The following is a 72,089-nucleotide window of genomic DNA, read 5'->3' on the forward strand; positions in this document are numbered from 1 at the left end:
ACACCTTAATTTTGATGGTGCCACATGCCATAGACGTTATACTCAATAGAACGCAGACGCAACACCTCACCTCTGCTAGATTGACTAGATATGAAATTGTCCTCTTTGCGCCACACATCCAAATTATGAGGTGTAGCGCTTTGAATCCTGCAGAATTAATGCCACTGCCCACGGAAGAACTCGGTGAGAATGTATCACCTCCCCATGATTGCTTAATGGTTACTGAGGAAGAAACGAAGGGGAGAATTGATTTAAGAGATACCCCACAAAAAGAGCCGGATGGAGAACTGTTTTGTGACGGCTCCTGTTTTAAATTACCTAACGGCACATCAACTGCTGCCTACGCTATCACCACGTTAAAAAGTATTGTGGAGAGTAAAAGAATCCCCTACAACTCTGCACAAGCCACAGAGATAATAGCCTTGACCAGAGCTAGTGAGATTTCTGAAAATCTGAGTGTGAGCATATATACTTACAGCCAATACGCCTTTGGCGTGGTTCATAACTTTGGCCTACTCTGGGCAGAAAGAGGTTTCCTAACATGATATGGGGCTAGAATCCAGCATGGCCCTTTGATTGTACGATTGCTGTCTGCATTTACGTGTCCAAAGCGCCTGGCAATAGTAAAATGCGAGGCGCATAAAAAAGTAACATGCAAAGTGGGAGAGGGAAACGCATTTGCAGACAGGATTGCGAAACACACTGCCACTGACTTGAATACCAAAATGTTAACAGTACAGTCTGAGAAAGTACCCTGCATGATAGAGAATGGAATTGCTTCTGTCAACGAGATGCAGGCGGAAGCCACTGTTGATGAAATCCAAGAGTGGGCTGAGGGCTCTGCAGAATTAGATCTAGAAGGTTGCTGGGTGGACAAGAAGAGTAGAAACTGGATGCTGCCCAATTCCTATGTAACTGCAATGGTCACGATGGCCCACAGCCCCACTCATATTTGTGCCAAAAACATAGTTCAACATCTAGCCACACTATGGGAGAATGCACACATAAAGAAAAATGCTGAGAGGTTGGTCCAGAACTGTATCACGTGTCTACAACACAATGTGGGGAAGGGAAGGTTGACTCCAACAGGCAGTTTTGGCCCTCCCTCTATGCCTTTCGCGGTAATCCATTTTGATTTAATAGAAATGGAGAGATGCCAAAACTTGAAGTATGTTCTGGTGGTCATATGTGCATTTAGCAAATGGGTGGAAGCATATCCATTAAAAGACTGCACTGCCATGAGCACGGCGAAAGTAATGTTAAAGGAATACTTCTCCCGTTTTGGCTTGCCCCATGTCATATGGTCAGACAACGGTCTGCATTTTGTGGGCGCAGTAATATTATAGATTTGTGCAGGTCTCCAGATTGATAAGCAATTCCATTGTTCTAGACACCCCATGTCTGCTGGTCTTATTGAACGCCACAACAGCATCCTGAAGTCCAAAATAAGCAAGATATGCGCAGGAAACAAGTTAAGCTGGGTAGATGCAGTACCGCTAGCGTTACTGTGCATGCGCACATCTGTGCAGGCAAGAACTGGGCTCGCCCCGTATGAAATCGTAACGGGGAGACCGGCGAATGTTTGGTGTGCACCCCAGCCAAAAGGGCTGTGGGAACTTGAATACCCTGTTCCCAGCATTTATTGTAATCTTTTAATTCAAAAATTGTGTTTGATTCATCAGCAGGTGCAGGAGACATTACCAATAAGATACACTGGCCCAGGACACACTTTGAAGCCAGGAAACTGGGTGCTAATTAAGAACATTGAGCGGAAGACATCGTTAGCACCCAGATGGCGTGGACCATATCTGATCCTTCTAACTACGCAAATGGCAATTCGTGTGGATGGAAGGAAGGTGTGGATCCATGCGACACACGCCAAGAAGGTCCCATCACCATCTGAAAAACTGACTGATCGGGACGACCAGAAAGAGACAGCGGTCCTAGAAACGAAAGAAATGATTGCCAGTTCTTTACCACAAAATGTGCCTGATCCTGACGCGAAGCCTGAAAAGATTGCTGTAAAAAGGGAAGGGCAAGGAGTGCCCCAGCGTTGTTCAGCAGAACCTACATCATTGCTGGCAGACACAAAACGTGTACCACTTTGGCACCCACCCTCTTTCATTGCGCCACAGCCTGAAACGAAAGCTGCATCATCACAGTGGCGCCCACCATCATCTGCTATTGCGCCACAGGCTGACTCCGAGCTTGAGTCTGGAAGTGCATCCGCACTATTCATTGATCACACAATCCCAGGAGCGAGGCGATACAATTTGCGGCCGCGGAAGAAGGAGTGATCAAACCTACATTTCTGTTGATCTTTTTGTTGCCTCTGTTTCCTATTCTCGGATGAAGTAGGAACCGGAGGCCTAGAGGAGAGCGGTGTGAGAGTTGTGCAACTAGGACAGCCCAATAAACGAGGCTCCTCGGTGCTAACATAAAATCCATGTGTCCTGAACCCGTGTGAACGAACGGGGCGCACATGGTACGAAGGCAATTGATAACTGCTCTGGAGTTCTTTGAGCAATGTGCAGATGCACAGAGATCTTGCGCAGCGTGTAGCGATCCAGGCTGCTAAGAACTGGCAGAACAGACTGTTGACATTTATCGAACTTATTGACATTCCAACGAGTGCAACGAAGAGAGATATTCACGACGAACACTGCTGAAGAAGAAGAGCCATGAGAGAAAAATGCCGGAATACATTTTTTCCCCCTCCTGCACCACTGCTGATAATGAATTAAACATAGCACATAGAAGGTTACAAAAAGGAAATGGTTGGAAAAATTGCATGCTGAGCTTAACGATAATAATGTGTATAATGAGTATATTGGCCCCAATAATGATAGTACTGGTATTATGGTGCCTGTTATAAACATTTCCATGACGGAAAGGCCAGTTCATGTGATTTCCTACACCTGATACCCAATGGAAGAGAGACATAGGGAAGGGTATGGGAATAACACATTACTGCTAATAATGAACATGACACACTCAATATTAAGGAAAAATAATTGCTGGGTTTGTGCCCACTTGCCACAGCATGGTGGTAAGGGGATTGGTTGGTATGTGCAGCCCCTGCCATTGAGTTCTGCATGTTACGCCTCTTTGAGTGCATTGTTTTATGGGAAATTGAACGAGAGTGAAACTGGTCAGCTAGACAAAACAAACATGAATGAATTTGGAAAGATCATTATGAAACCTGTAGGTTGCTCTATATTCCACAAAGCACGATTAATTACACCAATATTGTTGCCACAGGACAGATTATCTGTGCCTAATAAATCATCTGTAATCACGTTTCATATGAACCCAGAAGGAAATAAAGATACAGTGCCCCCTCCTATCCAGTAGAGTATAATCTACATTCTGTCCCCTTTTGCCTGAAAAATAAGGGTTCTTATTCGGTAGGGACATTCACTAGATGTATGAATATAGCATTGCTTGATAGAGAGGTAGAGCCAGTTTATGTAGGAGACCCCATTTATTTTATATGCGGAGAAAAAGCGTATCCCTGGTTACCCAGAAACTGGGGAGGTACTTGTTACTTAGCATTCTTGCTCCCTGGGGTATTCCTTTCAAAAACAGCAGACATAGCAAAATTGGCCATGTCAAGTCCACGGCGAAATGAGGAAGGAGGGTTGATAGTGGAGGACATAGCAAAATCATTCGTACCATTTCTGGGCCAAGCACTAAACTCCTATAATATAAAACGACTGTCTAGAATATTAGAGAAAACAATAAATGGAACAACTGATATATTATATAATATGACATTAGAGGAAAAAGGAATCAGATTAATGTCACTTCAAAATGGACTGGCTCTTGATGTAATTCTGGTTGATCGTGGTGGTGTTTGCAAAATCGTGGGATCAGCATGCGGCGTATTTGTAAGCGACTCCTCCCGCACGATTTTTGAAGCGATAGGAAAATTGCACGTTTTAAGCTCTGACCTTCACCCTCCTGAAGGAAGTTGGGAATTAAACATACGTTTCTGGTTCTGGGAAGTGTTGCGATCATGGGGATGGAAATTATTTTCGATCCTAGTAGCAGTATTAGGAATATTCAAGACATGTTACTGTTGCATACACTGCTTACCTATAATGTGCACTGAAATAAGCGAGGGATGTGTACAGATGATGGAAAGGAAAAACACTACTAAAGCAAACACTGACGGTAATGATGAATCAAAGATAGTAAGATAATTCATGTTAATTGATATTAATGATAAGGAAGATGAGACCAGTAGTGTACAAGATTCAGAATCTGATTCAGATACTTGGTCAGAGGAGGATGCAATGTATGGATGAGACGTTTGGCATACGGCCAAAAGAAGGGTTTGTCAGTCCAGAAAAAGTAGACACCCCTCAATCGTAAGGCAATGCATTTTGTTGGCCGAAGACCAACCGCCTCATGCTCTTAGTATTAGAAATATGTAGCCATAAGCTTGACTGAAGTGCAGCCATTTTTTCTTCTTTATGGTAGCTGAAATTGCCATTTTGTTTTCTCTAACCTTCGCTTTTTACTACATGTCAAAACTGCTTTGCTGAAATATTATTCTGCTCTACTGATGCATAACACAAGGCCGCGAGAGACATGTTGAAGCATAACATAGTAACCCAGACAGAAATGCCCAGTTGCCTCCCTCACATATTCTTGAAATTAAGCAGCGAGGCATTCTAATAAGTACAGCAGGTGCCAGCTAGTCTCGGAAACACAGTAGAAATGCTAAAAGCGAACATCAAATGACTTGAATTATGCTCTTCTTTGCGGCCCCCTTTCCTGAGCCCTGTAGAGCTCAGGGGAGCAAGTTGACCACCAGCACACAAATAGAAACCAGGAGATAGCAAGGCCTGGAATGTGTCTCTCCCCTACGTGCAGCTTGTTCGTAAAAACAGAAGCATTGTGTTCTTTTAAACAAAGACTTATGTCTGTAGGCTCACGAAATTGCAAACTGTTGCCAAATAAATGTTTGAAAGTGTCATACTCGTCATCATTGTCAATCATCGTGCCCAATTCAAAGGAAATGTATTAGGGGCGGTATTGGATGTGTCATTACTGATTGTAAGATACTTGCTTTGTATATATGTAACTGTTGTATGATTCTGGGGGCTCTTGAGTCCCCCGAGGTTTGGCAGCACACGTCGCGGGACATGGGACCCAGTTGGCCAACTGAAACTATTTTGCTTTGCAATAAACCCTAGATTTTGGGAATACAGCCTTGTGTCTGGCGTATCTATTTGTGTGTGGTGATTGTGCCTTGTTTCTGCATGCGAGGGTCCCTCAGGGGCCCCTTCAAGAGTTCAGCCGGATTAAGAACACAACACCTCTTAATTTGTATATGTGGTGAAACAAGATCAATTCATATCTCGTCAACCGTGTGGAAGTGAGGTGTTGCGTTTGAGTTCTCTTCAGTAGAACATCCACAGAGTGAGGTAACATCAGGGTAAAGCATGGCCTAGGACCATTCCCTCTATCTGTTTTACAGACGCAGCAGCAGCAGCGACAGCTCACAAACATCTTGGCAAAGCGCATGTGACAGGATCGAGGGCGGAAGAAAAGTAGCCGCACGGCCTATTCGTCCCTCCATGTTCCTGTGTTAATACAGCCAAAGCACATCCATGCAAAAACAACAGAAAGGGCTTTTCATAATTTGGTGGGCCCAAAACTGGTGCCGAGCACAATGCAGTTTTGAGCAAATCAAATGCACGCTGGTGCTCCATGTTCCATGGAAATGGCGAAGAAATGCCCTTCTTCATCAGAGCCAACATCGGCTTACTCACTAGTGAAAACTTGGGGATGCACTGCCTACAGTAAGAAGCCATTCCTATCAAGGATCTAACTTCTTTCTGTGTATTTGGGACAAACATGCTAGAAATGAGTTTTATCCATTCAGGCGTCAACCTTCTTCCCTCCTTTGACAGGAGATAGCCTAAATAGGTGACCTCCTGACAACAATATTGACATTTTTTAAGCAAATCTTTATGTCCATGTTTAGCCAAATGAATAAGCAACAACACAGTACCGCTCTCTGAGTCAGCAGCTAAAAGCAAGTCATCAACATATTGAAGGAGTGTACAAGTAGAGTGCAACTCAAGGGTATCGAGCTGTTCTTTCAAAGCCCTACTGTAAACGCTAGGACTCTCTGTGTAACCTTGTGGTGCACAGGTGAAGATAAACAATCGTCCTCCTAAGGTGAACGCAAACAGGTATCTACTGTCCTTGTGTATAGGAATACTAAAGAAAGCATTCTTTAGATCCACAACACTAAAGTAAGGAGCTGAAGCCTGGACATTGGTTAATATCGTCATCACATCAGGCACAATTGGAAATTGTGGGGTGACGATCTTGTTAATGACATGCAGATCAATTATAAAACAAAAAGGAATTGCATAATCGCCTTTTTGTACACGGGCACAACCTACCTGCAATTTCCTCAATCACCCCTCCCCTACCTGCAATTTCCTCAATCACCCCTCGATGCACAAAATCAGAGACGATGCATTTCAAAGCTTGCTCACCATCAAATGAAATCTTATACTGTGGAATACGTGGCAGCTTTACTCCATGTTTCAAGACAATTTTAACAGGCTCAATTTGCAAAACACCGACATCATTGTCGTCAATTGCCCACAAACACCGCGGAACATCGCTCAATTCCAGCGGCAAAGGTCTGGTCAAGAATTGAGAGACAGAAAATTGCTGTGGTGAAATCGTCAAACGCACTCCATCAGAAGAACAATGAATTATCGCATTTAATTCCTACAACAGGTTCAACCGCAGCAAATTCTCTCCACGATTTGAAGTCAAAAGAAATGGACAATGGTCCATGAGGGACCCAAAGAAAAAGGTACCAGTGAAGAAACCGGACAAACAACTGGTGTGCCAGAAAACCCTACAGAAACATTGGTTTGCCCCGACAGTGGAATGTTTGGAACCCGAGAATGATCAATGGACACTTCTGTGCCCCTCTATCTATCAAGAATAGATGTTTCCTATTTCCCACTATCATTTCAACGTAGGGACCTTTCTGATTAACGGGAATAGGCGGTGGTTCCAAACCCTGCTTCGGGTAATCCTAGCGAAACAGAATGTCGTCAAAAGGAAGTTCATCAGAGAGGTAAGCGGCAGAAGGATGATCAAAAATGTTTCTAGTATCCACACCTGCTGCCTGATTGTCCTGTGAAAAAGGTTGCTGTGATTCTTGTGAGAACTGACCTCTACCAGGGCCCCCTACACCCGAGCGACCTCTGGATCGTCTACCCATATTCCCAAATGTGTTACTTGACCTCTGTCAGAGGATCGGGCATTGTGCACGCCAATGACCCTCTTGCCTACAATAGGCACACTGGTTAATGTTTACAGGACCCAAGGGTGCATTTCCCTGAGGAACATACTGACCTCTGAATTGTGAATTACCCCCTCTAGGGCCTCTAACAATTTGCTGTAATAATACTTTAGTCTTCAAATCACCTTTCCTCTTTTCAACTCTTTCTTTTTCATGATTGACATGATTCTCGTAGTACTGAGCCATGTGCAGTACTTCTGATTGGGACTTTGCTTGCCAAGTGCTCTCAGAAGACATAATTTGCAACTGCATATCAGGCAGCAATCCATGCACAAATGTGTCTACGAATAACCTTTTCCCAGACTCTGAGCCTAAGTCTTGTCCACTGAAATCCGAAAATACCTGTTCGAACCGATTAAAAAACTCGGTAGCACTCTCAGACTTCCCTTGAACACAGGCAGTAAGCTTGTCCCAAATAATTCTCTTTTGGGGAATTATAGTTTTCAATTTCGCAACTATTCTGTCAGGTAAAGTTAGTATCACTTGAGGCAGTCTTCCGCCAGCTGGCCCTTCTCCATCGAGTCTAATTATGTTAGTCCATGTGTCTCGTAGCCCTGCTACATCGTCTACAATTCTAATCTGTTTCCACAAGTCTACAGGCAGAAGCACAGGAAATAACAAGTCGATATCACTTAAGGTGAATATCGATGATTGCAAAACAGACTCTATTTCTTTGTAGAACCCTGTCGGATTCTTCCTAATTTCAGGAATGGACTGTTTGATGGTATTCACTTCCTGTCTTGAGAACGGGACGTGAACGAACTGTGACACATAGTGTGCAGGAATGTCTCGATCAACTGCGACTTACAGGTCTGTGCTGGAAAAACTGGACAGCAAAAATTGGGATGATTTGAGAGTTCTGGATTTCAAACCTCCTCCTCTTACAGGTCTGTGTTAGTGAAGCTGGACAGCAGATATTGGGATGATTTGAGAAATTTGGATTTCAGACCCCCCACCCCTCCACTTAAAGGCCTGTGTTGGGGAAACTGGATGGCAAAAATTGGAATGATTTGAGAATGTTGGATTTCAGGCCCCCTCCACTCAAAGGCCTATGTTGGGGAAGCTGGACCCGTAGGATTACCCGATACAATTACAGTCTATAGTTTTCAGGGCAAACCAGAAATGAGCTTTGTTAATTTCAAATTTTAGCAAAAATCACCCTGTGGCGTTCTTCCAAGGGGAATTAATTGCATTTATATTTTTTAAGTTAAATAGGCTACGGATCTACACAGTTTTGCCCACTATAAAGGGAAAGGATTTAAGGCCAGCAGATCCCCCACCTTTTGGTTGTAAAGGGTTCAATTCTACTTACATGGAAAACCTCTGTTTAAAGTTCAGGAAAGCCAGCTGCATGTCAGAACCTTCTGGAACAGAGGGCAGCGGTCTGGTCATTCCAATCTCAAGGATGGTCCGCAGCTCTTCACCATAGAGTCCAGTCAGCTTTTTTCTAGGCCTCCTTAGCAATAGACAGCTCCACCCAGAGGCAGTCAGCTTTAGTGATTCCTTGTGGCTGTCAGATGGTAAGTTTCAGCAACTCTCTCTCTTCCTCATAGTACATTCACTTTATATAGCAGTGATGACACCATCAAGTTTACAATCTTGGGGAGTACCCTGCAAGAGAGCTTGCAAATAGGAATGCACAGTTACCCTTCTCGCTCCTCCCAAATCCATCCTCTCTCTAAGGATTGTTTTAGGAGTCTGGAGCAGACATATGGTAGCTTCCATTTGCAATTCCCATTTGTTCTCATGACAAATTTTAGGCAAAAACGAGTTATGTGTCAAAACCTTGTGATTTGCTAGTGACTTCCATGATATATATATTTTCTGATTCAGCTAATCAGGGGGAATTTATTAAAAACAACAGCCGGCTCCGCACCATGTTGAAACACCGTTTGGCAATTTTCTGCTCTTTTTACTAAAAGCATAACCATTAGGAACATGCAATTTATTCCGCACATTCCTAATTTTACCCTCCACCAGCACACCAACTCTTCCGTTTGGGGCATGTTAAAAACAGCCAGGAACACATGTTAGCTTGCCATTACAACTCCCTAAATTGCAGGTTGAGGAATTGTATATCAACATAATCGCATGGAAATTATATATAAAATGACACATCAATCAAGAAAGTATGACCTATGGTTGCTGAGAAAAAGGCCTACATAATAATAGTCCTTTTCAATTAATAGAACATCTTTACAAAATGCAAATTGGAGGCCTTCTGTCCACACCACCATTTACCTCTCTGGGCCAGCCTGTTACCAGAGTTTTTTTTCTTTCATTATCCTCTTTGTTGTTTGACGTTGATGGCTGCCAGTCATAAGACCTGGGGCCTTGGCAACAGAGCCATTTGCTCTGATTAGAACTGCCTTAAGAGACAGCAAGTCTGGCAGACACTTGGTTCTCGATGCGCTTAGCAGGACACACTTTATTGCAATTTTAAATAGCTGGGGGATGTAAAAGTCAGGCTTGCAGTGGGGGAGTTCTTTGTGAAGGTAGCCCAGATGCCACCCATTGTCATGCGCCGCTTAGGTTCATGGCGCATTTGGCCCTGTAGAGGTATGTTGGGAGTCCGTCACTTTAATTCCTGTGTTGACGGTCTAGTTGTTGCACGCCGTGGGCACGACTTATTTGCTGCGCCTTCCACTTCCACGTTGCTTTGCAATGTTCTTTCGAGTCTGGACTACCCGCCCCGACTTCCTGTTCCTGTATGCTTCCTTACTGTTTCTCGTGCCGCTCCTGGTGCTTCTCTTGCATTCCACTGATCGCTACCACCTTCATTTTTCCCCCTTGCTCCTCTTTTTCTCTTTTTTCCTGTTTCTCCTGTTCCTGTTCGAGCGGCTGGTCCTCGTGCTCATTTTTCCTTTCTTTTTCTCCATTGCTGAGCTGCTGTTGCCTTTTGCCCTGATCCCTTGCTTTCTTTCTTTTCTTTGGTTGTTTTATTTTTCCTTTACTTATGTTATTTCCTGTTTTCTTCTGATCTTTGCTATTTTTTAAACTATTTTTTACCGCTCACTGTTATGAGAGTCTTTCTTTGCTGGTTACTTACTCCTGCACGGAGCCCATATTGCATACCGGAGACCACCTTCAAATCGCTCTGCCTTGGGGTTTTTTGTGCCACGTTTGGCTTTTTCCCCATTTCTGTCCTTTCCAGGCGGGGGTCACTGGTGGCTTGTCGGTAAGCCTTCACGGTGGCTTCCCCTCGGGAGGGATGTAAGCTTCACAAAAAAAAAAGAAAGAGAAGGATTATCGGAAAAGAAGACCTTTGGATTTCGAGGACATATTAGAAGAAGACTCAGGTGAGGAGGAGTTGGGAAATGGAACGTGATCTCACGTGAACAACTCAAACTTGGGAAGTTTGCAAGACTTAGGACAGTCCGATTCTGACAGTTTGCAATGCCAAGAGAACCAGATAAGATTGGAAATGGCTACCCCAGAGCAAATACAAGAACTAGTGGCCGCAGTCCAGGGCTTATCTGTGGAGATGCAGAACATCAAGGCAGAAAATAACCTTCTCAAACAGATGTTGGCAGCAAGGGAACCGCCAAGCACTGAACTACCTCCCATGGCACTGTCTTCTGGCAAATTTGATGGTACCCCAAAGAAATTGAAGGAATTCCTGGATGCCAGTAAAGTATACTTCAGTTTCAGAAAACGGACATATGCCGTAGACACCAATAAGGTGGGATTTCTAATCTCGAACATGACAAGGAATGCTTTGGCATGGGCTACCCCGTTGGTTACTAATGAAGATCCTGTCAAGATTTCGGAGCATTCACAGCCCTCCTCAAAGGTACTTCTGAGAGACCCGAGATTGCTCAAGCAGCTTACGAGGAATTATTGGACGTACGTCAGGGTCAGTCAGACGTCTTATCATATATATCTTCATTCAAAATCCTGGCTACTGAAACCGGATGGGCAGAACAGACACAATTTGTTCTGTTTAGAGAAGTTCTCTGAGAGGATTTAAAAGATGAATTGGCTCGTATTACTCACCCTTCTTCATTAGCCGAATTGATTACAGCGGCTCTTCAAATTGAATTCCGTCTTCAGGAGAGAAGACATGAAAGACGGAGAATACGTTCTTCCTTTCCGTTTACTCCACAGACTCCTCCTCAAACACCTATCCCAAAGGGAACAGAAGAACCAATGCAGATTGGAACAACTTGATGCTCACTCACGCCAGAAGAAAGAAAGAGAAGGAGGGATCTGGGCCTTTGTGCCTATTGTGGGTCGGACCAACACAAGATCCGTGATTGTTCAGAATTACCTGCCAAGCCGGTGGGAAATGACTGCCCTCGGTCCTAGAAGGGACAGGCAACCGAGGGAGGGATTCTAGTCCCTATGTGTCCATGTCCATCAGTTCAAACAACAGCTTGACAGATTCCAGGCTAATGGTACTTACCATCACCGTGCAACTAGAAAATCGCTCAGTGGAAGCATTGGTGTTATTGGACTGTCGAGCAGCTGGAAATATTGTAGACACCCTTTGGGTAGACAATATGGGCCTGTTACGGAAAGGAGCTTGGTCAAGAACAAAAGGTGGAGGGAGTTGACGGCACCCAGTTGAGTTCAGGTCCCATTACCCAAACTACAGACTTACTTCAGGTGTCTATCCAACATCATGTAGAGCGGATCAGATTTGATATCATACGAGCCGCGCATTTTCCCTTCATATTGGGAATCACATGGCTGTGCCAACATGATCCAAACATCAACTGGGCAGCTAATACGCTGGGCTTTGAGTCAACTCACTGTAAAAATCATTGTCTTCATGTCTCAAATTATCAAGAAATCCGGACTCTGCCTAACGTCCTACAAACTTCAGTTGGCATACATTCCATATCAGGTCTTCTGGAAGGATATGGCGAAGTTTTCATGGAGACGTGCCCACTGGGCCTTCCGCTGCACAGACCAGAGGATTGTAATATCGATTTAGTTCCGGATGCTTTGGTACCTTTTGGAAGAATGTTTTCTCTTTCCCATAGAGAGAAAGAAGGGCTCAGAAAGTACTTAGATGAAAATCTCCATAACAGACTTATCCGACCTCCCCAATATTCGGCAGGTGCCCCGCAGTTCTTCGTTCACAAACAAGACTCCACAGACCTTCGGCCCTGTATTGACTTTAGAGGTCTCAATAAGGTCACGCTAAGAGATCGGTATCCTATGCCCCTTATTCCAGACATATTAGAGGCTGTTCAAGGTGCTACTATTTTCTCTAAACTCGACCTGCGCAGTGCTCACCATTTACTGAGGATAAGAACAGGAAATGAATGGAAAACTGCCTTTCGCGCACCTTTTGGCTTATACGAGTATCATGTGATGCTGTTTGGTTTAGTGAACGCACCGGCTATCTTTCAACGATTTATGGATCGTATATTTTCAGACCTGTTATTCATCTCAGTAGTGGTATCTCTGGATGATATCTTAGTCTATTCACACAATTGGAAAGACCATATGATTCATCTGGAGGAGGTATTGAAACGCCTGAAACAGATTCGGTTGCAAGTGAAAAAAGAGAAATGTATGTTTGGAGTAGAATCAGTCCCTTACTTAGGGTTCATTCTATCACCCCAAGGTATACCGATGGATCCTAAGAAGATCTAAGCCATCATGAAGTGGCCAGCACCATCTTTAGTTAAAGAGGTACAGTGGTTTCTGGGCCTGGCTACTTTTTACAGGCGATTCATTGCTGGTTTTTCAGAAACTGTATTACCTATTACTACCCTGTTTAAGAAGAGTTCTGGACCTTTTCAATGGAACAGTAAAGCAGAGGAAAGTTTCCAACAGTTAAAACAGCTTTTTTGCAGTGCTCCTATCTTACGCCAACCTGACCAGTACAAACCTTTTGTTTTGGAGACTGATGCCTCAGCATCCGCTATTGGCGCTGTCCTCCTACAGGAGCATGAAGCAAAAGAGTATCCCAACGCTTACCTATCCAAAACTCTCACAGAAAGTCAGTGCAATTATTCTGTCATCGAGAGGTAGCTTTTGGCCATGAAGACAGCCTCTAGTGAATGGAGACACCTGTTGCAAGGTTCTTAAAAGTATGTAGTGTATCAATTCCCGCCAGGCTCGCTGGGCACATTTTTTCGCCCAGTATGACTTTGATGTAACTTACATTCCCTGAAGTCGAAACACCATCGCAGATGCTCTCTCAAGGAAACGTTCCAGTACCAAATCACTTATAATATCACCAGAGAAGATGTTTCCCAGAAACAGGATAATCGATACTGTCTCTACATTTTTGGAACAGGTAAAAAGAGCTGTTGTCGATATGAGGCCTCGATCTACCAAACAGGAGTACATTCTCCACAACGGGCTGTTATTTTATGATCGACGTCTGTTCTTACCTACTGCTGATCTTCGAAAAAGGGTGCTAACCCGGTGCCATGAGGATAAGACGGCCGGTCAGAAGGGACAAAAGGGAACCTTTGACATGATCTGCAGGGATTTCTACTGGCCTGGAATCTCTACTGAGGTGAAACAACATGTCAAATCATGTGAAACTTGCAGCAGAAGCAAATATTGTACTTCCAAATCTTTGGGGCTGTTGAAACAAAGTACAGTACCAGATCGACCCTGGAGTCATGTCTCTACTGACTTTATTGTGGACTTACCCAGTTCGCAAGGATGCTCTTGCATTATGGTGACCATTGATACCCTATCTAAGATGGCCCATTTTTCTCCCCTTCATGTGTTGCCTACTGCAGAAGAGATGGTGGAAACATTTATTAGGGACCTATTTAGGCTCCATGGCCTCCCCGACAAGGTGATTTCAGATCGGGGTAGCCAATATGTCTCGAACTTTTGGAAGTCTCTTTGTAAGAACCTGGGCATTGAGCGGGCTTTATCTTCTGGGTATCACCCGCACACTAATGGTCAGACTGAAAGACTAAATAGTACTCTCGAATGATATCTTAGGATTTACACCAACCTCGAGCAGGACAATTGGGTATCATTACTACCTACAGCAGAGTTTGCTTATAATAACTCCAAGCATACCGCTATCAGGTTTCTCCTTTTTTTTGCACCTATGGGTTTCATCCCTGTGCCATTCACCCTCTCTATTGGAGAAACAATCCGCTTTACCGCAGTTGAGTTTGGTCTTTCACGAATACATGAGGCACACCAAGCTGCCAAACGCTATCTTTATGACAGCTTACTCAGTTACAAGTTCTATTCAGACAAGCGACGACAGGAGGTTCCGGATTGGAAGATGGGCTTCATGGTGTGGCTTTCCACCAAATACTTACCACGATGGTTGCACCCTTCCAATTTGTCTCTGTGGTATATTGGTCTATTTCCCATTCTGGCTAAGATTAACCCAGTGGCATATCACCTGAAGTTGCCCCATAGCATGCGTAGAGTTCATCCAGTGTTTCACTCCTCGTTACTAAAGAGTGCAGACTCGGCGCAATCCACAAGTACTTCTTCCTTACCCAAGCCTTTAGTTACTGGTGACGAATACGAGGTGGCACTGTTGAGGGATTCTCGGAACAATAGGGGTCGCTTGGAGTATCTTGTCCATTGGAAGGGATTCCCTGACTCTGAAGACTCGTGGGAGCCTCTTTCCCATCTCCAGGCTCCTCTTCTCCTGCAGCGTTTTCATTGCCTCCATCCCGGCAAGCCCGGGGATGCATGCCTAGGGGGGGAAATACTGTCATGTGCCGCTTAGGTTCATAGCGCATTTGGCCCCGCAGAGGTATGTTGGGAGTCCGTCACGTTAATTCCTGTGTTGTCGGTCTAGTTGTTGCACGGCGCGGACACAGCTTATTAGCCGCGCCTTCCACTTCCGCGTTGCGTTGCAACGTTCTTTCGAGTCTGGACTACCCGTCCCGACTTCCTGTTGCTGTACGCTTCCTTACTGTTTCTCGCGCCGCTCCTGTTCCTGTTCGAGCGTCTGGTCCCCGTGCTCCTTTTTCCTTTGTTTTTCTCCGTTGCTGAGCTGCGGTTGCCTTTTGCCCTGATCCCTTGCTTTCTTTCTTTTCTTTGGTTGTTTTATTTTTGCTTTACTTATGTTATTTCCTGTTTTCTTCCGATCTTTGCGATTTTTTTACCTATTTTTTACCGCTCACTGTTGTGAGAGTCTTTCTTCACTGGTTACTTACTCCTGCACGGAGCCCATATTGCATACCGGAGACCACCTTCAAATCGCTCTGCCTTGGGTTTTTTTGTGCCACGCTTGGCTTTTTCCCCAGTTCTGTCCTTTCCGGGCGGGGGTCACTGTGTGGCTTGTAGGTAAGCCTTCATGGTGGCTTCCCCTCGGGAGGGATCTAAGCTTCACAAAAAAAAAGAAAGAGAAGGATTATCGGAAAAGAAGACCTTTGGACTTCGAGGACATATTAGAAGAAGACTCAGGTGAGGAGGAGTTGGTAACGGAAGGGGATCTCATGTGAACAACTCAAACTTGGGAAGTTTGCAAGACTTAGGACAGTCCGATTCTGACACCCATTTGTCCATGGCTGAAAGAAACACACATATTGCATTTCCCAACAACAGCCTTGATTCCTTGACATACAGTGTGTTTTCAGGGTCCACTTTGCTTTCACACTGAAATAACAGGGCTGTTTCTTTCAGTTCTCAATAAAATACACTTTTAATTATCTACTGTTTGTGTCTCTGCTGAAAATCAGTCTGAAATGTCACAGTGCACCACCTTTTGATGGTTGGCAGTTTCAGTGAAAATTGATGCATTTATTTCTCAGGCCTCAATATGATGTGCTTTTGCAATCTTCACTCAGATTACATTTTTGTTTTAGCCTCCTTGAATTTCCCTTGCAGATAGACACCCAAATAGTCTGCCTTGGGCCGACAGGATCTTTTCTTGGCAACCAAGTGTGCTTTTCATTTCAAATGTTTTCCGGTATTTTGCATGTGAAACCTAATCTACGTGACTTTTTTTTTTAACACACACCATGTCGGTTCCCTAACATTTTTCTGTTGGCTTGGGGACATTTTTCTCATGTCTTGCTTTAACATGAAGTGTTACCAAATGAGTGCCACAAGAATACCCTTCTAAAAAGCCATGTAAGGAATGTGGCAGTTGCTAGGTTGGTTTCCAACCCATACTAGCAACCGCCATATGTATTCCGAAAGTGGCACATTCCTACCGACTTCGGAAGAATGTGCCACCTCAGAATCGGTCTTAAGTACTGAAAAGGTCGTTAACCCTTTTAACAACCTTTTCGGTACAGACCAGGTTGAGAATCGGGCCCTCAGGCTATGGGCCTCATTCCGAGATTGGAGGTAGTCATGGCGCTATTTGCGCCATGACTGCCTCCAATAACGATACCGGCACCGGTCTTATTCAATGGGGACTTACCGATGCAGTCCGACCTTTGCGGGACCGGTAAGTTCCCATTGAAAAAACCATTCCCCATTCCCATTGAGCCCCCATAGCGCTCAATGGGAATGGGGAAGTAGCTAATAACGGTGCCGCAATTTGCGGTACCATTATTGGCTTTGATTTCCCTTAGCGGGTCCCGTCCAGACCAGGCGTTAAAGGAGGGACCCGCTAAGGGAACTCGTAGTAGGGCGGTAACGGATTACCGGCACCAGTCTCCTTACTGGTGCCTGGTATCCCTTACCGCCCTACTCGTAACGAGGCCTTATGTAGCCATACGAAATGATATGGTCCTGCCATAGTGGGAATATATTGCTGGAACATGTTGCAAAGGGAAATCCACAGTATCTAAACTGTTTTTTTAAAAGGTTTGGTCCACCCAAGAGGCAAACCCTTTTGTGTGGGTCATGCACACAAAGGCTCAGCTAACACATATTATGCACAGTACTGGCAATGTAATGGCAGACTTGTCAGTTAGGATCAGATTTCAACATCTCTGGAGCTTTAACATGCTCCACTGCATATATTAATGAGGATAGAAAATGTGTGCTTACAAAAACAAACTGTCTTAAGACAAAAGGATTCCCTTACACATATACATACAGTACGACAAATAGGACATTGATAGTCACAATTCTCAAAGAGATTGGAAACCCTATACAACGGCTATTTTCAAACAAGCAGGGCAGATTACAATTGATATCTGCTGTGCAAACAGGTTTGGCCACTGGGATATAAGCAGAAGCTCAGCTTTTGTTCGACAGATATTAGTTGCCAGAGCAGAGAAAAGACATAAGCAGTCTTATAACAAATAGCTCAGCATGTTTGCAGAAAACAATTGCTCATACAAAAGAGCCGAAAGTGACACCTATACTGAGGGCACCAGTACTATTTGATCACTTAGGTCTCTAGACAGCAGTTAACAAATGATAATATGTATTCATTGTAATTGACTCACATACAAGATTCACCTATATAATTCCTTAGCGGAAAAAATTTGTTAGAAGGTTATAAAGGATTGTCAATCTTTAGTAGCTTTGACAGCACCAAAAGCACTGCAGTCTGATTATGGGCCAGCCCTTTCGAGCAAGCTTTAAAAGAAGCCCTGCAATGCAGATGGTGTAACATGCAATTCTCTATCCCGTTCAGAATTCTGTCTAATGGATTGTGGTGAGAACAAATGTTATTATGTTATTGTGAATTATAATGTGCACCATCAATAGCAAACAAGTCTTCAGATCATTGATAAACTTACCAGTGGAGGCTCTCATGGAAGACTTCACCATACTACACCCCAAAAGGACTGATCTACATCTGAAGAATCAGGACTGCTACTAGCTACTCCAAGAACTCAACACCACCCTCACAAACAACATCAAGCTCCATGTCCCATCGAAACAATGCATCCATCAGCCTAAACCTTCTGCACAATGGGACACTCAAGAACTGAACTTCAACAAATGAACCATCAGAAAAATAAGAAAAGAATTGGCGTAAACCCTAAGGCGCATCCAACCTCATTCTGCTCAAGGAACTATGTGCCACACGAAGACGACTGCTCACCGCTGCCAAGGCCACCTACTAACAATAGGCCAACAACGAAAGAAGAGCCCTTTTCAAAGACATCAAGCACTGGATCAGCCCTCAGACAGAGCCACCCAAACTGCACTCCATCGAAAAAACCACAGCAGTCTAGCAACTCAAACAAACAAGCATCATCATTTAGCTATCTATGTGTTCCATCTGAGAGAAGGGAGCATAGCTGTGCAAAAGTGTGAAACTCTGGTATTGGAGTTGAAGATTTGCATGATATACAGTGATATTTCCCATATTGTAGTAGTGTTAAGTTTTGTGAGATCAGAGTAGATTTATTAAAACAAAGACAAGAGCTGATCTACCGTTAAATTGACTTTGAAAGTGCCTTCATCAGCAAACGTATTAACCACAAGAAGCAAACATGTAATAATGAGACCTATTTAATAATTGACGGGAGACAACTGTGGAAGCTAATGGCTTCAGCAGTGATGATTTGCTACAAAACTCAGAATGGCTACTAGAGAAAAAGTGTGTGCTGGATGTAGCAGTTCTTATTACACTAGTTATGTAAAATTTTAATATTGTGTTTGAATTGTCTTATACATTATTTGATTGCTACCAAACGCAGAGGAATTGATTTGACAACACTTTCCAAAATAATCTGTTACCTCTGGCACGGGGTATAGATTTAGATATGGTCCAACAACTTAAATGGTTTTTTATATTATTTAAATATAGTTTATATAAAAAGCTGTATTTATTCATTTTACAAAATAACCAAAAAGTAACTATTACAAGCATTCATGTAATATCAGCGTTACGTTTCCTTTCTGAACAATCAATGAATACACTAACACAACTTAAGAATCCTATGATACAGGCTTGTACTATAATATCTGTAATATGGTGCAATCCCCAATAACATACATTGCCCTTGAACGTAATACTCGAAGAGCACATCGAATGGCGACACAACATCAACAAAAAGAAAGAGAAAAGAAAAAGATTAAAAAAAACAAAAAAAGCTTATCTTAACAGAAGCAACATGTTTGTAATGTAAACTTGGTTAGTCTGGCATATGTGTATGAGGTGCAAGTGGGAAACATGCTTTCAGAAAGGGCTATGCCCTCTACGAACATTTTGAGAACTTGAGGAAAATGTTATGAAGGTGATTAGTGAATGGAAAAAGACCTCAGCGGGGGTTCCAAGTAGAAGGACAAAAGAAAGAGGCAACACAACCTGCCTCACGGTAAGCAGAGGAAATACATTATAGAAGAAATTAATCCAGAGTCCAGTCCACCCAAGTGTCATTATCAGATCAATTTTCGGTGGTATCTGAAGTAGCAAATATGCAATGTGCGACTCTCACATGAATGCTTTATAACCAACTCCTCTTTTTGATGTGTGGATCTGTGTAAAATGACCACTGCTCGCAATTGTGGGTGATACACATGTGAAATAAGGGCCTTCGTCTGTAAAATTAGTGCAATTGTGCTGGATGACACTTGCAAGTATTGCTTCAGTGGCTAGAGAAAATTCTATTTCTGCTGAATTCTGTTGTAATATTATTGGGATCAAGAGTAATATGCTATAGATGATGAACATTTGGCCAACGTTTGGAGCCTTTAAGCTGGAGATGCTGCTAAAAATGGTTTGGTTGGAGGTTTGGTTCCGGAAGGGACCAGAAAGATTTCAACCCATTTGCTTGTTGTGGGGCACAATGGACTATCACAATTGTTGCATTTTCTCAGAAACTACAAGTCACACCGCCTACATGCTTGTTTCATTTCTTATATAATCTCAGGGCGATTTGTTGAAATAAAATATGTCCACCTAGGAAATGTAATGATCAGCTAAAAGGTGTTCCTGGCTGTTCTGAACGTGTTACAAATTTGTGGGTTGGCGAACTGGTGGATGGTAAAATTAGGAATGTGGGGAGTAAATTGCATGTTCTTAACGATTTTTGTAAAAACGGCTGAAAATTGCCAAACGCCCATGCAACATGGTGCGGATCGGACTGTCATTTTATTTAATTCCCCATGATTAGTTGACTCCGAAAATATATGTATAATGGCAGTTACAAGAAAATCACAATGTTTTGCCACATAACACATTTTTTCCAAACAGTTGACATGGGAACAAAAGGGGATTTCATATGAGAGTTGCCATATGTCTGTTCCAGGCTCCTAAACCAATCCATAGAGAGAGTCGGGACTTGGGAAGAGAGAGAAGGGTCACTGTTCAATCCTGGCTACGAGAGCTCTTGCAGGGCACTTCTCAATATTCAGATCTTGGTGGTTTCATCACTGGTATATACATTGAATGTACTGTGAGAGAAGGGAGCTGCTAAAAATTACCACCTGACAGCCACAAGGAAACACCAAAATGAGATTTTTGCTGAAATTGCATCTGGGTGGAGCGGTCTATGGTGAAGAGCTGGGGACTATCCTTGAGAGTGGTGTGACCAGACCCCTGCCCTGTCCCCCAAGGGGGTCCTGAAATGCAGCTGGATTTCCTGAACTTTAAACAGAGGCTTTCAATATCAGAATAATTGTGCCAATTGAAACCAAAGGTGGGGGAGCCGGCTTGCCTTAAATCATTTCCCTTTATAGTGAGCAGAGGGGGCAAAACTGTGTAGGTCCTTACCCTATTTAACTAAAAATATTAATTGAATTAATGCCCCTTGTCTGAACACAACAGGGGATGTTTGCCAAACTTTGAAATTAACAAAGCTTATTCGCAGTGTGTGCTGAAAACTATAGACAGTAATTTAATTGGGTAATACTATGGGTCCAACTTCCCCAACACAGGCCTTTAAGTGGAGGGGGGGCTGAAAATCCAAATTCTTAACTCATTCCAATTTGTAATGTCCAACTTCCCCTAACACAGGCCTTTAAGTGGAGGGGGGGGGGGCTGAACATCCAACATTCTTAAATCATCCCAATTTTTACTATCCAACTTCCCCTAACACAGGCCTTCAATTGGAGGGGGGCTGAGAATCCCAAATTCCTAAATCATCCCAATTTTTATTGTCCAAATTCCCCATCACAGACCTTTAAGTGAGGGGGGTCTGAAAACAAACCGCTAAATCACCCTGTTTTATTTTACAGCAACATTCTGGGTGAAATTATAATATCCATATGTATTTATACCAATCTATAAACCAAACTGCTAACCTTTTAAGCACGCAGGAAAATCGAAATTGCACAGCAGTACATATTGATATTGATAATTTATTTCTATTGCGCTCGTACACAAGTGTTTCAGAGCGCGACAGTGCAAGGGATGGCAACAGCGGCAAACAAAACAATGATCTTAACTAGGCCCAGTGACATTGAGAACACGCAAGTGCATGGGAGAGGGGGATAGGAAAAGTGCATGGAAGGGAGAAAAGTGCAAAGTGCGGAGCAAAGGAAAAACAGATAAATAATAATAAATGAATAATAAAGCCAACAAACAGTGGTAGTGCAGCCAGCAATTGGCAAGTGCTGGATTTAAGGCAGACAGGGTAGGTCTGATAAGTGCAGGAAGAAAAAGGTTGGGCTGTATGGGTACAGATACAGACCCCAGTGCAAGGGTTGGCCCGGAGGCAGTGCGGGAGGGAGACAGGGTGAGCAGGTACCTGGGCCCAGAGAACAGAGGGTGACCAGGTGCACGGTGCCAAGAGAGAACAGATTAGCAGGGGACAGGGGATGTGAAGGCCGAAGCAAAGAGGAAGGTCTTGAGGTGCTCCTGGAACCGGAGATGGTTCTCCTCAATATGTAAATTGCTTTTGTTCATGGACCAGTGTTGATTACTTATACAAGTGAAGTTGGGATAAACTAAAGTATTGTGATTTTTGTTTTTGCCAACCAACTTGTGTGATTTATTTGTGTAACAAGAAGCTTAATTGTGAGCCACAAAGAAAGTGATGTGTATTGTTTTAGTGTGATCTCCACTATTTATCATTCAAATATATACAAATATATATCCTATACCCCAGCCTGGTTCTTGGCTCACTATGGGCACGGGGGGGGGGATATTTGTGTGACTCCATATGAGTCTTCAGTAAGGCCTGCGCTAAAAAACATAAGCGAGTATAGCAGGGCTGCTTGATTGCGGGTGGGAAGGATCTCCCCAGCTTAAGGGTGGTCTCAATATAACACAACAGGACATTCACGATACAGTAGAGTGGGGTATCATGAGCTGAGGTGCTCCAGAGTTTCTTTTGCTGGTGGTAAGCTTCAAGCACTGGGAGTTAAAAGGACTCTGTCCTTCAATATAGTAGGAGGGACAGGGAAAGTTGATAAGATTTAATGCAATCTAAAGTATGACAATTAAAATGCACCACATTGAACCTAAGTATTTACAGCAGTATGAACACATGTGCTCATTCTCCCACTAACAGATGAATAAGTCTTTGCCACCTGATGGGCCATCTTCCCACCCAAACAAAGGTAGGTTGGTCGAATAAGGATCAAGGTATGGATCGTTAAAAGGGAAATTGTTTTGCATTCATTTGACATTATTTTATGTCTTGATAGTCTCAAGGGGTTTATTTCATGTTTTAAGAGGAGGAAGGGAGATTCTCATTAATAATAAACAATCATAAGTGCCCCTGTTTGGAAGGACATGTGATTGGAAAGAGGTTAAGGGGTAAGATAAATAATAAGCACCCTCTATTGTGTAGGTAAGGGGTTTTCAGTTAAGCATTTATATGTCTTTGGATTTTTACTCAATCTATGCCAAAACAGTAAAATATTAAGTACCTACTATGGGCAATAAATTGACAGACAATTTATTTAAATATGAACAAAAATGTATGCTGATACGAAAGGAAGACAGTTCCATATGCTGTTGCGCAATAACACTTATACTAATCATGTCAGCCCAGAACTGATTTGGTCTTGGCATACCAGGACACATTTTAATATATGAAAACACATAATAGAAGATAGCATGCCCCACACCGTTCCCTCTTTATTCATTGACCTTAGAATACATGCTGAGCGGACGAAGGCCAGACTGCTGTCACTCTTCTGTTGAATAGTAAAAGTCTCTGCGAGGAAGTCACTCTGCTCTGTAATCACAGTCACAAGCATGAGAACGGAGGCTACCATCCATCAAAGGAATGGGGTGGCCTGCAGTTAAAACTGCTTTTGCACAAGGTCTTCTGGGACTTGTGGTGTCCTAAAGGTTTTGTGTGTGGTAAGCTCAATTTTCCCACAGTAGTGACTGGTGGCTGAGGGCAGCAATTTGTTTTGGCTGCTGAAATGAGCCTAGGGCAACAGTGGCTGACAGTGTTTCAAACAAACATCACAACCATGGGGATGAAGCATTTATGCCATCAAGGAAAAGGGCAATGTTGAGAAGCATAACAGAAGTGGAGGGGGAGAGGATTTCTGAAGGATTAAGAACATATTTACCACAAAATGTTGCTATCGTCATGAATGAGTTTCATAAAGCCAAATGTAGACTATTGTTGAGCTTTGACAGCAAGGCAAATTTAGTGCTTTAAAGACTCAATTTTATACCTGTGCACAAGGCATAAACCAACCGAGCAATGAGCTGCTTGTAGGCCTCAGATAACTGATTGTTGCATGTGACTTCAAGGACTAGATGGATAGAATCATTCGCAACATGGTGGTCGTGAAGTGTAAAAATGGCAAAATACAAGAAACATTTTTACAAGCCAAAGAACCCACATTACAGTTAGCACTATCCTTTGCATGGCCATTCAATCAGCCAGCAGCTGGGTGTAAAGACAACAAGACAACTCCCGGACTGAGTAGCATGAAAGTAGTTTCCCAGCACATGAGACAGGAGGGAGGACTTCACCCCACTTACGGTGGATGGGGGCACGCTCAACAATGGTACATGGACATTGTCATGCTAGACGTGTGTCTGCGATTTACACATGACAAACAACAAGGAGTGTCTGGCCTGCAGCATTAATGTGCTCATCATGTAATTGCATAGTACACCGTGCCAAGATATGCTATTCAGAAGCATGAGATAAGTTGCAGTGGTATCTAGCAATGAATACAGAGACAGACACAGAGGTGAATGTGAAACATTAGTGCAGGCTTTACATCTTGATGGCTCAAAAAGAGGACAGAAACTTCATTGCATAGTCAAAATTGATGCTAAGCCAATTAAGCTTCTCATAGACTCTGGAACAGCTATTTCAATAATCACACTAACCGTATACATTGCTATAAACTAGAGTAAGGTGAATATGAGGAGACTGTATGTTGACCAGAATGCTTATGGTGGCGCAGAGATGGATCATTGAGGATGCAATATATGTTGAAATTCAAAGAGAACACAGCTAAAGGAAGAGCATAGATGGCGAAAAAGGGAATCGTACCATCACTGCGCCTCTAAAATGCAGACTGTGTTTTTATTGCACTGTCGGAATTTCAGAGAATGCCGACTCCCATTACTGCGCCCAAGTGGAACAGGAGTTGCGGGGGTGTCCCCCGCTCTCCTGGTCGTAGTAATGGGAGTTGGAGGTTTCGGGGGACAGGATAAAGAAAACAACATTTAAACATTTAAAAAGGACACAACGGCGTCAGCACCGCCCCACATAAGTGGGAGGAACTGACGCTGCAGGGGTTCAGGGGAGCTGGTGGTGCACACAGAAGTGTGCCGCAGTAAAGGTAAGTGGGGTGGGGGTTGGAGTATTGCAGGGGTAAAGTGATCTATCTGATCACTGCGCTGTGCCTTAATTGGCGTCGACATTTTCGTTGCTGCAGTTACAGGTGGCGCAGTAATGACATAAATTGGGGGAAAACGGTATTTCAGCCTAGGATGGAACAACCACGTGGGACTTGCTATCACATTAGATCCATCCTTTGAAGACCAGGTACTGTGAGATGCAAACTGGGGTAAACATATCACAGCAAGGACTTTAGATGTGTTTGGCAATAGCACTGGAAGTGGCGGCATGGGATGTAAATAATCCATAAAGCTCTTAATTGGAGCCAGGGAAATAAACCATAGAGTAAGAGAACTACCACCAACAGCCAGGCAAGACGTTAGAGATTGATGGAAGAGTTATGTGGAGCAGGTTCTATCAAGCTAATGGAAGTGTTTGGAATTTCTCAGTCTAGAGGTGCAATTAAGGGCAAGAGACAGGAACATTTAAGTTATGTGCAGCGCTTCAGACTCTCAACATAGACATAATCATGTTGAGTTAGCCCATTATTCCTAGCATGTCTAAATTAGTGTTCATGATTAGGGAGGCCTCCGTCTTCTCCAAGCTTGACGAGAAGAATGCTTATCACCAAGTGAAGTGCCACAATCACTCAAAGTCACTAACAACTGTCATCACACCAGTCTGTATTTTCAGGTATACCTGTATGCTGTTTGACTCTCATCTGCAGCAACAATGTTTCAAAGATTGATGGATCACTTATTAGTAAAGATGTTATATGTGGAGCACATCCAAGTTCATATATCGATCTACTTCCCTATGCTGTCTTACCACAAGCACCCACTGAGCACAGTGGTGATAAGAAATCTGGAATAATCCTGAATAAGTCTCCAAAAGAAGAATATCTGGATAAGAGAGCTGTACAGTACATCAGTTACACCATTTCCAGGGAAGGCGTTGAATCCACAAAATAGTTTGTTGTTCCCTTTAACATGAATTCTGTACTTGAGATGAATGTGAGGAGTCAGGAACGAAACTCAGACACAAGCTAGCAATGATTTAGGTTAAAGACTTTTATTGAAAATAAAAGGGGTTGGGAAAATGCCTCTCTGACCCTGCTCTAACAGAAAGGTCCCTACCTAAACCAAATGTAAGGATCTACCTTTGTCAGAATGTCCAAACAAAAACTGTCCCATGTCCAAGGTTCTATTCTGACCCACACACTATAAACTAAATGATATGGTCAAGATGGAAATGTCTTTAATCTTGAGTGGTTTAGAAAAGTGTTAATAAAAAATGAATAAATGGCTCCAACACAAACGTTCTTCAGTGATAAAGGTTCTTGCTTCAGAGGGCAAGCTGGCGACGAGTCGGTGTCAAACGGGAGGTAACAGCGGTCTCAAATTGTCTGCTCTGTCTGTGAGGATCGGGTTGTCACTAAGTTCGACTCGACGGTCGAGGTTTGATAGCAGCGAGCTTGTACCAGGATGTGCAGGTGAGTTGATTCAATGTGGTGGCTCAGATGTGGCTGTTGGGGAATACCAGGGTCAGGTCGATCGACTTACAGGCGCAGCTATGCACCTCTTTTTTTACATTTAACACACTGGCTGCCCTCGTACAACTGGCGTTCCATTGCCAGAAACAGTGGTCTTGTATAGTGGATGCCTTTTCACTGTTATCTTCCTCAGAAAAATCTTTTTAGGGAACTATTTGCATAGATAGGTGATCGGATCAACAGAAATACAGCAAGACCAAGTAGCACCTACATCACATTCCCAGCATGTCGTGCAGAAAAAACACGCAGCACTGAAAGGTTTACCCTTTCGTGATTAACAGGGAGACCCCCTTAAACATCCTCCTCAGATGTTTCCTACCCTATCCTGCATTAACAACACATTCAGGTGCATTCTGTGCCACCCCTTTGAGGCATATTAGCAACCAGTGTTGTGCTTGTTGTGTAAATACAGCACAGCAGAAAAAACTAAAGATAATGAAATGAGGGCTGGTAAAAGGTGTGAAATTGGTCGTACTTACATTACGCAGTACATTCAAGCTGAAAACATAAAGGACAGAGGGGGCAGCAGCAAGGAAGTTCTGTGAGCCCTGCCTGGGGAATTACCGTTCTGGCAAACCCGTGATCCGGCGCTAACAGTGCCGGGGGTTTGGTGGTAACGCTATTAGCCCTGGCAGTATATCGGCGGTAATACTGCCGGGATACCGCCCAAATCGTGATGGGACCAATTGTGTGATAGGGACACCTGCCAAAAGTTAGAGTTTTATACAAACATCCAGTTTATTGTTATGCATCATACATGCAAACATTATCCATTCCATGCGGAGGCAAACGTCCATTCCTGGTTTTAGCTTTGCATTGTGGGACTTGCAGTCCTGGATTTATAATGGGGAAATCAAGGACTACAAGCTACACAAAGCAAAGTTAAAACAGACTGGACTGGCTTCTCCCTAATGGAATGGATAATGCAAGAATGAAGCATGGTGTTGTGCAAATATACAAATAAAAGCAATCCCTTTATTTTTTGTACGTCAAACGAACACACATTCTGGACATAAATGAAGCCTTAAAAGGGAGTTTTATTGTGTGCTCACTTGCATTGTCTTGAAAGAAGGCACAATTCTGGTAGCTAACTGGAACTGTGTGTGGGCTTTCAGAAGAAATGCCCCAATACATGTCCTATCACCCAAACAGTTAGTATTAGAAATGGCTCTGCTAAGAACAAACAACAAGTTTAAGAAATAATGACAATGCCCTCACATCTAGCACTCCTTTTTGTTATGCAGTGAGGGGCAGGAAGGAGACATGATTATGGACACTGCAGGTGGGTTAGCGGTTGGAGTCAACAGGCAGAGCTTTCTTGCTAAAACTTTGGAACATTATTTCATTTCCTCTTCCACGTTATTTTTTTTAAAAAAACTTTTTATTTTAACATTTTATGTACAAAACCGTAAAACCACATACATCTGGATACACCAGAAAACATTAATTCCAAAAATATTAAAACAGTTTACTAAACAACTATATACATTACAAGATAAACCCCCAACCAAATTCTCAACAACCCATGTTCACCCCTTCCCACCCCCACATACACAAGTACAATACCAAGTCTAGCACAGCTGAAGAAATGTACCCCAGATCTTATCAAATAAACTCATGTTACCTTCTCTCCTGTAAAGTGACCTTTCCATAGCTGCCAAATCTTGCATCTCAGTCATCCACGTCTCAACATTCAGAGTCAAAACAGTCTTCCAGTTTTGCAGAACAATTTTCTTACCAATCATTGTCCCTCTGAACAACCACTTCTTCTGATTCATAGTAAGACCTTCCAGAGACTCATCATCCCCCAATATCACCATTTTGAAGTCTAAGGCAGGTAAACCCTAAATCACCTCACCACACACCAGACCAACCGCATTCCAGAACAACCTCACCAACCTACAGTCCCACAACATATGCTCCAACGTACCTTCCACATGAATACACCTCCAACAATCCGAACTATCCGACATCCCCCTACTCACCATTCTCTCCGGCGTCCAAAAAACTCGATTAAGTATCTTTATCTGTCTCAACCTCTCCGTAAGCCCCAAAGAACACAACTTAACATTTTCACACATCCGCCGCCACAAATCTTCAGAAATATCCGAGCCCATACTCCTACCCCACTCCTCCCTTAGCAAGTCATTACCACTGTAATGCGACACAATCTCTTTATACACCCGACTCGCCAGTCCACCTCGACCCCAATCGGCTTCCTAGTAAACAAACACAGATCAATTCTCCTTTCAAAATCCACAACTCCGATCGCCCTTTTAAAGCTTCACATAATCCGAGATCTTAAAATTCTCTATGTCAAAGCGCTGTAGCAATTCCCTTGCTGTCATCCAAACACTGTTTTCAAACAGATCAGTCACCCACCGCACTCCACCCAAAAACCAATCCACCCAAAAAACCACATTACCATTAATCCTAATAGCAGGATTAAACCACAACAATGCACCACGTTCTCTAAATGCGTCCACCCTCAAACATTTGCAACTACCTTTCAATGAGCACCTCAAATTCTCAACCAGCGGATCCTTTGCACAAGCTTTTCCTGTAACTGAAGTCAAAACCGCACGTGGAGTCAATGGTCCAACAAAGCTAGTCTCAGCCTCCACCCACACATCTAGTTACTCATTCACAAACGGTACCAAAAAATCAGACATGAAGGCCAAGTGGTAAGCCCTGAAATTAGGAACCCCTAAACCACCCTCATTCAATGGCAGTTGTAATTTCCACAACTTTAATTTCGGTGGCTTCTTATCCCACAAAAATTCTTGAAGCATTCTGTCCAAGTCCCTCCAAAATGATGATGGTAACACCAAAGGGAGCATACTCGTAACATAATTAACTTTTAGGGCCGAGATCATCTTCAGGGCGTTCACTTTGCCCAAAGAGAGAGATTCAACAAACTCCATCTGTCCAGCTCAACCCTCAACCCACTACACACCGATTTTGTATTTTCCGAGATCAAAACTCTAATCACAGGAGACAACCACACCCCTAAATACAGCATTTTATCAGGACACCACCGAAATCCCAGTTCTACCATAAATCTCCTGTCCACAAAATGTGTCAACGGCATAACCTCCAATTTAGACCAATTAATCTTGAATCCCGAGCACAGCTGAAAATCATCCATCAACCTCATAAGCGCCAGAGCAGACCTTTCCAGATCAACCAGAGCCAACAACATATTGGCCGCAAACAGCCAAATCTTTTGTTTCAATCCCCAACTCAAAAGCCCCACCACCTAATCCGCCTCCCTAATAGCCTCAGCCAATCGTTCAATGGCAATCACAAATAATAGCAGCGACAAAGGACACCCTTGCCTAGTCCCCCTCTCCAGCACAAACCTCCCAGATCGCAAACCATTAGTGACAACCTCAGCAGTCGGAACAGCATTCAGCAGCATTCAGCAGCCTAATCCAAGAAACACATTTCTCTCCAAAGCCCATTCTGGACAAAACAGAAAAGACAAAATCCCAATTTATTCTGTCAAAGGCTTTCTCAGCATCCAGCGACAACATAGCACAATCTCCCTGATGTCCCTCCGACTTTGAAATAGTATTCAATATCTTCCTAATGTTACTAGATGTTTTCCTGCCTTTTACAAATCCTGATTGGTCAACATGTATTAGTGTCGAGAGTAAGTTTTCAATCCGAACTGCCAGTAACTTTGCCAGAATTTTGTTATCAACATTTAAAAGACTAATAGGTCTATAACTCGCAGGCTGAGTTACATCCTTCCCCTTCTTCAGACTCTGGTAGGACACCATTATTAAACGATTCCAAATACATATCTCTCAAGAGCCGAAGTGCCGATTGCGGCAACAATCGATAAAATTCAACTGGAAACCCATCAGGACCAAGGGATTTCCCCACATTTAATTCACCAATGGCTGTTTCAATTTCCTCAACTGTAACATCCGCTTCTAATGACTCTAAATCATGGACTCCGATTCTCGAGAGATCCAACCCATCGATCAAAGCCTCACCCCTCCCGGTCACCTCAGGTTCATTTCTGTACAGATTCACATAAAAGTCCTGAAAAACTTTATTTATTTCACCAGGATGATATGTAAGTTTGCTCTCTCAGCTTCCCTCTTCCTCAGCCTATGAGCCAACCACCTATCACACTTCTCGCCCTTCTCGTAGCACATTTAAGAAAAAAGCTACTTTGTTCTGCACATTCATCAATCAACGACTTCAGCTCTCTCCTCGTCTTTTTCAATCCTGCCAGCACTTCAGCTCCAACCGGGCCCGCCATAACTCTCTTGGACAGGTTGTTCAACTTTCCCCCCAGCAATGCCTCCCTGTCATCAGTCTGCCTTTTAAGTCCACTAGAAACAGTGATCAAGTGCCCTCTCATTGTGCACTTCAGAGCCTCCCAAACCATACCAGGACGAACTTCCCCCGTATGATTAACCTCCACAAAACAATCAATCTCCCTCTGCAACGAATCCACCACATCATCTCTGCGCAATAAGCCAACATTCATCCTCCAGGGATTACGCCTCTTCAGGGCATACCTCAACTGTAACCGCATAATCACATGTGCATGGTCAGATAGCAATATACTGCCTATTTCGCTAGTCTCATAGGATTCTGTCATCTTTCCGGCCGTTAAAAACATGTCCAGCCTGGAATACACTGAATGCGCACCGGAAAAAAAACGATATTCTGGAGAGGTCGGATGCTCCATCCGTCAACCATCCTTTAGATCGTGTTCCAAAAGTAAATCCTCCAATGCCAAGTGTTACCTGCCAACTCCCCCCTTAGCCGAAGTGCCACTCCTGTCCATACTTGAATCCAATACAATGTTAAAGTCACCACCCAAGACAATGTTCCGTGACCCCATGTCTTGTAAGGTCTGCGCCACTTTTCTAAAGAAAGTTCCGTCATCCACCGACGGCGCATAAATATTACAGATCGTTACTAATTGACCTTGTATATCCAATAACAGAACCATCATCTGCCCCTCTCTATCCGTCATCTCCTTCAAAACCTTAATAGGAGTGTTCCTTCTAATCAGTACTGCCACCTCCCAGGATCTTGAATTAAAAGAAGCACCATAAACCTTCCCTACCCAGCCCTTCCGCAGCCTTTCAATCTCCTCTTTCATCAAGTGAGTCTCCTGTAGGAAACACACATCCGCCTTCAGTTCATCCAAATAATGCAACACTCTCATCCTCTTTTTAACATTATTCAAACCATTTACATTCCATGTCACACGTCTCAGATCATCACCCATCTTCAGCACCCCAATCCAATCCCAACACAAATCCAAAGACCCTACTAACAGATCTAAATGACCTGGTAAACTATTTAAACCCACACCCTGTACACCCAACCCACCCTTTCTGAAACCGATGCAGAGAGCAAACCACAACGCAACGCAACAAGTCAAAAAATATATTCTAAAGCCCCAGTGTCCCGGCCCACCCCCAACCAAATTGAACTCTGATAACAAATCTGTAAAATCAAGCCAAATATGCTAAAAAAAAAAGTCTCCCACCACTGATGCACCCCCCTAATACTCCCAATTCCTCGTAACAGACTACCGCAACCCACCCCCCACAAACTGCAAACAAACACTTAAGTTTTCAGAACCACACAACCCCCAAAATCAAACCAAAACGCCCCACCACATCCCACCTCCTGCACACCCCAACTGCATGAAATACAAGGTAAAGCGAGGCAGTGTGAACAGCCGCATCAAGTAAATCATTACCCACAGTCATAAGATATCGCCTCTCCCCGAGATAACACACATCATAAACCACCCAACCCCACCATACCCCCATCCCTGACCACTCACTACTTAATCTGTAACAAACCAGAAACATCAAAGTAATAACCAGACCTTCCCCCAGGACTCAATGTTTCGACACAATCGAACACCAAAGCACATCAGCCACAAAAATATATTGCCAAGACATATTCAAATCCATCTAGAAAAGACATGATAGAGTCCACGTTATTGAGTATTGGTACTCTCCTTAACTTTGGAGAAATCCCGGTTCCCAATGTTGGCAAAAATAAGAAGTGCAGGTACTGAGGACCAGTTAGGATGACTCATTTAAAGGATTGAGTATAGCAAAGGAAAATGTTTTACCTCTCAAACCATATCCTTTCCAACGATTGTGCAATATATGAGAGACCATGAAATGTAGAGGGTTGACTCCCAGAAGACATAGAACCATTCAAGATTAACAGTTTTAATGCCCTGATACATTGTGCATGCAGCAATATCATAAATCCACGATTGCCAACTTGCCAGATTCGTGCAGAATGACTGTTATTGCAGATTTAAACCATGCATTCTTTCTTTTCATCTCCTACTCGATCATGAATATCTTTATATTAACAGGTTCCTGCTTGATACCCCTCAACACCCTAAATCTGCAACTCCAACAGAATTCCTTCTAGCGAAGAGATTAATTAAGAAAACCTCACTAGCAAATGGGGGTCATTTTTAGAATTCTTGTGCCATCTATCAGCTCCTGAGCCTGTTGTTGTCATCAGGGGAGCAGAAGCTGCTGGCACAATATTTCCCTAGGCGGTGGTCTTCACCTGCCTTACATTTTATCACCTCCCTGCTTTTTGGTCCCCAGCTACCAAACCCTCTTGTGGCTCTCACCCTTCACTCTTCACTCCATTAGACAGAAATTGGCAACCTCCTCCTCGCCCCCAGGATCCCCAAAAGAATATCAGGAAGAAAAATGCGACCTACAGCAGAATGAATATTTACATTGTGTTTACTTTTTGAAGCTTTTGACTTTTCTGCAAATATAGCTGGATCAACTTTTTCCAAGAAAGGCATCAAGCTACGTGAGGTGCATATTGAGTGAATTGGTTGTGATTCTGTATGTAAAAGGATCTATTAAGGATGTTTGACTTTCAGTGACAAGAGTTCAAGCCTTGGAGTGACATTACTGCTCACATGGGCTTGCCCATCTGCTAATTTGACCAGATAGTGTGCTTGCAATTCTAGTGGGCTTGACTGACATCGAAAATAGTGTGTTTGTGCAAAAACATTGACTTTCATGCCAAATATTTTCCTCCCAAATTCTAGGAGAACACCTAGATTACACGAACTGGAACAACAGCAACTAAAAAAGTCAAAACTGAGCACAGTAGTGAGAATCGCGAAAAAGTGAACAGCTTAAAATGTTTTTCAACTCCCATTTAATGTGTGCATCTGTGACTTTAATATGAATAAAAAGGAGGCTGGATCTGTACAAGTGAAGTGTTAAAGTGTTGCCGGGGGAGAAGAGGATGCATGAACTAGGTTGGGCCTAGGGCAGCAGAAAGCTTAAATACATCACTGCTAGAGGAAGTGAAGGGGACAAGGAGAGAGAGAGGCAGAATGAGACAAGATGGTGGGATCCTGTACAGAACTCTCACTCTCTGCACTAAACCCGCCCCCTTCTCTTTCCTTCGCAATACAATCAAATGGCTTTAGATATACATCACCTTGGTGTGAGGCTAATGGATGTGCTTCTTTGATGATTGGGACCAGGACATCTGTCTGTTGTATGGATGTCTTTGAGGGAGGGCATTACCTACCCTTACAAAGAGATCAAAGGAGAGGCATCACCATTCAGTTTACTTTCCTGTCACTTGGCAGGATAAGCTTGTCTGGCCAGAATACTCATCACCTTTCACAGCTGAGCTGGCTTCAGGATTGTGATATCAAATTGGATATGGCTGCGATGATTATGAGAAGTGCTATTGGGTATTTTGTGTAGATTTGGGGCCTGGCGGTATTTTCTTACCGCCAAAAAATAATTTTGCAACAATCACTCCTTGTATTCAGATTGGGTTATGTATAATAATAATACAGTGGATATGCATTATTTCAGTACACAGACATGCGTGGTTGGTATGCGTGGTTGGTATGCGTGGTTGGTGATATTTTGGTGAGCATAATTCCTTTGTTTTATTTGTGGCCCCAATATCCAGAACCCCTTATTTTTGTTTAGATTTTTCATGTAATCACTAGAGAGACCTCAGGCTTGCATTTCAGGAACACCACATTTTCATTTTTAGTGTGCCACCATGGGCAATTTCTCACTGTCTTATCTACGGCAGCGAGCTATCAGGCAGTATTTATCACCAACTTATTTACGTCTGGTGAGCTATGTCCAGGGTCTCTATTTTTGCTGACTCATGTACTTTCAGCAAAAGGCTATAACACACACAGTTAGTTATAATTGCTCATACTGAATGACATTGTGCACACAGCTGCAGCCAAATCTTACTTTTATCTACCTTAAAAATGACAATTGCACTGTCTAAACATCTCCCCACATCATCAGCACTGTATTGGTAAATGCACAAATGAAAGAGAAAATAAAACATACCACCCATCTGCTTTCAGATATTTTTGTGCATTATAAAAGTTGCATTTAAACACGATCTCACTCTTTTACGGAAATAAATGAAATAGCACAGTAATAGCATTATTTGTGATACACTGAGAAGAGAGTGGCGGGGAACAAGAATTCAATTTGCAACATTAAACACATGGGTAAAGCACAGGAATCTCCTTTCCTACACTGACTGAATATTTTCGCACACTCAGCCCTATCACTTCAGCGAGATAATTTCCAGGCTTATTCAGTATGTAACTTCTTTGGCTGGTTGCCTTCTGGAGGGGTTCACCCAGCAAGGACAAGCATCTGCTGTCACTCAAACTGGGACTTGTTGACTGGAAATCCCAGTCTCTGCAACCAAGTTGAATCTGCTTTAGGAATCAGGCATCCCCAGCTATCAACCCAGTCCTTCTTCGAGCTGTGTCAAGATGTCTCTCCCTAGCTCCTTCCTCGAGATTATACAAGACAACTCTGGTTACCTCCTACCAAAGGATCCTAACCAATAAAATTCTATCATGCCCTAACACCCTCTGCACACAATGGCTTGGCTTATACAGTTGCAACTGTAACCAAACTGATTTCCTGCTTATTCGAGGTCTTTGCTTCCTGCAGTTACTGTGGACAGAACAGCAGAGCAAAAAGAAAAAAAAACTGAATGTGCATTTAAATAATGACTTTCAGAGCCTGTCATTTTCCATTCATGTTGCACTGAAGAACACATTATTATTAGTGGGTTATGATCAGGTTAGTTGTGAATGAGGTTAGTTTATTAATTTTCAAATGTGTCTCTTGCAACATAGGCATTTCAGGTGAAAAATAGTGCACATTTTGAATGTACAAATGTGTGCTTTTAACTGTGAAAAAAAATGATTTGCTTTTTATATGTAAAAATCGTTTTTGACTGAATAACCTGCCCTCACTTATATGTCCATGTTACACTGGCAACACATAGTTTGAAACAATTGCATCATAGCAATGCACCAAACACATGCAGTGGTACTGCATAAAAAAAACATGCTACACATTGATCCTGTGCAGTAGTGCTGTACTCTGTGTTGTAACACGCTAAATAACCTTACATACCCTCCTTTTTTTTTTAGAACTTGGCTACGATCCAAGCCAATTTTTAAAAAAACAAGTTTGCCCCCCATCCTTCTTTTAAAATGCATGTGTATTTGGATATCTTTCTCTTCCTGACGTAGCTACCAAAATCAGCAACATTTTCATTTTTACTGATAGCACAATCAACCAACCACCCATGATTAGCACCAGGACAGCCAAACCCACTATTGAGCGTTCCCCCCAGGTTCCCCAATTAAATCTTTCCACTTCTATTATTCCCAGATTACTAACTGTAATATTGATTTTTCTCAGATTCATTTTTATAACGTGTTTTTCTTTGTGATTCAATAAAAACTCCACATCCGGATCTATTGGAAAAGTGTCCCTTTGAAATAAAAATGATATTTTCTACTTGGCTTTCCCAAATATCGTTTGTTACATGAAACAACGTTAACCCTCCAATTGACACAATTGTATCCTTTGGAACCTGTAAATAAAAAACATTATATTTCACCTGCTTAAACACGTATGTTCCATGGTTCAAATGTACTACTGTCATGTTCTTTAAGCAGGTGCTGACCAACCATTTATCTCTGACCATCTTAGCCTGTGCCAGTTCTTCACTCCCCATATTGCTAATAATCACCTCACATCCTTCTGATATACTTGGGTCAGATTTCAAACCACAAATAGCATCTGTGGCATCAGGAACAAACGGTTTACCTGGACACATATAATTTTGTTCTTTAAATTTGACACATGTTTCCAAATTTGGTATTAAATAAACTTCAGGCTCCCATGACTGAAATGCCACCACTTCTGGAGTCTTAATCTTAATTAATGTGTCCTCTTGCCAAAATCCTACGTTGTGTACCCACTTCGTTGGATAAATAAGTTCAGGAGCTATATATGGTATGCATAGTAGAAATCCAATTTCCAACCTTTCCAGGTCCACATATAATGGCATCGCATTACCCATTTCAAATGCAATTTTTACCTGTACTACATCAATTTCCCTCCTGGTCAGTCATTCTATCATTTGATGAACAATATCCTGCGAAACAAAATACAAGGGGATATGTCCTTGAATCAATTGTGAAACTGCAGTTTGAACTTCTCTCATATAATTCGCTAATAGTCTATCAACAGGACTCATTAGGTTCAATATTTCATTTAAAGTTCTGTCATGCTTAATAATTAGCTTCGTTGCCTGTTGCATCACATCCGCTTGTTCATTTAAAAAGATTGCAGTTTCATATATGAATCTTACTTGTTCATCCAGTCCCCCTCTAATCCCATCTATTGTTTTTTTTATTATTTCTAGGTCAATACTCAGTTGTTGCGCCTTAGTACTCAGTGTTCCTACCGAAATAGCATTGGCTGTTGATATTGTGGTACCTATTATGGCTCCAACTATTGACATTACCAATGATATCGCAAGCATCACCGCACCTCTCTTTCCTCTCCTCTTCTTAATGTCTGCTGAATTTACAAATGTTTTCTCCAATTGCATCAATATATCTCTTATCGACTATTTAGCGTCCTCTTTTCTTATTTCCAGCCACTCTTTAGTCTGTTCAATTTTAATGCCGGTATTGTTCAAATGTTTTTCAATCAAAATCTCAGGATTCAATGGTATGTAGATATTTGGGAAAATCATCCTTCTATCACTCATGATGAATCCTGGTGCCTCTTCCACCACGATACCAGATGCTGGTCCAGGTTCAATGATTCTGAATTCTTGAAGATCCCTCCAAATATCATTATCATTAAACATATTGTTGGTGTCATCTTCAATGCTGATCGCTTTTCAGCCTTGGTCTTCGCCCCCCCCCCCTCGGGGCTTTCCCGGAATCCGTCCACGTGGGCTCCAGGACTCCATCGTCTCCCGTGACCTCCGGTATAAATAGTTTATGTTCTAAACCAAAATAGAAAAGAAACAGATTAAGTATATAGCACAATACTAACTTCACCCTTTTGCCAAAAATAAAACATTTTTTTTTCTGAAATTAAACACAGGTTAAAAAGAAAATAAGCATACATGCAACAACATTTTAAATTCAATGCATTTTCATTCTGCATACCAATCCCATAAGCTTCCATTATATATATTTTTTTTTTACTTTTTATATTATTTTTTTTTTATATTTTATATATATTTACATATATTACAGTGTTTATGTGCCATTATAATAATCAACTTTTTTACTTCTCTGTCACTGCCTCCTGACTGTACCCACTTATTTTATCTTTTTGTGTTCAAGGGACTTTCTGTTGTATTGTGTGCATCAGTGGGCAGTAGCCCCAGGGCTTTCTGTTTCTACATGCTCAAGCCGCCTGATCTCGGGTCTGGGATGGCATGGCTTGATCTGATTTACATGGACAAACTGCTTTATACCTGTTTCACCTTCATTCTTCAAAATTTTATACACTACAGGAGAGATTGTATCTATAATTCGAAATGGCCCCTGCCAGGCTGCTAGAAATTTAGAATTTTTCTGTTTACTTTTCCCAAAATGAAACTTGTACACCTGATCCCCTACACTGTATTCTCTCACTGATGTTCTTTTATCATAGTATGTCTTAGCACTGTCAGCAGCCCTTTCCAGATTTCTCTGCACATAAGCAAATGCATGTTGCAAATGCTTTCTCAGTTCATCAATGTACTCATGAACTGTGGATGCACTCACAAGTGTCTGCTCATGTGTTCTGTATAACAGGTGTTGTTGTAACACCATTTTCCTACCTGTCAAGACCTCATGGGGGCTAACACCTGTTCCTTTGGCAGGAGTTGATCTGATTGCCATCAAAACCAACGGTAAACGTAAATCCCAGCTGGAACCTGCTTCTGCCATGAATTTCTTTAAAATATCCACAACAGACCTATTGCTCCGTTAAACTCCACCTGAAGAGGCTGCCCGATATGCGATATGTAGTTTCTTTTTCACACCCAGTATTTGCCATACCTTACTCATTAGAGTACTTGTGAAATGACTTCCTCTGTCTGACTCAATTCTTTGTGGCAACCCAAACCTTGAGAACACATGGTTCACCAGCAATGTGGCTGCTGTTTGCCCACTACAATCTGGTGCAGGAATACATTCAATCCACTTCGACATCAAACATATCACACTTAAAATGTAACGGTGTCCCTTTTTAAAGGGCCTACATAGTCTATTTGCAAATCTGACCATGAGAGAGTTAGGCCTCTTTTCATCAATGGGGCTTTATGCATTGGTGAAGCAGGTTTAAATTGGGTGCATACTAGACACCCTCTAGTATATAATTCCACATCTTGGGACATATGTGGCCAGTAAGCATAATCTTTTAGTATTTCCAATGTTTTTTGTGAACCTCTGTGGCCTGCAGTTATTGCATCATGTGCATGTTGTAGCATTAGCCCTCTGAATGAAAGGGGTACCACCCACTGTATCTGCCCTGTTATGGACTCTCTAATCATGAGTCCATCTTGTAATCTAATTTGTTTTTTATTCTTTAATAGTACCCTCAACTCTTCTTTTCCCATACAATCATTTTCTGTTAAAGGGTTTTGTTCAGGATCTATCAAATGATTATAATAGATTCCCAAAATTCGATCATTCTTTTGTGCCTCAATCAAATCTTGGTCTGGGGTGTCATGGCCCCATTGCACCACTGGTTGATCTACCTCCTTTGGTGCTTTGGAACGTGTTACTGCATCAATTTGTATTTCACCCAGTAAATCATCAATAGGTAGCAATTCTCCCATCACAGCCCCAATTTTAGCCAGGTGGTCTGCCTTATCATTTCGCTCCTTATCCTCTCCTCGTGTTTTTAAATGTCCACGAATTTTTCTCCAGTATATTGTCAAATAATTTTCTGACACCAATTTGTCTATGGCTTGTATCATTTTTCCACGTTTAAGTGGCTTTTTGTTGTATGTAACCATGCCTCTCGCTTTCCATCCAGGTAAATACTCCACAAAGCTATTTCGTGCATAGTCAGAATCAGTTACCAAGACAATTTCACTGAATTTATTATCAACTGCAGTAGCAATTGCTTTATAAATGGCTGCCAATTCTGCCACTTGACTGCTTCTAACTCCAATCCTCATCCCTACACTGGGGACGCCTTCACATTTCAACCAGACATTCCCTATTCCTGAAACTAAATGTTTATTACTGTCATTTTCAATGTGAAAAGCACAACCATCCACATATACAGTTGGCAGATCCTTGCATGTTTTTTCATCAAAAGCTTTGTGTGGTGATTGTTCAAATTCCTGCAAACTAGGTTCCACTTCCATTTCGTTTGATACTTGTTCAGCTGCACATTCATGTAAGTCAGCTAACCCTTGAGCAGTTGGGCTCTTTTTATTTTGTCCATATCTCACTTCTACAGGAAAACCTTGTAATGCCAGCGTCCATGAAGTGATTCTGGACTGTGCTAGATTACCTGACCTAATTATTTTACTCTCTAAAAACTACAAAGGTTGATGATTTGTTTCAATAATCACCTTTTTTCCCTGAACAATAGGGCGGAAATGTTGTAGCGCCCACACAGTGGTTAATAGGGCCTTTTCACATTCATTGAATTTCATTTCAACTTGGGAAAATGCTTTACTTGCATATGCAATGGTTTTGTGATTCACATCATGTTTTTGTGATAACACTGCTGACATACAATGTTCAGAGAACCATATTTCTACAAAGAAATCCCTACCCTTTATGGGATATGCTAAACATGGTGCCTTTACAAGATATTCCTTCAATTTAGTTACTGCCTCAGACTGCTCTTTTTCCCATATCCAGGGTGTATTCAGTTTAAGCAGCTTAGTCAATGTTTGAGTAATTTCAGCATAATTTTCAATGAACTTTCTGTTATAGCCTGTCATCTCTAATAAACTTTTTACCTCTTTCACATTTTTAGGGTCCTTTAGTTTTTGTATGGTCTCTATTTTCTTCTTTTGTGGATTTAGCCCATGTTCAGTCACTTCATGACCTAGAAAGTTCACTTTTTTCTTGCACCATTGTGCTTTTTGCAAGGACACTTTGGCGCCTGCTTTCTGCAATTGGCCAAGCACATGTCTTATTTCATCAAAATGGCTTTTCAGGCTTTCATTTTTTTTTATCAGGACACCATCCACATAAACTATGGTTCCTCTTTTCGCTGCATCAGGCATGGCTTTTCTCAAAAATATGCCAAATTCACTCCCACTATTGATGTACCCGAACGGAGCTCTAAGCCAGGTGTATTGAGTCCTGTCATATGTAAAGGAAAATAAATTCTGTATCTCCTCTGCCAATGGCACGCACCAATATCCAGAGGTGAGATCTAATGTGGTAAACACTTTTGAACCATGTACCTGAGCTAAACCCTGATCAATGAATGGTAGTGGCCATCTGGACACTGGCACTCTTTTATTTAACTCCCTCAAGTCTGCACATAGCCGCCATTGACCATTTGGCTTTAACACACCTAAAATAGGTGTATTGGATGTGCTATGAATGGGCCTGATGATTCCCCGAGCTTCCAAATTCTTTATAATCTCTGCTAATGATTCTAAACATGCCAGCGGTAGTCTGTACTGGCGTACAAATACTGGACTTCTGCTACACCCTTCTGGTAGTGTGGCCACATGTAAATCAGTGAAACCGCAATCATAAGCATCTTTTGCAAATACATCCTTAAACTCCATAAATATCTCCCTCAGATTGTTTCTATCCTCATCGCTGTCACACGCATCCGCTAAGGAGATCTGCTCTTCTACCATTTTGGAAAATTCTGGAAAATCTTCTGGTAAGGGAATCTCGGCGCTTTCCTCTAACTGTGTGGCTGTGTCTTTTTGTAAAGCTGCCACTTTTAAATATTTTGGCATATCAGCTTCCACTTCAATGGGCTGATTTTCTGTTTCATTTTCATTTAAATTAAATATTATGCAATCCTCTTGATGGCAGCACACTGTCTCATTTGAATCATAAGGATACACAGAATGAATTCTAAATATTCCTTTGGGCTGAGAGTCCAGGTGTTCAGGCAACTCACCCTTGGCATCTACATACTTTTCAGGGATATTTCCAATCACCATGTTATTTAAATCTGCCGTATAATGTGATTTTTGTATGGCCATTCCCAATGGGGAGTTTTCCTCTAAATGAATATCCTGACAACCTTTATTATTTACCATAATTTTTACAGATCCTTCACCAATATCTACCAATGGAATGTATTCATAATCCAGGCCTTGCTGTTTTATGGATTCATTCAGGCATATAAATGCATCAGAGTCTTTCATCTGCTGTCCATTTTTGCATTTCAGTGTTATTGCAAACTGTTTTGTAAATGCAGGAATAATAGAATCTTTCCTCATTTGTAATTCGATTGCATAAGGAACCAGTTGTGCACAATGATAAGCCCTTCTTTTGTCTTCAAATTCAGGTGCCGGGCCACCTAGGCGTGACCATATTTTTTGATTAAGGAAATCTAACACCATACACATTCTGTGCATGATGTCATTGCCCATGTAAAAGTCATGTTGTGCTCCACTCACTATCCATACATTATGGTAAATTGTTTTCTGCCCAATGCTAATTTTAAGCATGCATCTGCCTACAATTCGGTTTTCAAAGTCTGGACTGTCCAGCCCAGAAACATATTGGTTTTTAATCCTAAATTTCGGGATTTCCTCCCTCTCCATTATTTTTTGCAACAATTTCTCATTAATGAAGCTCCTCTCCTGTTCAAGCGCTAAAGTGGCTTTTATTGTTTTAAAACAGTCATTTATACCAACATGAACCCATGGTTGCTCATCTTCCATGTGTATTTCAGCAAGAGTGGTAATGTGTTTTTCAGAATCTGTTTTAGGAGCAATATTCTGTTTGATTGTTTTGTCTTTTAAATAAAAACATAATGTGTGCTCATCTATGGCAGTCTGCCAATTTTTCCTTGGGTCCAAGTATATTTGTACAGGTAGTCTTTCATTGTCGCTCTGCATTTTGTCTTGACACATTAATATAACAGTGACACTAGGTATGCAACTATTCTGGAGATATACCTCCACAGCATCATTTGTTTTGGCAACGGTGTGACATTCATTTATGTTGCTGTTTTGTGATTTTAGTTTCTTAGGTCTCAATGGTTTCTTGGTTAAGGACCACAGCACTCCATGCACCCCATCTATGAGAGGAGACAATCTTTTCAGGCAATCTGTCCCCATCAGAAATGGAATTTCACAAATAGATGTGATCAATACCTCTTGTTTCATTCTGTGCTTTCCTATTTTTAAGTCAACCTCAGTTACACCTATGATGGGCACCTCCTCCCCATTAAAGTTATGCACTGGACCTTGATTTTCCTTCACTGTGATCTGATTCTGTGGGGGTCTCCCTTCATTGATACTCTTTACCAGCTCATTGGACATAATTGTGGCCTGTGCGCCAGTGTCAATCATAGCAAATGTTTGCCATTTTTCTTCTACAGTGATGGTTGCATAATATCTGTCCTCAACTTTCTCTAATACACATAAGAAGTGTGAATTCTTACTGATTCAGGGCTCACCTTTCTCAGGCCTTTTTCACTTTTGGCTAAGCACATTGGTAAATGGAAAGACATTTTTCTCTCCATTTTACCCATTTCTGCGCGAGAGACTTTATTCATTTCTCCATGATCAGAGGTTTTTTGGAGTGTGGCCACTGTTCGCCCATCCATCTGGGTATCATCAGGGACCACATTACAACCTTCCAACTGAACATGTGTAACAACATCATTCAGCAATTTGTCATTGTTTAATTCTGTGCATTTGTGATCATTTAGTGTGATGCCAGCCCTTTCAGCCTCTTCAAAAATATGTGGCTCAAGAATTCTTCAGGTGATTGACCTGTACCCTCCTTCTGAGTATTTCCTTTTTCTGCCTGTGTTTGGTCATTGTTTTGCTTGCCCAGGGAAGGAGCTATAGCATCCCCACTTACTCCCTGTTCACTGGTATTCCCCATGCATGAGTCATTTTTCTTAAATCTGTCTCTTTGTTCTTTTGGAATTTCCGGTGTTTCTTTTTTATTTGCACAAATCTTCAATGTTTGATTTAGTTCTATGTTAAACCGTACCTCTTTTTTAGAAGTATTTGCATTTTCTGTTACATGTTCATTTATTGGTGCTTTCACCTTTAAATCATTAGGCATCTCAGAGTCATTATGAAAAATTACATCAGGGCAATCTGTCTTTTTGGCACTGCAGGTGTCATAAGTACGTAGTCACTTCTCAGAAGCCCCCCAGTCATTGCTAGGGCCATCAGCCCCCTCTTTAGATGGTTGTTTTTGCGCTGTATAGAGCTTTCCTATTTGCTCAGCTAACATTTTCACTTGGGCCTCAAGGCACTGGAACCTTTCCATCTCTCTAGAATCCTCTTTCTGTGGCCTAGGTCGATATTGGTTGTTTTCCCCCTGATTGGATCTATTCTGATACCTCTCAGGTGATTGATGTCTGTTGGGATGGTTTCTGAACTCTTGATTCATTTGTGGAGGGGAGCGGGTTGCACCCATCCTTTGATTATAGTCCCCTGGTGGGGAATCATTGTACTGACGTGGATTGTAGTTCATGTTTTGCCTCATGTCCTGTCTCTCAGATTGTGGGTACTGGCCCCTATGTTGAATCCCATTATCAGTAAATCAATCCACATATCGGGGTCTATCCCGATTACCATATATCATGGTATTGGGATCAAATCTGCTCTGTGTCCCCAATGTCTGGTAGGGACCATCATTTCTTTGATCTTGATTTTGTCTCTGATTATTGTTCATACCTGCCATATCAGGCCGATATCCTACCCGGGGTCTGTCCCCTAAATACCTAGGGCTGATGTAGCTCTCCCTATTACTAGGATCATGTGATTGGAACATTGGTACAGGAAAGGGCGATCTTTGTTGATTACCCCTTTGTTCAGGTGTCACATTATTTTTACCTGGGCTTTGAGCAGACTCAAGGCACATTTTGGCTGACCTGATTTCCATTACTGTGGCTGAGGGTTCTTTAGATTTAGGTCTAGTATCTTTCATTTTATCACTTTCTCTACCATGACAATAGAGTACCTCATATAGTTTTGTGCTTTGACGTACAATCCATTCAAGGGACTTGTCACGGTCAAATTCACAGACCAATTGGGATATGATGTCTTTCTGTAGCCCATAGAAATATGCAGTTTTAAACTCATTGGAATTTGGGTCAAAAGATACATCAAAGCGAGAAAATGCTCTTTTTAAGACTTGTAAATATTGGCGAGGGGATGTATTAGGCCCAGCAGTGATTGTGTAAGCGACTTTCTTTGCCTCCTGCAATGACTGAAAAGGAGAAAAATGACGCCTAATTTCTTTTTCAAACTCCACCCATGTCATATTCTGCTGTTCATTTAATCCCCTTATGATGCTGGTCGTCGGGGCATCTAAAGTTAAATGAAAATATTGTCTGTACTGTTCCTTAGGTATCTGGAGTGCTTTAAAAATGTCATGAACCACTTCTAAGTGATCCTCAATGCAGCATTCACCTCCCTTTTTAAATGGTTTGATCAGGGCTTTAATGGATTTCATTATTTGTATGGGGCTACTTGTTGCAATGCATGGAATTGCACTACTTTGTGATTCAATCCTGGTTTCAGGTGTATGGGATTGGTGGCTGCCCCCAATGGGAGTATCAAATCCCCCAAGGGCGCTGCAACCAAGTTCAGTCACCGGCCCAGTCACTGGAGCACTAGCTCTTTGGGCAGAACTAGAATTCACCTCCACTCCATTGAATGTGGTACGCTGCCGCCTCTCCTGGGACCTGGAAATGCACATTTGTTGTTCTAAGTCTTTGCACTTTTTAAGGACCCTGCGTGCTTCATTTTGCAGATAGTTGTTTTCATCACTCATTTTGTTTATTACCTCCTGCATGTCGCACATTTGCATTTGGCATTCATTGAATTCTGTGTTTCTCTTGTCTTTTTCTTGAATCATTTTAACCATTTCTTGCTCTGCACCTTGGAGATCACTTTCTTTTTCAAAATGTTCTTTGTGTAAAATCTGCATTTCTGAAACAATCTCATCTTTATCCTGTCTAATGTGGTCCACTAAGGCTTTTAAGTGTACCAATTCTTGCTCACTATATCCTCAAATTGTTTCTTGCTTTTGGATAACTGAGCATCAAAGTCTCTGCATTTTAATTGCATGTCTTTTTGGCATACATCCAATTCTGCTCTTAACATTTCCAGATTTTTACTTGCCCTATCTAACTCAGTCTTTAACCTGTTAATTAGCTGGGTATCATTTTCCTGCATTCGCAGGGACCTATTCAAAATAAACCATATTTTGGCGCATTGCCGTATTAAACAGTCTTTCTCTGCACTTTCATCGGCTGCATTCAATAATCTTGTAAGGCAGACCTGAATTATGCTGCCTTCTGCAAAAATATTGTCCAGTTTTTCTTTCTGCACCTCACCCTGAATGCGGTCATGCCATTCTAAGGTACTGTTCGACGACCACGTCCCATGTGCAAACAACTTTGCCTCTAAATATTGCACTAGGTCTGAGAATGTGGTTTCCCTTTGTGACATTCTGAAATTCGTTTTTAGTAACACACTGCTATTATGAAATGGGTTCCCTTTAATGTACAGATGGCAGTGTGAGACACACTTACCACGCCCAGTAGGTGCTCTGTGATCACTTTCCCGGCCTGCAACGCACCATAAATATGTTGGGTATTTTGTGTAGATTTGGGCCTGGCGGTATTTTCTTAACGCCGAAAAATAATTTAGCAACAATCACTCCTTGTATTCAGATTGGGTTATGTATAATATTAATACAGTGGATATGCATTATTTCAGTACACAGACATGCGTGGTTGGTATGTGTGGTTGGTATGCGTGGTTGGTGGTATTTTGGTGAGCATAATTCCTTTGTTTTATTTGTGGCCCCAATATCCAGAACCCCTTAGTTTTGTTTAGCTTTTTCGTGTAATCACTAGAGAGACCTCAGGCTTACATTTCCGGAACACCAAATTTTCATTTTTAGTGTGCCACCATGGGCAATTTCTCGCTGTCTTATCTACGGCAGCGAGCTATCATGCTGTATTTATCACCAACTTATTTACGTCTGGTGAGCTATGTCCAGGGTCTCTATTTTTGCTGACTCATGTACCTTCAGCAAAAGGCTATAAAACACACAGTTAGTTATAATTGCTCATACTGAATGACATTGTGCACACAGCTGCAGCCGAATCCTACTTTTATCTACCTTAAAAATGACAATTGCACTGTCTAAACATCTCCCCACATCATCAGCACTGTATTGGTAAATGCACAAATGAAAGAGAAAATAAAACATACCACCCGTCTGCTTTCAGATATTTTTGTTTATTATAAAAGTTGCATTTAAACACGATCTCACTCTTTTACAGAAATAAATGAAATAGCACAGTAGCAGCATTATTTGTGATACACTGAGAAGAGAGTGGCGGGGAACAAGAATTCAATTTGCAACATTAAACACGTGGGTACAGCACAGGAATCTCCTTTCCTACACTGACTGAATATTTTCGCACACTCAGCCCCCACACTTCAGCGAGATAATTACCAGGCTTATTCAGTATGTAACTTCTTTGGCTGGTCGCCTTCTGGAGGGGTTCACCCAGCAAGGACAAGCATCTGCTGTCACTCAAACTGGGACTTGTTGACTGGAAATCCCAGTCTCTGCAACCAAGTTGAATCTGCTTTAGAAATCAGGCATCCCCAGCTATCAACCCAGTCCTTCTTCGAGCTTTGTCAAGATGTCTCTCCCTAGCTCCTTCCTCGAGATTATACAAGACAACTCTGGTTACCTCCTACCAAAGGATCCTAACCAATAAAATTCTATCATGCCCTAACCACCCTCTGCACACAATGGCTTGGCTTATACAGTTGCAACTGTAACCAAACTGATTTCCTGCTTATTCGAGGTCTTTGCTTCCTGCAGTTACTGTGGACAGAACAGCAGAGCAAAAAGAAAAAAAACCTGAATGTGCATTTAAATAATGACTTTCAGAGCCTGCCATTTTCCATCCATGTTGCACTGAAGAACACATTATTATTAGTGGGTTATGATCAGGTTAGTTGTTAATGAGGTTAGTTTATTAATTTTCAAATGTGTCTCTTGCAACATAGGCATTTCAGGTGAAAAATAGTGCGCATTTTGAATGTACAAATGTGTGCTTTTAACTGTGAAAAAAAAATGATTTGCTTTTTATATGTAAAAATCGTTTTTGACTGAATAACCTGCCCTCACTTATATGTCCATGTTACACTGGCAACACATAGCTTGAAACAATTGCATCATAGCAATGCACCAAACCCATGCAGTGGTACTGCATAAAAAAAAAAACATGCTACACATTGATCCTGTGCAGTAGTGCTGTACTCTGTGTTGTAACATGCTAAATAACCTTTCAGTGCCATGCACTATGCTGTAACTCAGCATAGTGCACATTTAGAGTTTACCTGCCACCAGAATAAACATCATAGTCTTGGTACATGGGTGCAGCCCCTGTGCTGCAGACATTTGGCTGTCACTGCAGTTGTCAAAAGGGCACCTGTGACCTCGTAACCTGCTCTGCGCCACTGGTAGAGCAGGCTCTGCAGATGAATATACTGATGCAGCCGGGGACAGGTACACATTATGCTTTTGGATAATATGATATGATATGATATGGCATGTATAACGCGCCTGTACACACGTGTTTCATGGAGCTTAAGAAAAGGGAATTTTATCAGCAGATTACCCTTTCCTGGTTGGAATTACCTGCATTATTTCATTAATAAAAAGTAAAAGAAACAGTGCTTTTACACTCTTGCCAGGTGGCAATTCATCTCAGTTGCTGACTCCCATTGTTAGATTCCTCATGGTCATAGAGAAGATATAATAATGAAGCAAAAGAAAACTGAAGATAAATATAATGAGTCGCATGTTTTTAGAAACATGGGGTATTCACTCTACTCTGTTTTCACTATGGATGCAATACATAGAGTAAGGACCGAGAAAACTTGGTTCCAATAAAAGCTCAAATGAGCACTATCCAAAGGTGTAACACATAGGCCCTCATTAGGACCTTGGCGGAGGACCATGGTGCAATTTGCACCATGGTCCATGGCGCAAAGCTGCCAACTCCGCCAAGGTGGTTGGCGGACTTACCGCCCCATGCCGACCTTGGCGGGGCGGTAAGTCCCCAATCCCCATTTTACCCTTCCCCATTCCCATTCTTGCCCCATAGGGTATAATGGGAGTGGGGAAGGCGTTAATTACGCCACCGTAAATTACGGTGGCGTAATTAACAACGAGTCCCGTAGCGCCATGGATTTTTCCGCCTGCAAAAAGCAGGCGTAAAAATCCTTCCATGGCGCTACGGGAACTCGTAGTCTGGCGGAGAGGTACGCCATGCACTACGCCGGCGTAATACCCTCTCCGCCAGGGTCCTAATGAGGGCCATAGTATTTTGGTAGGACACCATATTTACTCTGATCCATGTGGACCACTATTAAACAAGGAGCAGTAAGTTCTGCTAGCGTTTCACTCACCTGAAAGATATGAGGTTTGTTGAGACATTAGAAATGGAACCAGATGTAGTTTGGATTGCAGAAATGACAACACTGATCAACAGATGGTCGTTGCGAATGGTAGCCTTGTGAGCAACAGACCGTTGCCTTGGTTTACGATAGAGGCATACAACAAAACGTAAAGACCATGGTTAGAATAAGTGAATAATATGTCTCCTAGTCCTCGTGGGGGTGCTGACCATAAAATAAACATTGTAGGGTATGACATTCTAGTCACCTTTATGTCCGCAATAAATGTTGCAAGTTTTTCTCAATGACCCCACCCCTGCAAAACTCTATTACTTTTCGTTTCCTACTTTAGTAGGTTGTATATATTCACTAAAAACACTTTTTTAAAGGGACATTATAGTTAAGTTGCACTAATAAAAACCTATGAAATTCAATGAAATTACTTTAATAAAAGGGACATTATGGTTACAAGTAAAACCGAAAAACCGCAGAAATTCACCAGTTATGGTAAGCTAAGCAACCGGAACTCACACCACCACTATGCACTGTTAAGACTAAGGCCCAGGACATGAAAGATGACATCACAGATGTCATTGATGACATCACTGATGACATCAAATATTACATTAATTTTAATAAACAGTCCCTACAAGGGATTGAGTTACTGTTGGAAACAAGATGTTAGGGGTGATTGGGAGAACTATCATGAACTACTTAATGTATTAAAGAATGTACTCATGTACATAAAGGCAATGGTTGCAGCATGCACCATAGAAGTACAATATTTTAATCTGGTAATTTCTGATAGTAAAATAATAAATGATACCTTATGACTGTTTTGAGTAATTTTAAACATAGAATAAATAGGTAACACTTGAAAATGTAGCACACACTTGTGTTAGTAGAGAGAATACATTACAAAAACGCACTATGCATACAAATTAGAGACACATACAGGAAAAATAAAGTAGGAAAGAAAGTAACAACAGCACCAAAAATGGCAATAACATTAGAGTTAATTATCATGTACACAAATCAATTATCCATAAATCAGCTCTGTTTGCTGACTGGTCGCCTGCTGCACCTCCAGAGCCACACTGGTCTCAGGCTCCCCTGTCAGTCCTCCCCCCTCCCTGAAATCCCACTTGAGAACCAATCCACCCAAACAAAGACCCACCAATCCCCAAGGGCCAACCAACACGACTATCTCCAGAGCCCTCATCAATGCAAGATCTCTTGTGGCTCATGCTACTGAAATTGCAGATATAATATCTACCGATAATTTAGCCATCCTTACTGTCACTGAATCCTGGCTCCATGACGCAGCAGGCCCTGCCATTATGCTAGCAATTCCAGATAACTATCAGTTACTTAGAGTAGACAGACCCAATGCCAGAGGAGGCGGCCTAACTATTATAGCTAAAAAGAATCTTGCCGTAAGACTCTCAACCCCACCACCACTCAAATCGTGTGAAATACTCTCAGCTAAACTACCCATATCTAGTAGCCGCACGCTAACCATATACTTGCTATATAGACCTCCAGGACCGATAGGTACCTTTGAGGAAGACCTTTCCAGTGGGTGTTTCACCGGCACTAACTATGAAGACGACACCCAGATGATCATTCCCCTTTCGGGCAATTTTGATAAGGACACAGCCTTGGTAAACAAGATATACCTCCTCATTCGGGCATGGATGGCATCACATGGCTTCTGCCTGAATGATGATAAAACGGAGATCCTGATCTTGGGCTCAGATGCTAACCTGAAAAACTTAGCTCCAGCTACACAGCATTCAATATTGATGGCAACACAATCAAAGCAGTGTCCAAGGTAAAAACGTTAGGTTTCTACCTCGACTCCACGCTAACTTTAAGGAAACAAGTCAACTTGTTGGCATCATCTACAGCCTACACCTGCAAACTCATCAGGGCATGCAGACCTTTCTTATCTAAAGCCAGTTGCATCACTCTTGCCAATGCATTAATAATGTTGAAACTGGACTACTGCCACGCCCTATACCTAGGAGCCAACAAATACATCCTAGATAAAATACAAACACTACAAAATAACGCCTTGAGAGCAGCCCTGAACATACCTAGCAGAGATCACATCTCCAACATTGGAAGAGACCATCAATGGCTAAAAATAAGTGACAGGATCCTTCTCAAAACCGTATCACTCACCTTCAAATGCCTCAATAATGTAGCTCCCCCATACCTCACATAGAGGATGACCAGGAGAACCTTGACCCGCCCATCCATTTCAGCCAACTCCCACTGCCTAGAAATCCCTAGATTTAAACTAACTAAATCGGGTGGTTCTAGCTTCACGGTAACAGCTGCACAATCCTGGAACGCATTACCTCAAGCCCTCAGAACCCATCAGCCATACCTCAGATTCAGAAACAACATGCTAAACAGGTTACGATCGAATGACATCTGATACCTGGTTTCTCTGCCGTACTTACCTCTGCACCTCACCATGTATGTTTTACTGTACCCATTGTACCCTCCTTCAGGACTCACCTGTATTATTACTGTATTCACTGTACCTTTTACATGTTGTAACTAAGCTTCAAGTATCCTTGTATCTGCTGTGCCCAGCTACCTAAGGGTTCAGTGCACATTACCAAATTAATAAACAAACAAACAAACAAACAATTTTCTGCACTTCTTTACTCATTACTTGAATATGGTAACTTCTCGTCACTTAACCCAAGGCCTTGGACTGGGTGCACTTGTTCCCCCCCTCCCTTTCCTTCCATGTCTGGCACTTACGTTACCTAGAATGCATTGGTACTGGTCAGCCAGGCTTAGCATGGTAGTTTTTTGTTTCTGTATGTCCGTCTTCTCTCCCCCCTTATCCCCTTACGATCTGTCACGCACTTGCACTAGTTGAAACGTTGTTGGGGGAGAACAGTAGATTAAGTACTGTATGTTCTTCTCCCTATCCTCCCCCTTCGCTCCTTCCTTTTTGTCGTACACCTGCACTTTGAGTAAGACCATTGGGCCAAGTTTGCTAGTCATTTTTGCAAGATTATGCAGAAATTTCAAGCCCTAAGAATGACTCTGTATTCCCCTGTTCCTGTCCCACCTTGAAGCGCTTTGAAGCACTTCACCTGTGTATAAGTGCTCTATAAATAAACAATTACAATTACAATTACAGTTACAATTACTATGAGCTCAGATTAAACTCTAAGGAAAGTACTTTTAGAACATCTAAAAAGGTTAATGTGCAGATATATAGCACCTTTTACATTTTGGAAATTCTCATTGTCAGGAAAAACAAAAAGTGGTCCAGATATGTGATGTCATCAGTGATGTCATCAATGACATTTGTGATGTCATCTTTCATGTCCTGGGTGTTAGTCTTAGCAGTGCAGGGTGGTGGTGTGAGTCAGGGTTGTTTAGTTTACCATAACTAGTCAATTTCTGAGGTTTTTCGCTTTTACTTGTAACCATAACGTCCCTTTAACTAAGATTTTTCATTGAATTTCATAGGTTTTTATTATTGCAACTTAACCATAGCGTCCCTTTAACAACGTTTTCTTCAGTGAATTGCAAAGAATCTTTATTATTGCAACTTAACCATAACGTCACTTTAACAAACTTTTTTTCAGTGAATTTGATAGGTTTTTACCAGTACATCCTTAATTTCCTACAACTTACTAATATCATCCTTACCCCAATATAGCAACATTTTTGTCCAATTTACCAAGTTTCACCTTAAAACTCTGCCATTCCCAACCTTCTAGCATCATTTTTAACACTTCTATACACTTTTTGCAACTTTTCCCACCGTTTTTGTGTTCGTCATCGCAGACTTTTCATACAGTGTCTGCACTTCGCGAGCATGTCTGTGGCTCACAGACAGTTCAAAACTCACATTTTCTGCTGATCTAGGAACTTTCAAAATCAAAAAGTACCCTTGCACAGCTCCTACACCTATTCTTACTTATCATCCATTAACAATCTAGCAAACAGCACATTCTTGGAAGAATATTAGCCAAAACTGCTATTTATCATGGCATCAGCTATTACCATCCCTTCTCCCCAAGAGCCACCACCACCACTACTATCAGCTGGAGGACCCACACAACAAATCAAGTGTAGTACTTGCAGATATAATGAATAGAACCAAGAAGATGAGGTAGAGGAAGTGCCTACCTCTAGCACCCAGAGAGAATCATGGGTGTGGCAGTTCTTTACCACAGTTGGGAATGTACCAAAGCCTAAAGCTACCAAAGTAAAATGCACTGAGTGCAGAGTTGTACTCAGTCGCGGACTACCTGGACAGTATTCCTATGGGACCAACGCAATGCTCTGCCACACCAAATCCAACCACTGCAATGCTCTCAGAAATGTTGTTCCTTTCTTAGCAAGTAGTATGCTGTCTTCCTCCACCACAACTTCCTCAACCAATAGCTTAACCACACAGCCTACTTCTGTGGGACACAAAATCCCACCAGACCTTGAGAGCGATAAAAGAGGCTGTTGATCCATATCTTTCAAAAGACAGCAGGGGGGAACGTTTTTCAAGTGCTTTTGAAGCTCTAATTAAGGAGCATGAGGAACACTGCCCCCTACCTTAGATGTAACACACAAGCAATATCTTCCCCTGTTCACCTGCCGCCCAATATTAGTAATTGGTGCCTCTTCCCTCAATTCCCTCCCCACCTTACTTTCACGGTTAAAAAATAGAACTAAAAAAAAATCTTATAGACTCCATCTACTTTACATTTCTCAGTAAAGTAGATAGACTCAATACAATTCTGCAACATTCCCATTAGCATTTTGTGTTATGCTAACGGGAATAATGATGATGACCAAACACAACTTTATTCGGCAGTTGGAGCCATAAAAGCATAATACAATACATTTCATAATACAACTTCACCAATCATAATTCTTTTTCCCAAAGTTCATCATAATCCATAATAGTTAAACAATTTAAACATCTCACAGTTATAAATACAATACAATCTACAAAATGATGTATCTATTTACAAAAGGGTAAAAAAAACTATTTACAAAGTTTTATCGGATAGGTCAAAATCCAGGTAACAGGCGTTGATCATGTCTCCTAGCACATGCAAGCCACAGCATTCCGGCGACTTTGATCTTAGTAGACAGGCTTGGTGTATGTATTTTGATACTGCAAACACTGCAACCGGGTCCCTGGCATTTAAGCAGAATTCCATGGCTTCTTAAGGCCACCGCACATTCCTGAGTTTAAACAGAGGTACCAAATATTGTTGTCTCAGATCACTAAATCTACTGCAAAAGTCTCAGATCACTAAATCTACTGCAAAACAGTACGAAGTGCACAATCGATTTGTTAACCGCCCCACAAGCTATGCATTCTCTGCTGTTCCTCTCATTCCATCCAGCAGTGAAGGAAGCTACCTTCAAAATGTTGATGCGCAGCTGTATGTACAGTGAGCGGGTGTACCCTGGGCTTACATTATTGAGGTACTCCTCAAACCCATATGACCATTTTTGTGTCAAATATATTTGTCCTGTACTCAGGACCATGCAATCCTGCTTCATCTGGTGTAGCACCATTTCCTGGTAGGCTTCACTCACCACCGTCTTGGATCCTGCTGTTATGCCCTGGGGTCTCTGCAATAGCACAATCAATCCCATTTGTGGAGCTCTAGATGGGCAAACTTGAACCAGGGAAGAAAGCAACCCCCTGGGACTTAGAAAGCTAGTTAGGGACTGACGGTAGGGTGCTAGATGTTCATTTGACCAGATCCTGACCCAGTACAACACTGTTTTTATGACCAGGACAGATGCAATAGCAGGCCAGTTCCACTACATATGAAGACTGGCTAGGTGGCCCCCCTCTGTTGCATCAGGGACGCCCTAAGAAAATTACTCTCTGAGATATGGAGGGATCGAGCCCTTAGGTGACCTCACAACTCTGTTCGATATAAGGATGGCAGCAGAGCCTGTGCTCTGTAAATTTCCATGACAGGCAATATTGCCCCTCTACCATGGATACTAAAGAATTTCCACAAACCCCCCACAGTAATTATCCAATGTCACGACAGCCCTACAATGTTGGTTCAGCCATTGGACACTCTGAGAACCGAATACCCAGGTAGTCATACATAGCAACTTGTTCTAGGTTCTTACCATCACACTCAATGCACAACAGGACCCTCCCAGCCAGTCTATGCCTGAAAGCCATTGCCTTTGTTTTTGATCTCCAACTTAAGGCACTTACACTTCTCCATATTGGGAGTAATGTGGCGTTCATCCCCCATTACAGGGGCTGGAATGGGGATAACCGCCTGGGTGCCCAAGTTATCGGCCCAAGCAAAGTGAGGGCTGATAACAAGGGCTCTGGGCCATTACCCCCTGTTCCAGACATTGCAATATGGGAGGAAGGCCATTAGCCACCCGGGTTGCCAAAAGGCAACCGCTATAGGAAAATCCTTTTCCAATATAGCTGCCATGGAAAGGGAAGAGGGGCTCCATATAGAGCCCCTCTTCCATATAGAGACCCTCTTCCCTTTCCATGGCAGCCTGCAGAAAGCAAAGAAAAGGATTGAATGCAGCAACGGCACCCGCCTCTGCCGAAATAAGGTAAGTAGGGTGGAGGTGAAAGAAAATAAATGGGACATAGTGTGGGGGGTGAAGATGGCAGTGGGGAGAGCCCGTGTTCCTAACCACCTGATTGGCTGACTCCCCCGCCCAGGGTGCTGATGGACAATTGTACACTAGAGAAAAATATAAAAGGACAGAAACAATTTTCTGTCCCAAATACTTTTCTCTAGCATATAATAAGGACCATAATCGATGAACCTTTATAACTATCCACGGTCTCCACAGTCCCCTTTCCAGGCCATGGATCATTAAAATAGCAAGATGGCACCTGCACACCATTGCACAGGGCAGCCCTTGTACCCTTTTTAATGTTATATTTGTAACACTCCCTCAATGCCTACTTTCAAACAGGCACACAATCATCCTCCAATCACTTCCAAAAACTATACATATAACCCCATGACCATCCTAAGCTTTCACACACCAACTCCCACTTAACAATCTTCTACAAATCTTTTGCATCTGCATTTCCCAATTGTATACACTGCTCCTATAATTGCACATATGCATTGTGCAGTGATAGAAGTGCATAAATAGAAGGGGCAGTACAAATGGGCTAGTGTACATGAGAACCCAGGAGGGAAATGCCAAGGGATGCCAGGGTGGGATTCCACTGGCTAACTACTGGAGCAGGAGTCCCAATGGTGGGATGTATCTTAACAGTAACATCCCTTTAACACCGTTTTTTCTTTCAATTTAATAGGTTTTTATAAGTCAAAATGTTTCATGGTGTTACATCACTGTATATAAGTTGTTAATAGTTCCTCTTTTCATATATATGAAAGAACTATAAACCTCCTTTAAGAAACACATTTTTTGGTAAACACAAACGTATGTCTGTCGTTATCAGCAGCACGTGCTGAGGATGGAAATCATCGTTCAATTGCCTACAGCATAAGGCTCCAACATGACCCCAGCCAAACCAAACCACCCCTATTATTCACTGCACCTACCCTGCATCCTAGCTCAGTGTCCACTATACCCTAATAATGTAACCAATGGCCAGTGCTCATGGCTTGTAGCTATGGCCAGTCTCCAAATCCATGGGGCATAGGCTTCAGCCATACTGCATTCCCCAATAAGCAAATCAGAGTACACATTTGCATTTGCCGAAGGGCCAGGCCCACTACCCACATACCAAATGTTTATTTCTAGTTTTTCTACTTACATTCTGACACTTTTGAAAAATAAAACACAAGACATATTTCCAAAAACATGCATTAAGGTCCTAAAACACAGCACATATTTGCAAAACCATGTTTTCAAGTTCTTGCTGACCCTCCTCGTGCATATTGCTGCAATCCCATCCAGCACTTCAATCTGTACCAAGGAGCAGATTTTTTTTTCACATTTAAACCTATCCCAATTTTGAAAAACTTTACCACATAGTCGGTCCCTGGTAGCCATGACCACTTTAACTCCATTGCTGGCCCCTCGTGGTCATGCCAAGTAGCCAGATTGTGCGCGGTCATGGCCTTAGGCCATGCCCCAGACAATCTGGCCACTGCCCATGGCAACAGGCTATACCTCAGTCATCAAAGGTATGCCACCATTTGTTTAACCTACATTGTGACACTTTTCAAAAAACAAAACAGAGACACATTAGCAAAACCATGCTTTCAGGTCCTTGCCAATGCTCCTTACATGAGTTTGCTGCAAAACTGCCAAACTTTTATTTTTTCAAAAGTGTCAAAATGTACGTAAATACAATAGTCATATAACCTAGACCCCACTTGACAAAATCCATTCAGACCTTGCACATTCAAGGTTGGGTCTATAAGCATTCTGAATACTTTTGTCCACAAAGTTATAAGCCATCTAAAAAGGTTGAGATCCCCCCTCTAATTTTGCCCCCTCTTGACAAAATCCCACCAAACTTTGCAAAATTATTCATACCTGGGTCTACAATCTTTGTGCAAACTGATGTGCAGATTTATCAAATGGAACAAAATGTATAAGCCTTTACACAAAACAGCACTAGACTTTGCAGAACCATTCAGAGACAGGTCTAGACTGAAACAGCCAGATTTCATGAAGTTTCATTGAGTGGTGCCAACGTTATAAGCCATCCAAAAACGGATTTTCACCAACCCTTTAATGCACAAATAAGCATAGATATCTCCAAACATCTTCGATGTTTGAAAACATCACAGGACTGTCCCGGACTGTCCGCGGACATCGGAGAAGAAGCATGCCACTTTTTGGGATTTTTATGGCCATATCCCATCCCATGCTCATCACACCTCACCTCGCCAGAGAATATTTCATTAGTTTGACAAGTGCAATGTTGTGTTTTTTAATATGTTTTCACTGCGATGTGCGTGGACACTGGTGGCAGTCCGCAGATCCAACATGGCAGGCGTTTCCAAAAATCTGACACACCTCACACTTTCCACCATTCAACCAGTGGGTGCGTTCGAACAGGGAATTTAGTCTGCAGACTGAACCGAGATATCACACATTTTTTTGTCCCTACTTTTTCGTCATTTTTAAAAAAAACTTCTGGACGGATTTACACCATATTTACAAAAGTACGCTTTCGGAACCAAGCCGCTGTTCCTCCCACAAATTTGGTGAAAATGCATCCAGGGGTTTGGGCTGTAGGCATGAGCAACATTTCCTTTCCATTGCATCTGTGGGAAAAAACACACATTTTGGGACTCCCCTATAACTTTGCCCACATAACTTTGCCCACCCTTGATGAAACCTCACCAAACTTCTCGGAATCAATCTGACCGGGCCATGTACTTTTTGTGCAAAGTTTTTGGAGGATTCATCCAGGGGTGGCGAAGGTATAAGCTGCTCCAAAAAAGTGCTCTTCTTATGGGTGTGCAACTTTACCATAGCTACAGGTAGCAGCCCCTGTAATATATAGAGCCCTGTTATAATTGTAACTTCCAAAAGCGTGAGATTTTAAAATGTGTGAACAAATTATTTCAAACTTTCAAAAGGTGAGGCTGAATACGTCAAGGCATTCCGAGAAAAAAAATGTTTCTTTCTTATATACAGTTCGAAACCAGGTATGGTGGATGACTAATGGTGACATTTCTGTCAGCGAGGAAGCGGATAACAGCCTTGCAACGGTGAGTCATTTCCCGCCACTGTCCTCAGCGGCAGCTGCAGGAGTTTCCCTGGTTCCAGTGGGAATTTGTTCAGTGCAGCTTGGACTCCTCCAGCCATTTCCTGCAGCTAATGGCTAATCAAGCGTTTCCTTCAAAAGAGCTCTTTCGGCCCTGAATACATATTTGTTCAACTCCGTTCAAGGACTTGGAAACACAAAACATGTACTGGTTATTTTATTAAATCACTATTATAAAGGTATCCGACAGGATGCATAAGTACCGATAAACTCATATTAATAAAGAAAAACAAATGTATGTTGACGTACATGTTTAAATACTTAAATTACGTATGAATGTGTTTAATTTGTAATGCTCTGTGCATTCACTTGTATTGGGGGAACGTTTGCATAGAAACTCTGCCTCTCCATGGCTTAAGGGTGATCCGAGGGTCAGTTGAACAACCAAAACATTTGTAGTAAATGAAGCCAATAAGTTTATACACGAGGGTTGTGTAGGGGAGAGAAAGCTGCCATGCTCCACAAGGTCTTACCAAGTCATACTGCTCAGCAGAGCTCTCCACAGACAGACAATCGAGTGGGTCATATGTTCCTAGCCTACATGCATGTGTGGCCGACCTGTGTTGGAAAGAGTAAAACCTGTTTTAATGGGGATAGGTTGTGCTTTGTAAGTCATTTTTGTGAGAAATATAACATTTTCAATATTTCGCCTGAGGTGTGCATCCACCCTAGAATAATAACTGTAATATTCTTATGGAGGGGGCGGTCTGCAGGATCCTACAGTCAGTTTGTAGAGGGCTTCACAAGCCCATAGTGAGGAGCCAATATTTGCAAAGGCACTTGTATTTTCCACGGGAAAACCACAAGATCGCTTTTTCGGAAATGTCAACGACAACTTGTATGTATGTTATAGCTAACTGAATATTACAAATACATCAATTTTATTCATATTGTACAAGGTACACTTCAAGAGTGTACCACCTAGACAGATGAAACATGACTATGCTTTCCGGGCATTTGACAAAAAGTATGTGAATACGTCATTGACAATGTAAGATAAAAGCAATATGTCTACACAACAACTCCAATGAACCTCATTTTAGACATTATTTCTATAAGAAAAAATATGGCAGTCACTACCACATACCAAAAAAGTTGCATTCAACACTATTTCATAACCTAACAACACCATTAAAGGAAAGGCTCACTCACATGTTTAATTAGAACAATCTTCATGACCCCACCCCCGCGCCCCATAGCAATGCATTACACTTTGTTTTCACAGAGCATCACTTACATTTAGAAGCAGTTATCTTTGTGAACTTCACTGGTTCCCGTCCACCATCTTGTGATAACGTAATCTTAACCACGATCTAGCTAAGGTCAAATGCCCTTGCGGCAGTAATCCAGAGCAGATACCTCTACTCATGATGTATGATGCAGCAACCGCAAAACAACACCCCTGCTTGTGAGATGAGTGGGAAGTGGAGCAAAACATAAGACAATCACATGTTGTCACGCAAGCCTGGAAGACACTCACTCAAGCAATGCATAACAACATTATTTTCTTTGCTCCTCCACAAAAATGTGTTTTCTGTAAATTCAGTTCAGTAATAATTAAAGTATTCGACACAATGATTTAACTTTAGGGTTTATATTTCACTTTCATTGTAGAAATTCATTGCAGATAATGAAATAACATCTACATTCAATAACTCACAGAGTATCGTCAATAGAATGTCTTTTTAATCTTTAGATATGCAATATTGACTTGATGTTCTGATATTTTCTTTTGATCCAGATGTCCATAGCTATATCTTCATTTCATAAACATGTTATCAGCTCATAGATCTTGATATTGGTGATAACGTATGGGCATACATGGACTGAAACATACTTTCATATAATGGTGACCGTTTGCCCATTGGGAAGCTATATCATCAAATGCTGGTTGTAGGTCCCATCTGCAAGAAAGTGTGTCAAATTTAAGATAGTTGCCTCTCACTGTAGAATTTAGCAGTCAGCGCATGCGTATACATGCAATATTAGCCCTTCCATTGCGGAGATACTAGTCCAGTCCCGGTTTTAATTTGTATTCTTGTAGTCCTTGGTTTATAATGGTAAAATCCATGACCACAAGTCCGAGGATGGAAATGTATGCATGTTACACTTGTTCTATGTAGTCACACCGCTCCATAAGCAAATGAAAGCTGTCCCAATGTCAATATTTACTCTATCCCTAGGTGATGTTATTTCCATCTACAAATTCATATTCTTTGGTAGAAATTGCATGCTGCTACTGGTTATCAAGATGTTATTACACTCCACAATAGTGGAATTTAAAATTTCAATCATCAAGTTTGCGGTTAGACATTTTTTATGAAAGCAAAAATATATATATATATATTTTTTTTACTTTCATTTTTCTTGGCAGAGGTTTACAACAGACACACACGTTAAGGCGTATGATGCATTCAATGAGTTCACAATCAACAGTGTGAGAAAACAGAGGAAGAAACCACAACAGACAATAGCAGAATGCATGAAAAGAAAGCAAAGTATGATGATTCATAACATTCAGGCATTTCCAAGTGGGCCCAGGGATAAGCCGCCTTCAGAAGATTTTTCCCCTTGGTTGTTAAGGTAGCTATTAAAAGCGGTCCATATATTCTTGGGGCGTGAATGAGTGGGGAGCGTTATATGGTACTCCTCTTCACAGTTTCAAGACCATGTAAGCAGGCTTAGCCACTTCTGGAATGTTGGGGGGAGGGGCTTTTCCAGCTTTAAAGTATAAATTTCTTAGCCACCATGCAATTTATGTTGAGGAATTTAGCCATGCTTTTGGTATCATCTGTTTCCCATACCCCCAACAGGATCCCCAGTGGGTCAGGGTCAATTGTAGTGTCAATTATCTAGGCAAGTGTCTCTAGAATTTTCCCCCAGAATTCTCCCAATTTATGGCAAGTCCAAAACATGTGAAGGTGATCCGCATTCTCAACCTTACAGCGGGGACAAGATTGTGTGATGGTGTGGGCAAACTTAGAGATCCTGTGGGGGGTATAGTACAGCCTGTTTAGTAGTTTGTACTGCATGGCTCGATAGCGGAAGTTGAGGGAGACCTTCTGAGTATGTGAGCAAATTTTTTCCCACATTTGGTCAGGGATCTCCAAACCCAGTTTCTCTGCCCATTCCATGCGTGCCCCGGAAGCCTGGGTCAGCGTATTCCTTTGTAACATCTTATATAAAGAGGAGACGACGCTGCGGCCGCCGCCTAAGTTGGCAATATATGCAATCACCGGGGTGTCAGGAGGTTCATTAGGAAAGGAGGGCCATGTAGCGCGGAATGCAGCTCGAAGCCTGTAGTATTGCAGGGTCTCCAGTGCAGATCCGGAGTGGCCCGGCCTCCATGTCTGGGGGTCTACAAACCTGCCTTCAGCGCTTAAAAGTCTGTCAGCGCTTGGTAGCCTAGATTCCCCCAGTAACAGGCTAGAGCAGTGTCATGTGTGGGCTCCAGTCCGGGGAAGGCCCACACGGGGAGCCATTTATAGTATGGGGGGGATTCCGCTGTTTGATGTAGCAGTCACTTCCAGGCCCGCAAGGTGGTCCCAATTGGGTCGATGGGGGAGTCGGGAGCATAGTGCTGGTGTAATATAAGGGCCATTATGTTAACACCGCTGCTGACAGGGTTTCCAGTTTAACATCTAGGCGAACTGGAGAGCCGGGCTACCAGTGTGTGGCGTGTTGGGCCTGAGCAGCTGTCCAGTGGAGTATTTGGTCGGGAGCGGTGAACCCCCCTTGTTTATATGGGAGCGCCATATCGGACCATTTCTTGCGCACTGCACCAGCATGCCACAGAAACTGTGCGCATGATTTATGCAATCTTGTGAAGTATTTCCCCCGGGCCATATGGGTATATTACCGAAGGTGTAGAGCAGCTTGGGGAGTAGGACCATCTTGATGAGGGAGAGCCTACCGGCCAGTGACAATGGGAGAGAGCGCCAACGTACCATTTTTCGTCTCAGCTAGCTGTGCTGCGGCCAGGTAGTTATCTGCAAGGAGAGTGGGCTTTTTTAAAGACACTTGAACTCCCAAATATCTGATTCCATCTGGGGACCAGCGGAGAGGGTATTCGGTGGCTGGTTTTTGAGTGGAATCTGTGAGCGGGAAAACCTCGGATTTAGAATAGTACACTGTGAACCCTGAGAAGGTGCCTATGCGTGTAATGTCAAGTAGCATGGGATTAAGGTGGGTGGAGGGGTCCCTGATGTACAATAGTACATTGTCTGCATAGAGGGATATGATTTCAGGAGTATCTTTTAGTCTTATCCCCCTGTGGAGGTGGCACACTCGAATGTGGTCCGCCATTGGCTCTATCACTAGAGCAAAGAGGATCGGGGAGAAGGGGCAACCCTGGCGGGTGCCCCTGCACAGCGTGAACAGAGCTGATGTCAGGGAGTAGATGCGCACCCTAGCTACGGGGGAGGAGTAGAGTAATTTAATGTATCCGATCATGGCAGGCCCAATGCCCATCGTCTCCAGCACGAACCACATATACCTCCAGGATACCATGTCGAACGACTTCTGGGCGTCAAGCATGACCGCGACGGCGGGCATGTCCTGGTCAATGCGGGACATCACATTAAATAACCGCCTGATATTGTGAGAGGTGGACCTCCCTGGTACAAAGCCTGCTTGGTCTTCATGGACCAAGTGCGTCATAAACGGGAGGAAATGGTTCGCTATCACCTTGGCAAAAATCTTAGTGTCTAGGTTCATCAGAGAAAGTGGTCTATATGACCCACACTCATCGTCGGGCTTGCCAGGCTTAAGCAATACCGTTATAACGGCTTCACGTAAAGTTGGGGGGAGAATAGACACGTGGAGCGACTCGTCCCAGACTTCTAACAGCTTGGGGGCTAGTATGGCTATGCGTTCCTGGTAGAATTCTGCAGTGAGTCCGTCAGGACCTGGGGCTTTACCCTTAGGCAGGTCAGACATGGACTCAACTATCTCATCCAGAGTGATCAGGGAGTCAAGTTGGGCTCTGGTAGAGGAGGAGACACAAGCTGTGGGTATTTGATCAAGTAGATCCCGCATATGTTGTTCAGAGTGTTCGAGGGGCTGGGAATAAAGGGTTGTGTAAAGTTCAGCGAATATGTCCAGTATGCGTTGGTCCGACCACTGTGGGATGCCTTGATCATCCTTAATGGAGGCGATCTGGGCATGGCCCATACCACGCTCATGAGATTGGCAAGTGTTTTCCCGGGTCTATCACTCTCGCCATATTTACAAGCGGCCTGGGGGCGACTGAAATATTGGACTTCACTGATTCCAAGTGCGTTGTATTTCTGGAGTTCCTCACCAATGAGGGCGAGTTTGGCGGGGTCAGCAGCGGCTGATCATTCCCGTTCCAGCTCTCGTAATTTAGTTTCAGAGCAACCAAGGGCTGTTCTAATCATTTTTAGCACTCCTACTTCTCTGGACATGGACATTCCCCTGATATATGCCTTAAATGCTTCCCATCGGATGCAAATGGGGGTAGCTTGGGGGTGTTATGCTCAAAGAAGGACTCAATGTCTGCTAGTATGTCGGCCTTGAACACAATGTCCTTAAGTGCCGATGATTTAACACACCATGTACTGAATGTCGGGATGGGTGTACCCAGTTGTACTGATATGGTAATCGGGGCGTGGTCAGAGAATGTGCGGGTTAAAATTTGTGCCCCCTCCACCCTGCTCATCACTGTGCTAGAAACCAGGAACATGTCAATTCTGGAGGAGCTATTGTGGACGGAGGAGTAATAGGTGTATTCGCGCGATGAGGATTAGGTGTCCACCGGGCGTCACGAATATTGAGTGTCGCGCTGTGACTATGTAGTCTACATGCAGCACTATACAGGGACCGGACGGCGTTCCCGGTCCTATCCAAGGCAGTGTCCAATACTAGATTCATGCCCCCCCCCCCATATGATGTGGACTCCAACATAACCCAACAGTATGGTCGCCACAGTGTCTACAAATTCAGGGGAATCTACGTTGGGGCCATAGGTGTTCACAAGGAGTGTAATATGACATATCTTCCATCGGAGTCAATGTAGCTCTTATGTAGGGTGAATTAGATGGATTTGTGGATCATTGTCAACACGCCTCTAGCTTGAGTGGATTAGGTAGTGAAGTATCTGTTGGGGCCCCAAGATGGAGCCATGCTTCCCAACAGACGGCCTGTGGGGTGAGTTTCTTGCAGTAGCAGTATTTTACAGCCATTTCTATAGGCCATGATCTTGCAAGCTTTGGTATAGTTGCTCAATCCCCGGACATTTCAGGATATACATTTCACTTGTCTAGGTTATGTCCCAGCTCAGCTGTTGTGGCATGCATTTGCAAATTATGTGGTTGCCTGTAAGACGCCTCAACATGGCACGTTCCGTCAGTCCACCTCTGCCATTTATAATGTAACTTCCCAGAACTTCCCCACCCCTCCCTCGCTGCCCAGTAAAAACCAGCGGCGCCCATTCCCTCCCGCTTGCAACCTCCCAAAACATCCCTCAAACAATAGGTGTCAGCAGGCAGATCCCAACGTGGACCGGCCACACTTTTGGCGCAACAGGGGCCTGCACCAACCAAGTATTCTACATAAGTTTGCAACTGCGGTGGGGTGGGCCGTTGCCATGTTGCCTCTAGAACAGAAAGGAGTATTGAGGTACTAGGAGTAGAAGTAGCAAGAGTGTTGAAGGCCCAGAAGGCAGACCGGGCCGGATCAGTCATTGTCCATGTCTATGTGTTCCCCAAGGGAGGCATTGAGAGGTATCTGTGCCTCTATGAACTTCACGGCCTCCTCGGGAACCGTGAAGAAGTATAATTTCCCCTTGAATGTAAACTTCAGGCGTGCCGGAAAGAGTATTGCATAGGGGATGTTTCGTTCTTCTTGATCCCCAAGAACTGGTGCCTCTCCGGCTAGACCCCCACAGAGAAAGCAGGGAAAATCCTGTGGAGGTGGTGCAGGTTGTATGCACCTTGAATGTCACAGTGGCAGTGGGGAGGAGCGACGTCCAGCACCCCAAGTGGTTAAGTGTAGGCTAGGTCCCCAGGCGCAGGACCCACTTCAGCGAAGTACAGGGGCTGAGTCCGCCCGCCCAGGCCCCAACACCAGAGCCCAGGGCGGTTTCAGCAGCGCACAGGTGGCCCCCCACAAGAACAACAGTCAATGTGCTACTCCTGGTCCGGTAATGCAAGTGGTGTGGGGGGGTGATGGAGGTATTGGGGCACCAGGGCACCAGCAGAGAGAGATCAGGAGTGAGTTATGTGCAGCTCCCAGCACCCACCTTCCAGCCTTCAGGGTGGCTGCACCCGTAATGATGGGAGTCCAGGAGGCAGCTTTCCAGATCCACGGCCCTCCGGATCTATGTCACTTGGCCTCCGACAGCAGCAGTATAGAGGAGCACCTGGGGGAGGCGCCCCGCGGGCCATGAGGCAGCAGCCCACCCCCTGCTGAAGCACTATGAGAAGGCGGCAGGCGTCCACTCCCAAGGTGGTGGGAGCTCGGGGAGGTCCTTGGGACTGGCGTTTGTAGCGAGGGGCCGCAGGGAGGCACCAGCCCTCCTTGCGAGGTGCCGCGGCCCACCGACACAGCGCGACCTGGCTATGAAGATAGCTGGAAGGCGGGTAGTCCGGCACCCACCCCAGCTCCACCGGGTCCAGAACGGCTCTGGGGCGGGGGGTCCACTACACGCCACCCCAGCAGGCATTGGGAGACTGACAGGCGGTGCGTCAGGGGCACAGCTCAAGGATGTGGTCCAGAGTCCCCGCAGAGGTATGGGGGCAAGGTTGCGCATCCTGGAGGGCAGACGCCCAGATGGAAGCAGACAGTGTGTAGGTTGGCCCCTCCACGGAGCACCGCGAGCAGGGCCGCGCAGTGGCCAAAGCGTCCTGCGGCCATAACTTGGGTCCGCAGCACCGATTTTAGTCAGGAATGCAGGTATGTGCATAGCAGAAAATCAGCAATCAGCCTAGGGAGTGATGGCTGGGGGAGAAGCGGCTGTCCGCCGATGTTTACAGATTTACAGCAGGCAAGCCACGGAACTCACGGGCTAAGCGCCATTTTCTGGGCTGCTCAACAGCGCCCCAGCAAAAATAATAATTTCTAAGCTTACTTTGTATTTGACACTAGTAAAAGCTCAATATTCATGGAGGAGGATACATCTTATACTCAGGCAACATGTGCTGGTTTCATGATCGTATGGTTGCCTCGTGCGAGTCAACCTGCACTCTCCATATTTCAATACTGAATGTACAATGGATGCATTAAAACATACTATATTGATGTAAAATAAAAAACACATTTTTTTTCGCCTTTCCTGAGTTGCAACATTGAATGTGTATGATCAAACACTCCCATGCATGCTAATGGCAGCCTTATGAGGACTCCCATGTGTTGGTGGACCAAGCTCATCTATGCCTTTCCTCGGACCGCCTGCTTTTCCTTGCAATGTTGACCCCAGCAAGACCAATAGTGCTTCCTTTTTATTATTTGTATACTTGAGTTAAAGCATTCTGTCTCACTGACATGTTTGCACGTTTAAGGAATTTCCCTGCACACTGCTCTGAGACATGAGCACCCCCACATCCCTAGTCATCCACAATGAGAAAGGTTACTCCCATAGTCATTTCCTTAGATCTCCACATCCTTATATGGATATGAAAAATAAACAAATGGGATTTTAAGGGCCACACACGGTCCATTAGTATATAAGAGTGTGCTTTGAGAGTCGGCTCTCAATTTCTGTTATAGAATGTGCTAACCAGTGTATCATGAGGAGGCTATGAAGGGTGACATCTGTTTTGATGGTGCAAATGGTGATGCTGTATGTTCTGTGGCCATTGAGCCTGCAGGTTCTCACCCAGGTGAAGTTGGCTCCTACCCCTCAAACAGTACTGCTCTCGCTGAGTCCTTAGATAATCCTTACTTCGTTATTTGGAGCAGAGGTTTATGTTACGATTTTGTTAAGCAAACACGGTGTAAATACAGAAGGAAAGAGAGTCAGCAGCGAGAGACAGGTCCCTCTCACAGCTTTAATTCTTCATGCACAATTTGAGCAAGATGTGTGGGTGCTGGTACAAGATATGGTCATCTATGAATGTCTTATATTCCTCCTCTCATCTTATGTTCCCTTAGAATCTGCAGAGTCTCGTGGTCACATACATGTCAGTACCATTGTGAGGTACAGCAAATGAAAGAGCTGGATAAGATTGGTTTGGTTCACAATCTTCTTCACCACAGTGGGAGCTGTGGCATCTTGGATTTGCCAGCGACACAGAAAAAATACTTTGACAAATACAAAATGGCTTTGCTCTTAATGTTTTCCTAGATTGAAGCTTAATGTTTAAATAGATTCAGAGACCATCACAATAGGCTTGAATATGCAATGAATGTGAATGAATATCTTTAAGCAATTGTTTGTGTTGTTTTAAGAGACTTAGCAAATATGTGGTAGGCCATCTACTTAGAATGAACAAGGCAAAATAACCTATTCTGTGGGTAGGGTCCCACTGAGGAGGGTCTACAACCACATGTAACCTCTCTGTATCTTGCCTAGCCCAGTTGTATATGCAAATGGGATTTTTCCTTTGTAAAAGGTACATTGGCCCAAAACATGGTTGTCAGAGTTCCTGAGATAGATATATTCCATAGGACAGGTTATTTGAAACATGTGCCTTCTCATTGTAGGGGCTCGCATATTTTTGTACATTTTACAAAAAGTATACTTTTTTGACTGCAATCCGAATGTTTTATGCTACAACTAATTTGTGTATTTTCTTCTCCTAACCTGATATAAAATGTATCCTTTCATTGAGTGCTGTATTGCAAGAAGTAATGTCTATCTGTATCTGCATAACCTTTAGTTTTATATATGTTTTCCTACAAGGGGATGTGTTTTTATCAAAAGCCAGAACAAGCAAAAGAAGCAAAAAAAAGTGAGTTTGAAACATTCGGCTAAACTGAAACCTGTGAGGTCCTCAAATAAAAAAAGGTTGCAAAGCCATAAGGGCATGCTGTAAATGGAAGTGATGCTCACCATTCAGAACAAGATTCACTGGACAATAATTCTCCCCAAAGGCACTGGTTCTGTGAAAACCAGGTTACCTATGGATCAAGTGACCTTGAAATTGGATACAACAGATGTACTCTTAACACCTTGGGTGACCACTCTGCATACCTTCTTTTCCATTATGAGCAGAAACATGGACTCTCAGAGGCAGCCATTCCTTCTAATGTTTGGCCCAGAATCTTCTGTTCTGAAGAAATTCTAGTATAGAGGAGGAGCGAATTGCCTCTACAGCAAGTCCCACCTCCCCCTACTGCCTATATGCAGTAAACCTGAGATTGTGTTATGCTTAAAACCAACAGTTCTGCAAATTTTGCTACATATATTTGAAAGAAGGTATCCATTGAGGAAACCCTCTCTAATGTATCCCTGAAGAGATTACATGAATTAGCTGAGATCGTGGAAGAGTCTGGAAGGGCTGTCTGGCCTGGTGTTAAAGCTAAAGCAAGACTGGTTATCTATTCTTGGAGGCAATGACCGTGAGACGCGGAATCATGCAAAGAAACAACAACATGCATGCCAGGTTTTTATTTGTTAAAGACAATTAAATGCTGCAAAATGGACCAAATCGTGGTCTCCTGTACAGGATGAAAAAATTGTTCACCCTTTGAGGGCCAGAACAACGATAGTGCGTGCTCGCACTCCCTTATATTCTCAGGCACAAGGATACTTTGCAAGGCCAAGTTCAAAGACAATCTTCATGGCAGAAGGCATGGGTGATGAGAGATGATGGGCTAATTGAGTTGGGAGGTAACTTCATGTTCACTTCCTGGCACCTGCGCGTAAGCTTACATGCTGCTAAGTAAGCCAAATGTTCCAGAAGGGCACGATCGTGCCAACCAATTATAGAGGGCCATATAAGAGAGGGCCTTATAGTTTGACAACCAATAATATACTGTGTACTTAATAAATGTTGAAGATGACTTGCATTAGGGGTGGGTATAAGTTGTCCATCTAACAGTAGAGACCCCATCACAACCCAACCCCTTATAGAAAGTATACTTAGATGTTCACCTTGAAAGTTTCACAATCTCTTGGAGGTTTTTTTTATTTGCCATGTAGTATGACATCACCTATGATGAATTTTCCAGTATAATATCTGTTTTTTATGAAATGCATTGAGTTGAGTTGAATCCACCTGAGTTATTTGATGAAAACTCAAGCGAATGTCTGTTGATATCCGTTGTACCTCCCTGTTTTAGACAATTGATATTAAAACAGAAATCTTCCTGAGTTGGTTCAATTATTTGGTGTAAGACTTACTCTGCCCCCCATACACTGCATACCTTCTACCCAAAGGGCCTTACGTTCACGTGGTAGCAGTGTCGGATGGTTTCAGACCTATCGATCAGTTTAGCTCCAGAGTTTCGGATGATCGGGCATCCTACATCATTAGCCGGAAGAACGCAGGGATTCCTGTGGAGAGCGGCCAAATAGAAATCTTGCAAGAAGAACCGAGGTGGTGGGCAGGTCCCCCTTTGATGAAATTCCTGCCCGGTTTCCATGGGCGCTCTGTGGACGGAAGGCGAAATGCTCGGATTGGAGGAGGAGACCGTACCGGAGTCGTCAAGTTGATTAATGAACGACTTGTGAGTAGACTAAGGGGAATGGCAAACCAAGGTGACGGGGTTGTGGTCATTTTAAGTAACGAGAAATATTGTGTGAAGACAGAATAGCGCCTAGAGTCCTGGCTCAAGGGAGCTCAGAAGGAAACATCTCAAACTCCAGTCATAGTAGAGTGAAATGTGTAACGCACAAACAGGTTCATGTAAGGTAACGTCTCAAACCCTGGGACAGGGTATTTCAATAAGAGGCGAGAGAGACAAAAAATTTGATCACAGGGTGTTTATAGTTGACTAGTCTGTCTGTATATTGGGTATTGAGTAAAGGTGTTGAAGGGCAATACAAGTTGTGAGAAGTAATTGAAAAATGTTGAAGAGCTATAGTGAAGTGGTTGGTACCAATCCAAAGGTAGATGTAGCTGATTGAGACATTAAAGGCTTGAGCTGCAATTGATGGTGCACGCTCATATTTGTTGTTTTAAAGGTGTTGGAAAAAGTGGTGATTTAAGTAAAAGTTTAATCGTTGTTTCCTAAAGTCTGGTAAGTATTGATGGTCAATTGAGACTTGTCATAATGGGAAACAATCCTCTGATGCACTCATGCAAGACATTACCAAAGCACATGCCCAAGCTCAAACAATATAGTGCAGAATGGGTGAAAGGCATGGCATATGAAATGTTCATACCATGGCCACATGGGGGATCACTGTCAAAAGTGGTATTTCAACACATGACCACATACTTGCACACTGTGTACTCGAGGGAAGAAATTAGAGAAAAGATTAGCAATCCTAGAGCTCTGGAAAATGTACCAGGAAGAAAGAGTAGATCCACTACCTGCTCAGTAGATGCTTAGCCAGTGAAAATTGGAAGGAGTTTAGCCCTCAGCTCCGCTAGCCTTGCCTGAAGTGAAAGGCGCTAGTGCGGAAGAAATAGGGTTGTATCCTTTAAAGGAACTGAAAGCAGCGATGGGGTCTAGTATCCGATATACAAACCGCCCTCTTATAGCAGCGATTATAGCCCAGAGGAGAATAAGAGAAAAGAAGAGATCTATAAAATCACACAAGACAAAGAAGAGAAGAATGAGTGATCCATTTTATCAGCAAACATAAAGAGATCAAGGGTTGGAAAGGAGAAAATGATGAGGCTGACGAAGTAGCACTTATGCAGAACGAGTGGATGGGTGGACAAATATTGCTCAAATTAGATGGGAAAAGCATCGAGGAAGTTAGTCAAAGAGAACATGAGGACGTACAGGATAGAAAAGACAGGGAACGAGAGAAGAGAGTGAAGGAAGATGAGCATAAAAGAAAGAGCAGTA

Source organism: Ambystoma mexicanum, chromosome 7q, assembly GCF_040938575.1.
Source record: "Ambystoma mexicanum isolate Mex_15411 chromosome 7q, UKY_AmexF1_1, whole genome shotgun sequence".
Classification (NCBI taxonomy): Eukaryota; Metazoa; Chordata; class Amphibia; order Caudata; family Ambystomatidae; genus Ambystoma; species Ambystoma mexicanum.